This window comes from Musa acuminata, chromosome BXJ3-8 (genome assembly GCF_036884655.1).
Source record: "Musa acuminata AAA Group cultivar baxijiao chromosome BXJ3-8, Cavendish_Baxijiao_AAA, whole genome shotgun sequence".
In the NCBI taxonomy this organism is placed as follows: domain Eukaryota; kingdom Viridiplantae; phylum Streptophyta; class Magnoliopsida; order Zingiberales; family Musaceae; genus Musa; species Musa acuminata.
Window position 1 is genome coordinate 36,121,153 of NC_088356.1, and position 72,089 is coordinate 36,193,241.

At 34.7% G+C, this 72,089-nt stretch overlaps 3 protein-coding genes and 1 pseudogene across 4 annotated transcripts in view; all 4 read left to right on the top strand.

Moving 5' to 3' along the window:
- Positions 1-1,374, top strand: part of LOC135645039 (protein PLASTID MOVEMENT IMPAIRED 2-like) — a 2,064-nt gene extending 690 nt beyond the window's left edge. The window contains exon 2 of the mRNA XM_065163069.1: positions 1-1,374. This exon is cut by the window's left edge and continues 458 nt beyond it. Within this exon, the coding sequence (XP_065019141.1) occupies positions 1-1,129 (1,129 nt within the window). The 3' untranslated portion in view covers positions 1,130-1,374.
- A 33,942-nt stretch (positions 1,375-35,316) lies between these two features.
- LOC135645161 (receptor protein kinase-like protein ZAR1) lies at positions 35,317-37,719 on the top strand. Its single transcript, XM_065163275.1, has 2 exons — positions 35,317-36,896; positions 36,964-37,719. The coding sequence occupies exons 1-2, from the start codon at positions 35,453-35,455 to the stop codon at positions 37,542-37,544; spliced, it is 2,025 nt and encodes a 674-aa protein (XP_065019347.1). The 5' UTR covers positions 35,317-35,452; the 3' UTR covers positions 37,545-37,719.
- A 9,924-nt stretch (positions 37,720-47,643) lies between these two features.
- LOC135645593 (protein PAL OF QUIRKY-like) lies at positions 47,644-51,450 on the top strand. Of its 2 annotated transcripts, XM_065164132.1 has the most exons (3): positions 47,644-48,905; positions 49,052-49,620; positions 51,160-51,450. In XM_065164132.1, the coding sequence occupies exons 1-2, from the start codon at positions 47,719-47,721 to the stop codon at positions 49,569-49,571; spliced, it is 1,707 nt and encodes a 568-aa protein (XP_065020204.1). In that variant the 5' UTR covers positions 47,644-47,718; the 3' UTR covers positions 49,572-49,620; positions 51,160-51,450. The 2 variants fall into 2 exon arrangements, with proteins under 2 accessions (XP_065020204.1, XP_065020203.1); XM_065164131.1 differs by lacking the exon at positions 51,160-51,450 and having other exon boundaries at positions 49,052-49,789.
- Positions 51,451-53,039: 1,589 nt separating this feature from the next.
- Positions 53,040-56,318, top strand: LOC135645595 (lipid phosphate phosphatase 2-like; annotated as a pseudogene).
- Positions 56,319-72,089: the final 15,771 nt, after the last annotated feature.

Below are 72,089 nucleotides of genomic sequence, written 5' to 3' on the forward strand. Positions count from 1 at the left end.
TGGAATTGAAGCCGACAGAGAGCTCAAAGAAGTCGAAGCCCGACGTGAAGCAGAAGTCGATCGCTTTCGTAAAAGCATGGAAAAGACTAAGAGCACAATCAATGATCTCCATCAAGATGTCAACTATGCCGGGAAGCTGCAGAAGAAGCTGGCTGTGACTGCTTCAGATGTCAATGTCTTGCAGAATGAGATAGAGCTCATTAGAGCCATGGACAAGAACTGTCATCACAATTCCTCTGAGAACAGTTCTTCTTCACTACAATCTACTGATGCCGAACTAGAGACGGCAAAGAGAGAATTACTGAGCCTTAAACAAGGAGGCTTTCAGCTCATGGCTGAAATGGATGCTGTGAGGGACGTACTACAACAAGTAGCTTATGAGAAGGAGCATTCAAGCAACTTGAAGAAGAGAACGGACTCCAGTCTGGCGCATCTCAATCATAAGCTCAACAAAGCCATGTCCAAGTTGGAAATTGCCTCATTGGCCGAGAAGAGAACTCAAGCCGTAGTCTCCAACATCTCGGCGGCATTGCAACAAATGCAGACAGATATAGGTGCAGCCAAAACGGAAACACAGCGACTCACCGAGGAGATTGTAGCTGTAAGGATGGAGATTGTGAAGACCAAGGACCACAGTGTCTTGATGGAGGAGAGACTTGAGGCTGCAACGGATGAGCTCAAAGCAGCGAAAGCATCAGAAGCAGTGGCGCTCGAAAAGCTGAGAACAGTCACTGAAAGCGCCATGAGTGACCGAGCAATGATCTCAGCTTTGTATGGTTCCACTGTGACCATTTCGAAGCACGAGCAGGCGGCAGAAGCATCGGGAGATGATGGGAAAAAGCTTTGCAGAGCAAAGAAAGGAAATGTTTATAGGAAGGCAGTCCAGGATAGAGAACCAGAGAAGAAAATTGTGCAGGCCATCAGATCGAATCATGCAGCAGCAGTGGCAAGGAGATCTCTCACTGTCAGTGGTGTCCAAGGGGCAGCAAGGAGGGCGAAGGTTAGAGGGCCATCGGTTTCATCAGGAAGGCAGCAGCCCAGCGTCGTGTCTTCAACCTTATGCTTAGCGCCCAGGAGGAGGAAGACGATCTTGCTTAACCTAGTGAGATTTCTCAGAGGAAGCAAGTAGGTCATGAGAGCAAAGCCATGGCCGAGTGTGTTGTGGTAGAAGATACGGCTGGTGCCTTGCTGCAGAAAGCTGATAATTATCGTGATCTGTAAATTTGAACTACAGATAAATGAATGATGTATTATATCATATGACATGTTTTTGGCCTTTCTAGTGAAGCAGGACATTATTGCTCATACACAACTAGTTAGTTTGTGGCTTCTGTAATATTAGTATTCCAATGAAAGAAGGAGGTTTCTTTCCAATCGTATGAGTATTCGTGTCTAAGTTAGTCCTCGATCTCAAGCTCGTATGAGCCCCCTTGGGATGTGATTTTGGGTGGAACAGTGATTCAGACTCGAGAACTTGATGTTTCCTACAAAACTCAAGTTACTATTTATTTGCTTGAGGTACGAGTTAAGACCCTACATAATCGAAAAGGTCCAAGTCAGTCAGACCATATTTCTCTATTTTGCTTTCAAAAATTAGATTGTCTATGAAACTTTTTACTTTTCTAAGTATTATAGTACTAATTTGTAACTGGTTACTTAATTTTATATGATATTTCGAATGGAGTGGGCCTTACCGAGTATTCTTTGTTCTATTGCTTGTTGTTCTCTAAACAAAGAAAATTACTCCTTTGAAAAAAATACTATAAAAATATATTTTCTTTTTCTCCAAGAATCTTTTATAGTTGATTAGAATCCATATATGAATTTTGATTGATAGGAAAACGTTTAATTGTATATCGAGATCACTCGAAACCACTATTGTAGTTTACAATCGACATGCCTATTAAAATTGCCATCATTCATTAAGAAAACAAAATGGTTATTGGTGCAAAGCACCCATCATTTCATTCCAAAAGTTTTGAAATGTACAACAACGGGGATACATATTGAAACTTTTTTCATTCCATCCTCTTTCTCTTGTGCCATTGATCTCATTATGACTGGCTTTACATTATCAAGTAGACCTCTTAATACATTGGTTGCAAGATATGAATGTACAGAAACAAGAACCAATCCTCAAAAATATACAATGCATCACTACAAACATAATCATTTTGTTGTTACTTCAACAAAGATATATAGCTTCCAAAAGGTGGCTAGGATAAAAGTTGTATCAAGATTTCATGCTTCAGAGAATCAAGGTTGATAAGTATCTTACGAAATGGTAATTAGATTCAAGCTACATGGAGGATTAGAAATATGATAAAATTTAAATAAAAAATATATATCAGCAAATTAAAATTTATTAATATAAAATATATTATATATCTTAAGGTTTTGATGAGAGAAAATACTTTGGGTGTTCCTATGATTTTGTTTTTAGATATAGAAAGGATTGAGAAAGTAGTTTTTTTAATTTGTATAAAAGAGGATATATAAGATAATCATTACTTGAGTCTACGTTAAATAAATTAAGAGAAATATTCTTTATATTTAATTTTCTTGTATAGCATACAAGATATTTCATGACTTAAATTGGATCTTCTGACTTATACTATCGAACTAATTATATTTCTTATTTGACATACCTATGACATCTAACATAATCATTTTGTTGATTTTCTTATTTATATTTTTATATTAATCTTTGAATTTTCTTTTAGTTTCTACATATTCTGTCTCATAACATATTCATTTCATTTTATTGGACTAACTTGAAGTGTCATGGGAGCAGAGAATAAAGTTGGGTAGGCAGTCATATTTGCTCGTCGGTTAGGTCATGAGAGGACACAAAAGAAAAAGTATAGGATGCGGAGGGAGGTGAGTCAACGGTCCATTGTGCTGCTTTGACTTGTTATTCCACACATTTATTGTTATATTCTTCTGCTGTTCAATCTTCTTCTCAATGATGCCTGTGATTGCGCAGATATGACCAACCTTAACACCCTAATTTGGTCAATCATTTCTGAATCTTTCCAAAAAAAAGTTGACTTGCATATACCATATTGACATTTGTTATAGTCTTCTGCTGTTCAATCTTCTTCTAAATGATGCCTGTGATTGCGTAGATATGACCAACCTTAGCACCCTAAGTTAGTCAATCATTTCTGAATCTTTCCAAAAAAAAGTTGACTTGCATGCACCATATTGACATTATTGTTATACTCTTCTGCTGTTCAATCTTCTTCTCGACGATGCCTGTGATTGCGCAGATATGACCAACCTTAGCACCCTAATTTAGTCAATCATTTCTGAATCTTTCCAAAAAAAAGTTGACTTGCGTGCACCATATTGACATTTATTGTTATACTCTTCTGCTGTTCAATCTTCTTCTCAACGATGCCTGTGATTGCGCAGATATGACCAACCTTAACACCCTCATTTAGTCAATCATTTCTGAATCTTTCCCGAATAAAAAAAAAAAACAAACTTGCATACACCAAATTGACGATGCAAAAATTGCTGAAGACTTACTCAACCCAACACTGGCAATGATGATGAGAAGCAAAGCAAGTCTCACGGAATAAAAATTCCTTTATTTGTTTAGATAATTTATCTAACAAAATTTTACTAATCGATTTTTATGGGTTGATACTCTCTATTGAGAAACTATCGAAGAATATTTATTTTCATAAATTGATGACTTTTTCTAAAAATATTATTAATTTTAGTTTTTTTTTCCTACAGTCCCTGATTTGAAAATTGCTCAAACAATATCCCTTGGCGAGTTATTTTATTCATTTAGCCGTGGACATCTAAGCTATTAATTTTTGGCCCAAAACAATGGGTATTAGACCGCTGGTTCAATAAAGCTAGAGATGGTACACTGCTAGTATAACATTTTAACTTTATGATATAGTGTCCAATAAGCTACTTGTCATCGTCTGGGTGGTGACCTTGATGAAAAGCAAAAAGCTTCTCCTTTTTCGCTTTTTTTTCTTATTCATCTACTAATTCTCTTTTCCCTTCTTCCGTCGGTAACTACTGTTCTTCTTGTCCATCTCCTTATTCTTATTTTTTCCTTTCTTCTTAAATCAAAAAAGATAAAAAACATCATGTAAGTATATTAATATCTTTAAAAAATATTTATTTCATGCTATACTTTTATAGAAGCTAATGTGTTATAAATAATTATATTATAATATTATTAAATCTCAAATTTTGATGATAAAATCAATTGATGAGTTTGTGATCTAATTAATGTTAGAGAAAAGTAATACTGGACTATCTTCGATCATGAAAAGATAAAATGATTAAAGTAGGAGAATCAGATATTGGGTCGAAGCCAGAGATCAAGCATTGAGCCGGAGTTGAAAGAATCAAACATTACGCTAAGATCGAATGTTATGGGAGTCAACATGCCAAAGGATCGAACAATACGTTGAAGGAAAGTACGATGCGTCGAGAGTTCGAATGAACCAATGACATGCTGGACAACATAAAATTCTTATATTGTAATTGTTTATCTTGATCGTTATAGTTTAGGTCTAATTGAGTTTGTTTTGGATATAACTATATTAAGTCAATTAAATAGCCCATTAGGTTTGAATCGGGATTGATTTGGGCCCATTAAGAGGCTCATTCAATGATCCTTAGTTGGGTCAGGTAGTGGCACCACCAAACCAGGTGGTGGAACCGCCTATGAGTTGGAACGTATAAAGTGTATATTTTCCGAAAGACTTGACGGTGGTACCGCTAGTGTCAAGCGGTTGTACCACCCAGACTGACGATGATACTATCCAAACTGGCAGTAGTACCGCCAATACATGATCTCCCATGTTATCAAATGGTAGTACCACTAGTGATTAATGCTGTAGGTAGTGGTATCGCCCAACACTAGCGATAGTACTATCAGGACCCCGAAAACCCAAGGATGAGACTTTTTTGCTCTATTTTTGAAGTCATTTGGGGCCTATAAATACCCCACTCATTTTTGCTTAAGTTAGAAAGAAAAGTGAATGAAAAGGCTTGTGATTCTAAGTTATAAACACTTAAAAAGTGTTAAGTGTTCCTCTCCTCCTCTTTAAAGATTAGAGCTTATTCTAAGCGAGATGAGAGATTTGTAAAGATTCTCTTTTAAACCTATGAAAATGAGAAAGAGTTGTAAAGAGGGTAGTTGGTCTTCGCCCATTTAAAGAAGATCGTTAGTGAATGCCAATAGCCTCGATCGAAGAGGAATCAAGAATGGACGTAGGTCACGATGACCGAACCACTATAAATTCGATATGCATTTCCTTTTTGCTCTTCATTGCTATTACTTTCTAATTTAATTGCTTATTACACTTACTCTCAGTTAAGCACATTTTTTATATCGATTTTCATCGAACGAAAATTTTAAAATCATAATTTTACGAAAGCACTAATTCACCCCCTACTTATTATCATTACGGTCCTAACAATTGGTATCAAAGCCAAGTTTCTCTCGGTTGGTTTAACACCCAAGAGAGACTAAATGAACTTTGCCAGCAATCAAGATAGTCACTCTATCACTCATCTTTATATGTTCAATGAGACGGACTATACGTATTGGAAAACATGAATGAGAATTTTTTTTTAATTTCTATGAACTTTGATTTATGGAATATTATCGAATATGATTTTTAAAAATCCTCTAGACCAATAAATGAATAGAATGATCTAGAGAAAAAAATTATTTTCTTTAAATGCTAAAGCCATGAATACTTTTTTTATGTTTTATACAAAAATGAGTTTAATTGTATTTTTATATGCGAAACTGTCTTATTTGACACACACTCGAAGTTATACATAAAGGCACAAGTAGAGTTAAAAAGTCTAAAATTAATCTTTTGGTGTATAGTTATGAATTATTTTGAATGAAGCCAAGTGAAACCATTGGCGACATGTACACCCATTTTACGGATGATGTCAATGGTTTGAAAGCTCTTAGTAAATATTTTATGAATCTTGAACTTATTAATAAAATTTTATGATTTTTTCCAAAAAATTAGGATCCAAAAGTAACTACTATTCAAGAAGCAAATGACTTAAACTATTTTCCTCTTGAAGAATTCATGGGGTCATTAATGACCTATGAAATGACTTGTAAGGCACATGATAAACATAAGAACATCTTTCTAAAAAATGAAAAGGATATGACACTTAGAACTAAAGAAGACCACTCAAGTGAATGCTCAAGTGATGATGATGACTTAGCACTCATCATAAGAAAATTTAAAAAAATTATAAATAAATTAAATAAATATTATAAAATAAGATACTAAGAACAAAGACGAACTCAAAAAGAACATAATCATATGATATAAATGTAAGAAGTTGAGACACTTCAAAAGTGAATGTCCACAATTGAAGAAGAAGATGCTAGCACAAAAGAAGATGAAATCACTCAAGACGACTTTGGATGAATCAAATACATCAGAAGATGAGGAGCAAACCAATGAAGATAAAGTGATAAAATACGCTTTAATGACTCTCAATGACGAGGTATGTGACTCAACTGAAACCCATTTATCTTATGATAAGTTACTCAATATTTTTCATGATTTATATGATGGTTTTAAATTAGTTTATAAGAAATATAAATTACTAAAAAAGATTATGCTTCTCTTTTTAGTAAACTTGAAAAATTAAAAAATAAGCATGATAATTACATGTTAACCTCTTGTACTAAATATAAAGAGTTGGACTTAGTCAAAAAGGAAAATATGGTATTACAACAAACTTTAGAAAAAAATTAAAATTGGAAACAAATAATTAAACATGATCCTTGCTAACAAAGGTCATGTACATAAAAAAGAAGAAATTGACTTTATAAGGAAAATATGGTATTTTCCTCTTGTACTAAATGTTAACCTCTTATACTAAATGTAAAGAGTTAGACTTTGTCAAAAAGAAAAATATGGTATTACAATAAACTTTAGAAAAATTTAAAATTAGAAACAAATAATTAAACATGATCCTTGTTAATAAAGGTCATGTACATTAAAAAAAAAGGAATTGACTTGATGAATAGTAACACTCAACAAAAGCTGGTTATATTTGTTAAAAGACTCATATTACATGTTTTCCCCAAAATTAAATATAATTTTTACGGTAGAGGTGGTCATTAAGCTCATAAATGTTCATTTAAAAAATATAGCTCACACAAATTAGTTTGGGTTCCTAAAGAAACCATAAATAACTAAATGCCAATAGTCAAGATAGGTATATCTTTTCATGAGGGACCCAAAGTTAAATAGGTACAGGACACTCTAATTTCTTATAGATATGTCTACAATAAAAAAACTAGGAGCAAGAAATTATATCTTGATAGTGGATGCTCAAGGCACATAATTGAAGATCAACACATTTCTCTAAGCTTACTAGCCAAGACGAATGATATGTCATATTCAAAGTCAACAATAAAGAAAAAATTATTGACAAAAGAAATATAGGTAATAAATCAAACCTTTTAATTGAAGACATTTTATTAGTAGATGGTTTAAAATATAACTTACTAAGCATTAGTCAATTATGTGATAAAGAATATAATATTAAATTTGAATCTAATGCTTGCATTATATAGATACCACACAAAAATAGATCTATGATTACCTTAAGGACTAATAATGTGTATATTATTGATCTTGATGATTTTTACGATGAAACTTATTTTTTGATTTTAAACGATAATGTATGACTTTGGCATAGGAGATTATGTCATGTAAGTATGAAACTAATTTCATAAATTATAACTAAAGAACTTGTAAGAGATATGCATAGAATTAAATTTATCAAAGATAAAGTTTGTGATGCATGCCAACTAGGTAAACAAATAAAGAGGAGCTTTAAGTATAAAGATCAAGTATCTCTAAACTACTATAATTAATTCATATAGATTTATTTGGACCAATTGATATCACAAGTCTAGGAGATAGTAAATACACTTTTGTTATTGTTGATGATTATAGTAAATATACTTGGACATATTTCTTAGAAGATAAAAATGATTATTTTAAATATTTTTTAAAATTTTATAAACAAGTTTAAAATAAAAAGGGTTTTATGATTTCTTCTATTCGAAGTTATCATGGTGGTGAGTTTAAAAACCATGATTTTCAAGATTTTTATGATTTAAATGAGTATAACCATAATTTCTCTACTCTAAGAAACTAGTAATAAAATAGAGTTATTGGGAGAAAAAAATAAAAGTTTACAAGAAATGGTAAGAATCATGCTTAATGAACATAGCCTACTTGAATATTTTTAGGCCGAAACTATTAACATGACATGCTATGTCATGAATAGGGTTCTTGTAAGACCACTACTATTTTAAACTCCTTATGAATTGTGGACCCAACATTTCATATTTTAAAATTTTTTGTTATAAATATTTTATTTTAAATAAAAAGTATACCTTAGGAAAATTTGATGTAAAATCCAATGATGGTATTTTTCTTGAATATTTCACTATTTCTAAAGCTTTTTGAGTATTTAATAAAAGAACCTTGGTTATCAATGAATTTATCTATATTGTTTTCAATGAGTTTTTTAAATTTAAGAAAAATGATCTTAATGATGATTTTGATTTTGATACTTTGAATTTAAATGAAAATTCTTCTCTCCCAAGAAACTTGGATGCATCTACTTGTTAGGATCGAGAGCACTAAGAGGGGGGGGGGGGGGTGAATTAGTGCAGCGGAAAACTTTCTGCGATTAAAATCGAAAGCTGCGTTTGAACGATAAAGACAACTCTATATGAAAGTTGATACAAAGCAAGGTTGTAGTCAATCTATGCAGGCAGTTTGCAGCTATGAAGAAAACCAGAATATCGGCGCAAACTGAAATCCGACGTTCGTACGAAGAAACAGATTTATGTCTAAGTGCCGATTCGTAAATCACTTGGTTAGATAAAAAGCAATTTAAGCAGAAGTATAAAGATAGTGTGCTGCTATTGTACAACTCAAAAAGTAATATGCAAAAAGCAGATTTACGTCTAAACGCAGATTTACGTCTAAAAGCAGATTTACGTCTAAACGCAGATTTACGTCTAAACGCAGATTTACGTCTGAACTTTGAAACTCGTTTGTAAACTCGCAGAAGGCAGTATGCAGTTCAAATCAAGACGTAAACGTAAACTGAAATCTGATAATTGTACGACGAAAGCCAATTTACGTCTAAATGTAGTTTTACGTCTAAATGCAGATTTTCGTCTAAACCTTGAAACTCGTTCGTAAAATTGCAGAGAGCAGTAGCTATGTAGGAGGTTTGCAGTAATGATAAAGTGCTCAAAATAAAAGCAAACCAGAGATTTAGAGTGGTTCGGTCAGTCTTGACCTACTCCACTTTTGGCTTCCTCCACCGACGAGGTCACCGATGTCAACTAGAGGCCTTCCTTCAATAGGCGAAGGCCAACTGCCCTTTTACAGTTTCACTCCTTTTGACGGGCTCAGGAGATAACCCTTACAGAACCTTTCTCTCCTCTCTTTACAACTCAAGACTTGAAGAACAGAAAGAGGAGAACTTTTGGACTTTACACAAATTTGAGCTCTTAGAATCACAGAAAAGATCAAGAATTCGGTGTAGGTCTGTATCTTTTCAGTGCTGAATGGGTGGGGTATTTATAGGCCCCAACCCAGTTCAAATTTGGAGCTCAAAACGATCAAATCCCGGAATTCCGGGATCAGGCGGTTGCACCTCCTGACTGGAGAGGTTGCACCGCTTGGCAGAGCTCGAAGACTGAGCCTCTGGGCGGTGCTACCTCTGTTAGGGGCGGTTGCACCTCTCTGCCAGAGCTCGAAGACCGAGCTCAGGCGGTTGCACCGCCTGGCAGAGCTCGAAACTTGAGCTCTAGCGGTGCTACCTCCTGACAGAGGAGGTTGCACCGCCCAGTCTCGCTCGGAGACTGAGCCCTGGGCGATTGCACCTCTTGGCTGGGGCGGTTGCACCGCCTAGTCTCGCTGGGAGACATAGCCTGGGCGGTGCTACCTCCCTGCCTGGGCGGTTGCACCTCCCACAGCAACCTGGGTCCGAATGGGCTGAACCATTCGACCCAATTTGAGTTCTTCAGGGGCCCAATTGCCCCAGGATTAAGCTAATGGGATCACCTCCCATTTCTAACTTAATCAAAGTGCTAACTACGATTGTTTCCTAAGACATATTCTGCAGCTTGCTTCGGTGCGTCACTCGCTTCTTCCGGCGAGTTTCCGGCGAACTTCCGTCGATCATCCGATGAACCCTCGGTGATGCTCCTGCGGACTTCCGGCAAACTCCTAGACTGCGACGATCCACTTGGAAAGTTCCGACGAGCTCCTTTGGCAAGCTTCTGGACTTCTCGGATTTGTTCCCGCAGAACCTCCGACGACTGTCCGAACTTCCGTCGAGCTCTCAAACTCCCAACGTGATCATTGTCATGACTCCGGCGCAACTCCTGTTGCATGTCTTACTTTCATCGTAGTTAATCCTGCATACTTATCTCAACACATACATTAGACAACAAATGACAATTGACTTCATCATCAAAATTCGAGATTCAACACTACTTCCAAAGAATCTTTACCCAAGGAATGGATATATGTAGTTGCTCATTTTAAGGAGCTAACCATTGGAGATACATCAAAAGGTGTTCAAACTTATTCTTCATTTAAAATTTTTTATAGTAATGTTGCCTTTTTATCATAAATTGAACTTAAATGCATTGATGATGCTCTAAAAGATGATTCATGGGTTTTTGCAATACATGAATAATTAAATCAATTTGAGAAAAATAAGATGTGGATGCTTATTCCTAGACCTAGTGATCATATTATAATTGACACTAAATGAGTCTTTAGGAATAAGCAAGATAAACTTGGTATCGTGTTTCGAAATAAGGATAGATTAATAGCCAAAGGTTTCAATCAAGAAGAAGGTATCGACTATGAAGAAACCTTCGCTCCTATGGCAAGACGACTTGAAGCCATAAGGATACTCCTTGCCTATGCATATTGTAATAATTATAAGTTATTTCAAATGGATGTTAAAAGTATTTTTCTTAATTGCTTTATTTTCGAAGAAGTTTATATTGTACAACCACCCGGATTTGAGAATGTTCATTTTTTAAATCATATTTTTAAATTATCAAAGGCTCTATATGGATTGAAACAAGCCCCAAGGGCTTAGTATAAGAGACTTAGTTCATTTCTTATTAAGAATAACTTTTTAAAATGTAAGATCGATACCATATTATTTATTAAATATTTTAAAAATAATTTTTTTATTCTTTAAATTTATGTTCATGATATTATTTTTAATTCTACAAATAAGTCTTTGTATGAATCTTTTACTAAAAATATGAGCCAAGAATTTAAAATGAGTTTAATGGGTAAATTGATATTTTTCATAGGATTACAAAGTAAACAACCAAGTGATGAAATTTTTGTTACTCAAACTAAGTGTGCTTTGGTTCTATTAAAACTATTTAATATGGATAGTATTAAGGTTATTAACACACAAATGAGCACTTCTATAAAATTAGATATGAACCATGATGGAGAATGTTTTGATCAAAAAATTTATAGGGGTATGATAGGTAGCTTACTATAGCTCACAGTAACTAGACCAGATATTATATTTAGTGTTGGACTTTGTGCTAGATTTCAATCTAATCCCAAATAATCTTACTTTAAAGTAATTAAAAAGAACTTCTAATATAGGATTATTTATCCAAAATATAAAAATTTTGAATTGATTGCTTATACCAATGTTGATTTTACCGGATGTAAAATAGATAGAAAAAACACATTTGGAATATGTCAACTCCTAGGTCATACACTTGTTTCTTGGTCTTCCAAGAAATAAAATTCTATTCTTTATCTATAGCTGAGGCTGAATATTTCAGTAGTAGGTATATGTTCTGCACTAATTTATTTAGATAAAAAATACTTTAGAAGACTATGGACTTTACTTGAAAAATATTTATATAAAATGTGATAACACTAGTGCAATATATTTAATAAGAATCTCATTCAATATTCTAAAACTAAACACATTGATATTAGACATCATTTTATTAGAGATCATGTTAATAATCATGATATATCATTAGAAAAGAATTAGGTATGTTAAACCTTCCGAATACATGAATTCTTCTAACATATTTTTTGGATCATTATCTTGATTTATCAGTTTTCATGACTTGAGTTTTCTTTTTGACTCAAGATCATTTCCTATCATTCCTTCTTGCTATTTACAAAGAAGAGATTTATCATAAATGATTTATGATCTTTTGGTATTCATGACTCTTTCTTTTCTTTTTTTTTGTGATGATTGAAATGCTAATATAAATTTTTCCACCATTGAATCCTTCCCTTTTTCTTTCTTTTTTTTTTAATGATAAAGGGGAGAAAGATAATTACTAGCATGCCCATCTCAAGAGAAGCAAAAGTGCTAACTTGCATATCTCAAGAAAAGCAAAATTGCTAACTTGCACATCTCAAAAACTTGCTAGCTTGCATGTTCTAAAGTGAAGTAAAACTTGCTAACTTACTAGCTTTCATGTTTTTAAAAAATTACTAGTTGCACTTTTCTCCTTTTTGTTGATGACAAAGGGGGAGAAGTAATAACGAATGATTTAAAAATTTTAATGTTTTGGTATTATGCATGTTATACCCAAAGTGATGATATGAAATTTTATGTTTTGGAATTATACATGTTATAATGTACCTTGATAATTTGGAATGCAATACTTTAACTTATGATGATTATGATTAGAAGGTTATTATTTTTTTGAATTCAAGTTTATTTCAATATAACATATAGATAAGAGGAGTTTAGTTAAATTTTGTCATCAATTGGTTGTCATCATTAAAAATGGGAAGGTTGTTGAATCCCAGATTTTAATGATGAAATCAATTAATGAGTTTATGATCTAATCAATGTTTGAGAAAAGTGATGCAGGACTATCTTCAATCATGAAAAGGCAAAATGATTGAAGCAAGAGAATCAAACATTGGGTCAAAGTCAAAGATTGGGCATCAGGCTGGAAGAATCAAATATTGCACCAAGATCGAATGTTATAGAGTCAACATGTCGAAGGATCGGGCAATATGCTGATGGAAAGCTGTAGGGAAATCGAGGGGCGACATCACATGTGCAGCGGAAGAACAGAAAACAAAAATCCTAAATTTCCTAAAATATGTTCATCGTCGTGCAAAAATTGGTGCACAAAATTCGTGAAATTGAAAATCATGCGTGAGATAATTGTGTTACCTAGGAAGATCGTATATCCTTGAATCCCTATAGATATGTAGTGTTAGGATCAAGAGCGGCACTAAGAGGGGGGGTGAATTAGTGCAGCAGAAAACTTTCATGATTTTAGAAAAATATTCGTTTCATTTAAAACTTATTCTGACGAAAATGGTTTCGATTCAATCTGTTTTGGAGAGAAGTTGAACTTGAAAGCTTTCATAAAAGTGCAAGAGAAGACTAAGGAGGTTTGCAGTAAAGTAAATTGCACAAATGAAAAGCAAATCGAAATTTAGAGTGGTTCAGTCAAGATGACCTACATCCACTTTCGGATTCCTCCTCCGACGAGGTCATCGACATCCACTAAAGGCCTTCCTTCAATAGGTGAAGACCGAACACCTCTTTACAGTACCTTCTCCTTTTCTCGAGTTTAGGAGACAACCCTTTCAAGTCTCACTCCTCTTTCTTGGATGCTTACAAGGCTAAGAGATGGAGGAGAACTCTAACTTTTACAACACTTTTATGACTCAAGACTTCAAGATTAAGCCAATACTTTCATGCCCTTTCATGCAGAAAAGGGTGGGATTTTTATAGGCCCCAATGGCTTCAAAATTGGAGTCAAAAAATGTCACATCCTCGGAATCCGGGGTACTGGTGGTACCACCTTTGTTACTGGGCGGTACTACCACTGCTGATTTGACTCTGGACGGTACCATCGTCGAACAAGGGTGGTACCACTGCCTAAAAATCCAGGGGCACTACCTTCCAGGTAGTGCCACCGTCGGCCATGTTTTCAGGGGCTAAATCGGGTGCTCAATTCGGCCCAATTCAGCCCTGTTAAGGGCCCAGTTGGCCCCTAATTAAGTTAGTGGGACCATCTCCCAATCCTAACTTAATTTGTACTCTAACTACAATAATTAAGACATAATTTATAGTGCTTCTTATTCTAGTGTGTCAATTATTCTTCCGACGTACTTCTGGCAAACATCCAACGAACTCTCGGCAATGTTCCGGCGGACTCCCGGCAAGCTCTTAGACTTTATGATGATCTTCTTAGCAAGTTCTGACGAGCTTCTTTAGCAAGCTCTTGGACTTCTCGGTTGGTTCTAGCAAATCTTCCGATAAACGTCTGAACTTCCGTCGAACTCTCGAACTCCTAATGAGATCTCGATCTTGACTCCAGCACAACACCTGCTTTATGTCTTACTGCTATCGTAGTTAATCCTACACACTTTTCTTAACATATAGATTAGATCAAACAAATTATAATTGACTTCATCATCAAAATTCGAGATTCAACAATCTCCCCCTTTTTGATGATGACAATCAATTGCTGACGGAATTAACCTTAACTTCCCATATCTATATGCCATACTTGAGAAAAGACATTCTTGAATTCAAGGCCTTTGAATTAAAGAAATAAACTGATAAGATAAGTTTATTAAACTTATCAACATGCACATTATGATTCCTATCATGATCTAACATTCTCAAAATATGATATCAAGTATTTTTCAAAATGATGTCAAGGCATGATATCCATTTTCAAGTATGATATTTCAAATATGAAAGATGATATAGATAACAATTCAGTATTCTATGGCAAACATTTGTCATCAATAAATATTTCAAGTATATATGATGAAATACATTGTATACACTTGTCATCAATTTACCATATTTTGATATTATTTCTCTTCCTTTGTCATCAACAAAAAGGAGAACAATTCAACAATGCAAATGTGGTAAAAAAAATCAAGCAAGTTTCACACTCAAAAGTTCTCATCATTAAATGTTATCAACATTAAAACGATTGATTCCAACAACTTCTCCCCCTTTGTCATCACATTTTGCATGAAGAAGAGGAAAGAAGGTAAGGAGGGAATCCATTAAGAACTAAATTTGTGAAATGATTTGAATAAGTCAAAAATGATAAAGAAGTTTTCGTTAAAACATGCTTTCATTTTGACAAAGAGAAGGGATTCATGAAAAGGATCGAGATATCAATATGAAATCAAATCCCTACAAAAATTATCACACAAATGCTTTCATTATCACACACCAGAATTCATCTTTCAAGGATTAATATATCTATTGGAATTCCTTCAATTTTCATGGGAGAAGAGTATCATATGAAGGAAAAATTCACGAATAAAATTTCATAGTGAGAAGAGCATTACATCAAATCCATTTCTCATTAAAAATTTATAAGAGTGAAATCCGTGAGAGATGCATTTGTCAATGATTTCCATGAATCAAACATCAAGATATGTATAAACACTTCATGCATTTATAAAATGTTTTGTCATAGCCTATCATCACTACTTGTATGAGATAATATCATTAGTGCTTATAGCACTCAAAAGTTAAGAATCTGATGTATGATTAAAACTTCTCAATATTCAATAGAAATCATAATCATCAAAGTAAACATGATATTACATCATTGTATGATAACATGCTCACCATTTAAAGAGATCACAATATTATAGAAACTTTCAGCATCAAAGCACAAAATTTCAACATCAAAGTAAACAGCATTTATTGAAGCACACAACCTTATCATCATGTATAATTCATATCATAAAATTATCAGCACAGTATTTAAGTGAGTGATCCAAAGAATCAATAATGTTCGAAAATGAAATTCATGCATTCAGACAAATTAACATTCCTAATTCTCTTCTAATAAAATCAAATTATTCTTCACTTAAGGGCTTTATAAAAATATCGGCTAATTGATGTTTCGTATTAATAAACTCTAAGATTACATCATGATTATTAACATAATCTTGTATAAAGTGATGCCTAATATCAATATGTTTAGTTCTAGAGTGTGGAATTTGATTTTTTGTTAAACATATTGCACTTGTGTTATCACATTTTATGAGAATGTTTTTAAGATGAATCTTATAATCCTCTAAAGTGTTTTTCATCCACACAACTTGTGCACAACATACACTAGCTGCAATATACTTGGCTTCGGTTGTAGATAGTGCAACCGAATTTTGTTTCTTGGAAAACCAAGAAACAAGTGCGTGTCCTAAAAATTGACATGTTCCGGATGTGCTTTTTCTATCTAATCTACATCCAGCAAAATCTGCATCAGCATAAGTAATTAGCTCAAAGTTCTCGGATTTTGGATACCATAATCCTAAATTTGTGGTTCCTTTAAGATATCTAAGTATTCTCTTAACTGTTTTAAGATGAGATATCTTAGGATTAGATTGAAACCTAGCACAAAGTCCTACACTAAATATGATATCCGGTCTAGTTACAGTAAGGTATAGTAAACTTCCTATTATATCCTATAAGCTTTTTAATCAAAGCTTTCTCCACTTTCATCAATATCTAACTTAGTAGAGGTGCTCATAGGAGTATTAATAGCCTTTGAGCTATCCATATTAAACATTTTTAGTAAATCTAAAGCATATTTTGTTTGACTAAGAAAAATATCATTGCTACGTTGTTTAATTTGTAAGCCTAAAAAGAAGGTTAGTTTTCCCATTGGGCTCATTTCAAACTCTAGACTCATACTTTTGGCAAATGACTTGCATAAAGATTCATTAATGGAACCGAAAATAATATCATCAACATAAATTTGAATAATAAAAAAATTATTTTTAAAATTTTTGATAAACAATGTAGTAACGACCTTGCCTTTAGAGAAATTATTTTCGATAAGAAATAAGCTAAGTCTCTCGTACCAAGCCCTTGGGGCTTGTTTTAATCCATAGATAGCTTTAGTCAATTTAAACATATGATTAGGAAGATTATGATTCTCAAATCTAGAAGGTTATTCAACATAAACTTCTTCGAAAATAAAGTCATTAAGAAAGCACTTTTAGCATTCATTTGAAACAACTTAAAATTATTACTACTAGCATAGGCAAGGAGCATCCTTATGACTTCTAATCGTGCCACAGGAGTGAAGGTCTCTTCTTAATCGATCCCTTCTTTTTTGTTGAAACCTTTGGCCACTAATCTAGCCTTGTTTCTAACCACGATACCAAATTCATCTTGCTTGTTTCTAAAGACCCATTTAGTACCAATAATTAAATGATCATTTGGCCTAGGAACAAGCTTCCATACCTCATTTCTCTCAAATTGATTTAACTCATCTTGCATTGCAATGACCCATGAATCATCTTTCAAGGTCTCGTCAATGTATTTAGGTTCAATTTGGGAGAGAAAAGCGACGTTTGCACAAAAATTCTTAAGAGAGAAACGAATTTGAACCCCTTTAGATATGTCTTCTATGATTAGCTCCTTAGGATGAGTATCTACATACTTCCAATCCTTGGGTAAGGATGTTTCGAAAGTAAATGCATCCAAGTTGCTAGATGGAGAAAGGGTTTCATTTAAATTCAAAGCATCAAAATTAACATCATCATCAAAATTATTTTTCTTAACTTCAAAAACTTTATTAAAAGCAACATGAATAGATTCTTCTATAATCAAAGTTCTTTTATTAAAGATATGAAATATTTTAGAAATAGAAGAATAGTCAAGAAATTTTTTTTTATCGGATTTAGCATCAAATTTTCCTAAGGCATATTTTTCATTCAAAATAAAACACTTACACCCAAAAACTTTAAAATATGAAACATTGGGTTTTTTGTTGTTCCATAACTCATAAGGAGTTTTGATGAGTAAGGGTCTTACGAGAACTATATTCATGACATAGCATGTCGTGTTTACGGCTTCGGTCCAAAAATATTTGGGTAGGCTATGTTCATTCAACATGGTTCTTGCTATTTCTTGTAAGTTTATATTCTTTCTTTCTACTACTCCATTTTGTTGAGGATTTCTTGGAGTAGAGAAGTTATGGTTATATCCATTAGATTCACAAAATTCTTAGAAATCACGGTTTTGAAATTCACCACCGTGATCACTTCGAATTGACGAAATCATAAATCTCTTTTCATTTTAAACAAATTTATAAAACTTAAAGAAATACCTAAAGCATTTACTTTTGTGTGCCAAAAAATAAGTCCATGTGTATATACTATAATCATCCACGATGACAAATGCATATTTGCTACCTCCTAGGCTTGATGTAGCAATTAGTCCGAATAAGAACATATGGATCAATTGCAAAGGTCTAGAGGTGCTTATTTGGTTCTTAGATTTGAAACTACATTTTATTTGTTTTCCTAGTTGACATGCATCACACACATTATCTTTGACGAACTTGATATGAGGAATTCCTCTTACAAGTTCTTTGGATGAAATTTGAGTGATTAGTTTTATCCTAGCATGACCTAATCTCCTATGCCAAAGCCAAGCATCATCATTCAAAACCGAAAAACATATTTCATTGCAAAGATCATTAATGTCAATAATGTATAAGTTATTTTGTTTTAGTGCAATCATAGATGTGTTTTTGTGTGATTTTTCAATAATGCAAGCATTAGATTCAAATTTAATGATGTATCTTTTATAACACAATTGACTAATGCTCAAAAGGTTATGTTTTAAGGCATCAACTAACAACACATCTTCAATAGAAAAGGTGGATTTGTTACCTATGGTTCCTTTGCCAATGATTTTACCCTTGTTGTTGTCTCCGAAGGTGACATATCCTTCGTCTATGCTAGTGAGCTTAGAGAATTGAGATGGATCTCTAGTCATATGTCTTGAGCATCCACTATCAAGGTACCATTTCTTGCTGCTAGCTTGTGATAGTAAACGTTTCTACAAAAAAGGATGATTTTTAGGTACCCATTTGATCTTGGGTGCCTCAAAAATCGATCTACATAGCTTATCATGTTGCATCGAGTCATTTGAGGTTCTTTTATGAACCCAAATCAATTTGTGTGGACTATATTTCTTAAATGGACAATGATAAGCTACATGCCCAAATTTGCAACAAAAGTTACATTTTTTTTGGGATGAAACATGCAAAGTAGGGCCTTTAACAAAGGTGGTTGGATTTTGGTGAGAGCTACTCACAAATTTGATTCCACCTTTTCTATGAACGTGACCCTTGTTAGCAAAGATCATGTTCAAGGATTTGCTACCAACCTCAAACTTTTCTAAGGTTTTCTTAAGTAGCAAGTTTTCCTTTTGAAGTAATTCTAGTTCATCACATTTCGTACATGAAGTTAAACTATCATTGTGCTCAACTTTTAATCTATCATAATCACTAACAAGAGAATCATGCTCCTTTTTTAATAATTTATATTTTTTTACTAATTGACTTACATTCATCAAATAAATCATGAAAAGTATTTAAAAGTTCATCAAATGAAAAGTTTGCATCAAATGAACTTGTTACCTCATCTCCAATAGTCATTAGTGCATAGTGAGCAACTTGCTCGGTGTTGGTTGGCTCCTCTTCTTCGGAAGCACTTAAGTTGTCCCATGTAGCTTTGAGAGCCTTCTTCTTTGGTTACCTCCTCTTTACTTAGGGACATTCACTCTTGAAGTGTCCCGACTTCTTGCATTCATAACAAATCACTTGTTTTTTCTTATGTTCAAATTTATTTTTAGTATCATTTTTAAATTTATTCCTTTTAATGATTTTTTTTAATTTCCTTGTTAAGAATGCCAAGTCTTCATTAAGGTCCTCATCACTTAAGTTTTCTTTCAAGTAGTCTTCTTGTATTCTCAGTGTCATATCCTTCCTGTTCTTTGGAAGGGTGTCCTCAAGCTCTTCATGATCTTTACATATCATTTCATAGGTCATTAATGACCTAATTAGTTCTTCAAGAGGAAAATAATTTAGATCTTTGGCCTCTTGAATGGTCATTACTTTAGGGTCCCAACTTTTTTGAAGGGAACTTCAAATCTTATTAACAAGTTTAAAATTCGAAAAACTTTTACCAAGTCCTTTTAGACCATTGACAACATCCGTAAATCAGGTATACATGTCTCCAATGGTCTCACTCTGTTTCATTCGAAGCAACTTATAAGAATGCACTAAAAGATTAATTTTTGACTCCTTCACTCTACTAGTGCATTTATGAGTCACTTCGAGTGTGTGCCAAATGTCAAAAGTCGTTTCACAAATCGATTCTCGATTAAACTCGTTTTTATCTAATGCACAAAACAAGACATTCATAGCCTTTGCGTTTAAAGTGAAAGTCTTCTTCTCCAACTCATTCTAGTCGTTCATTAGAAGAGAAGACTTCTGAAAGTCATTATCTACAATATTCTATAATTCAAAATCTATTGAAATTAGAAAGATCCTCGTTCTAGTCTTCCAATATATGTAATCCGTCCTATTGAACATGGACGGACGTATAATTGAATGGATCTCTAGGTTACCAGCAAATGTTATCTCTCTTGAGTTTAAAACCAAATGAGAGTGAACCTTGCTCTAATACCAATTGTTATGATCAAGAGCGGCACTAAGAGGGGGGGTGAATTAGTGCAGCAGAAAACTTTCACGATTTCAGAAAAATATTTGTTTCGTTTAAAATCGATTCTGACAAAATAGTTTCGATTCAATCTGTTTGGAAGAGAAGTTGAACTTAAAAGATTTCGTAAAAGTGCAAGAGAAGATTAAGGAGGTTTGCAGTAAAGTAAATTGCGCAAATGAAAAGCAAACCGAAATTTAGAGTGGTTCGGTCAAGATGATCTACATCCACATTCGGATTCCTCCTCCGATGAGGTCACCGACATCCACTAAAGGCCTTCCTTCAATAGGTAAAGACCGAACACCTCTTTATAGTACTTTCTCCTTTTCTCGAGTTTAGGAGACAACCCTTTCAAGTCTCACTTCTCTTTCTTGGATGGTTACAAGGCTAAGAGATGAATGAGGATAACTCTAACTTTTACAACACTTTTATGACTCAAGACTTCAAGATTAAGCCAATAATTTCGTGCCCTTTCATGCAGAAAAGGATGGGGTTTTTATAGGCCCCAATGGCTTCAAAATTAGAGCCAAAAAGTGTCACATCCCTAGGAATTTGGGGTACTAGCAGTACCACCACTGTTACTGGGCGGTACCACCGTCGTTACTGGGCGGTACCACCGCTGAACAGGGGCGGTACCACCATTGGCAGAATTGCTGTTGGTAGTACCATCGCCTAGAAATCTAGGGGCACTACCTTCTAGGCGGTGCCACCGCCGACCATGTTTTCAGGGGCACTGCCTTCCAGGCGGTGCCATCGTCGGCCATGTTTTCAGGAGCTTCTTTGGCAAGCTCTTGGACTTCTCGATTTGTTCCGGTAGAGCTTCCGACGAACGTTCGGACTTCCGTCGAACTCTCGAACTCCCAATAAGATCTCGATCTTGACTCCGGCACAACACCTGCTTTATATCTTACTGCTATCGTAGTTAATCCTGTACACTTTTCTCAATATATAGATTAGATCAAACAAATTACAATTGACTTCATCATCAAAATCCAAGATTCAACATTCAGGAGTGGATGAAGGAGGTCAAGCGTCATCCTCTCTAGCGGTGATCCACATAGCAGGGTTGCAATGACGCTTCTCAAACCTCCAGGTCTGCTATATGAGGAGGAGAAGAGGAGAGGAGAATAAGAGGTGATAACTTAGAAGCCCTAGCCTATAGGCCTTTAGTTCCCTCATATTTATAAAGACTCATAGTTAACCCTAATGGATCCAGCCCTATTGGGTATTGATCTTCATCCAATTACCCAAGCCTCTTAGATTAGTAGGTCTCTACCTAATAATCTATTATTAGCTCATATTGGATATCATCCATGGGATCCAATAATTCAAGGGCTTATTGGATATCCAATAAGATAGGGGCACCAGCGGATATCTCATATTCGAACCTATACTCATCGCAATACCTACCATATATGTGTGACCCTCTAGGTCTAATATCGAGCTGATCGTAAGTCATACCTATCAGAACTCCTTCTGGTTTAGTGAATTATTATCACCATAATAATTCACTCGACTCATCGACTATGGGCGTACCATGACACTACACTGTAGTCCGCAAACGATACAAGAGAATCCAATCCTTTGGACCTATCTGTCCTTAGTTACCATGTATCTATAATCCCTCATCCATCTAATATTCTAAAGGATATATACCGGGTATGGTGCTGTTAGGCCCATGCGGTTTCTCCTCGAGTCTCGCTCTAATCGGATTCTCCCGAGAACTTTTTCTCTCTCAATCCGAACGACCTTGGCCAAGGATTTATTTAAGCAAGAACACACAGGATATTCCTCTTATGATACCGAGAGTGGATGATCCTCTATCAACACTCAATAGCCCTCGTAAGGTTGGTTGCCACTCCCAAGGACCGATTGCACTAGATCTGAAACTTCCAAACCTATAAGTCTGGTATCAAAGAGTAGAGTACTCATATAGGACATCCTTAGTGTCTCAAGTCTAAGGACCAGATACACTACCAGGACTATGAAATCGTTATCTAACAATAAGATATCGTCAACCAACCAGTATTCTGTGAGTGGATCAATTAGTGAACTCATTCTCTAATGAGCACATGCACTGTATTCTTAGTGTCCCCACACGAGCAGCTATGAGACCAGCTACCTCCATCATATGGATAGGTATACAATACACTAGTTTATCCGGCTATTTCAATCTCCTTCTTGAGTAACCTATGGCTAGGATTATTTAGGGTCTGTGTTTAAAAGTGAATCGGTCTCGTTATCATGATCTCATTATGATCTGATTCTTATTATATAGATCCATGGACATCACAATATATATGCATATATTGATAAAATATCAAATAATAATAAGCATAAAGAATATGTATCATGTTACATGTGTCATCACTTATAGGATTGGCTTATAGGGCACATGTGACTAGCAAAAGCATGATGTGCCGGGAGTTCGGATGAACCAATGACATATAAGATAATATAGAATTCTTGTCTTATAATTGTTTATATCTTAATTGTCGTAGTTTAAGTCTAATTGAGTTAGTTTTGAGTATAGCCATGCTAATTCAATTAAGGGGCCCATTGGGCCTGAATCGAGGTTGATTTGGGCCATTGGGAAGCCCAGTGACTCATAGTTGGGTCAAGCGGTGGCACCACCAGACCAAGTAGTGGAACCACCTATAAGTTGAAACGTATGAAGTGTATGATTTTTGAAAGACCGGTGGTGGCACTGCCAGTGTTAGGTAATGGTAAGGCCTAGACTGATGGTGGTATAACCCAAACTAGCGGTAGTATCGCTAGTACATGGTCTCCTATGTTATCAGGTGGTAGTACCACCTAAACTAGATGGTAGTACCACTAGTGGTTAATGCTATAGGTGGTGGTATCACCCAGCACTGGCGATAGTACCGCCAAGACCCCGGAAACTCGAGGATGAGACTTTTTGGCTCCATTGTTGAAGCCATTTAGGGCTTATAAATATCTCACTCATTCATACTTGAGTTAGTAAGAAAAGTGAACAAAAAGGCTTGTGATTCTAAGTTCAAATCTCTTGCAAAGTGTTGAGTGTTCTCCTCCTCCTCTTTAAAGATTAGAGCTCATTTTAAAAGAGGTGTACGACTTGTAAAGGTTCTCTCCTAAACCTATAAAAAGGGGAAAGAGTTGTAAAGAGAGTAATTGGTCTTTGTTTATTGAAAGAAGATCGTTATTAAACGCCGGTGGCCTCAACGGAAGAGGAATCGGGAGTGAACGTAGGTCGCGACGATCGAATTACTATAAATTCGATGTGCATTTCCTTTTTGCTCTTCATTGCTATTGCTTTCTGATTTAATTGCTTATTACACTTACTCTAAGTCAAGCATACTTTCAATATCAATTTTTATCGAATAAAAAATTTAAAATTATAATTTTATGAAAGTACTAATTTACCCCCATCTTTCTTAGTGTCATTACGATCCTAACAAATATTAGTTCATTGATCTTAAAAAATATTTTTTAACTCTAATAATCTCATTATAAGGAGGATCTTACTCCTGATGAATTATTTTTAATTATTGATGATATTGATAGACAAACATTAGGTGAGATATTAAGTGTTGATAAAATTCATTTGCCAAATAGCTTAAATTTTGAGACTCACAGTCTTGGATGACCCATTTTATTACATTGACGATGATGATAATAGTAATATCTTTGAAAATAAATTAGCTGAAGAAAGATTATAAGAATATGTTGATGATTACATAAACCCAAATATCTATGTTGCATTTAGATATAATTGGTCAATGAATTATTTTAAGTGAAGATATGGATGATAATATTAAAAAAGTATTTACCGAATATGTTTATAGCCAAGATGATAGTATATTATTAAACACACTAGTTCTTTTCGTTGATGATGATGGTTGTTTATAGAATGATCTACATATGATATTTGAATGACATTAAAGTTATATTATTATATTTTTTAATATATAATTTTGTAACCTAAATAAGATCTTTGGACAAGTGTTTCTAGATAGGGCTGAATTTTTAAAATCCTTTAAAAACTATATTATTCAAAGAAATTTTAAAATTAAACATGTTGCAACTAGAAATTATAAGATAAAAACAAAATATAAAGTTTTCAATTGCTAATAAAGGATAGTAGCTCATGGTAGAACTGTTAGTTTCTGAATTATTAAATTTTATAAATAGAATAATTATAATTTATTGAGATTGAATAAGGATCATAAATAATATAGTAGATCTTGTTAAATCTCGGATTTTGATGATGAAACCAATTAATAATGTTATGATCTAATCTGTGTTTTGAATGATGTAGGACTAGCTTCGATCAGGAGAGGCAAATTGATTAAGTAGGAAGAATAAGAAGTTGGGCATGAATTGAACATGTCAGAAGATTGGACATCAGACTGAAGAAATGGTCGATATGTCGGCAGAAGGCTTCGTGTCGTGAGTTCGAGCATCGGGCCAAAGGATCGGATATTGCTCCAAGGAGATCAGAATTTGCGGGTATCAACATGCTAATTAGATAATACATCGAAGGAGAGGATGATACATCGAAGGATCAGACGAAGCGTCAGAAGCACCAATGACATGTCAAACAACAGATGATTCGTGCTTTGTAATAATTTGTTTAGATCGAGTTAGTTTAGGTCGTAATTGAGTTGTTTTTCAGTGTAACTATTTCAACTCAATTAGGGGCCTATTGGGATTGTTTTAGGCAAGTGGAAGGCTCATTCAGTCACCCATGAGCTGGAAAAGTCAAGAACACACTTTTCCATACTGTCAGACAATGGTATCGCCAGATTGGGCGGTGGTACCACCCAGTGTCAGTATGTCAAGCGGTGGTATCACCAGGCTAGGTGGTGGTACTGCCTAGTGTCAGATTGACAGGCAGTGGTACTGCCCAAGGTAGGCGGTGGTACAACCCATACCCTTAAAACTCAGGGATTTGAATTTTAGCTCCAAATTTTGAAGTCATCTGGGGTCTATAAATACCCCACAAATTTCTGCTTGGAAAACACATGAAAAGAGAGCAAAAACTCTGAGATTCCAATGTTGTAAAACTCTTTTAAGTATAGAGTCCCTCCTCCAAGAGCTTAGTGATAATCCTAAGGGAGGTGTGTGAGGGAACACTTGTAAAAGAGGGGTGTAAAGGTTCTCTCATGAGCTTGTGCAAAGGAGAAAGAGTTGTAAGGATAGTTGATTTTTGCCCGTTAGAAAAAAGATCGGTAGTGGAAGTTGGTGACCTCGAGTGAAGAGAAATCGGGAGTGAACGTAGGTCATGATGACCAAACCACTATAAATCTGGTTTGCATTTACTTTATACTTTTCATTCATATTACAAACTGACTTACTTATTCACTACACTTCCGAACGCTTTTAAGTTAAACTCATCTTTCTGATATAGGATTTATTGAACGAGATTTTTGAATCGATGTAATTTTTCTGAATGCACTAATTCACCCCCCCCCCCTCTTAGTATCGATTTTGGTCCTAACACCTTATCCTTCTCTAATTTCTCCTATGATTTTTTTCTTGACTTTTATCTTCAAAGTTTTTTTTTCATAGTAGCTCCTCTTCTCTTTGTTCCTCTGGTGTCTCATAGATTAGTCAAACTATGTTCTTGCACTAACAACACAAACCTCCTATGTTCTTCTCTTATATTAGAGGTTTGAGTTTCTTGATATAGAATGAAAAATAAATTTATTATCTAGTTATCTCAAAGAAAGCTATAATTGGTATGACTTATAAAAGAAATATACCTCAATAGTATATGATCGCTCAGTAGGTCTTATCTCCTCAACTATTGATACTTAATTGCAATATCTTAACATCTAATACCTTTGTATGTGGTGTCTCGTAAGAATATAACTATGCCTCACATGGTAAAGGATTTAACTCTTTAATGATAAATAAGTAATAAAACATAATTAAAAATAATAATAAATCTGAATTTAATTCTAAAACAAGGTACTTACTTTATCATATGATAATGCTAATATCATTCTATTAATTATTTTTCAATGCAATATGGAAATAGACTATTGAATCCTAGATTTTGATAATGAAATAAATTGATGACTTTATTGGACTAATATGCTTTTGAAATAAGTGATATAGGAAATACTTCGATTATGGACTTGGACCATTGAAGGGTTAATTATCGAGCAGGAGAGTCAGACATTGCATTAAGAAATTATCATATAAAATATTAGATGTTGAGCTGAATGATTAGTCGATATGTTAAAGATCAAACTTCGTGCTATAAGTTCGGGCATCATAACAAAAGGATTGGATATTGCATCAAAAGATTGGATGTCAAGAGAAAGTTAACATACTAGTGGAATATGTGATATACTAAAGGAAAAGACGATATGTTGAAGGTTCAGACAAAGTATCGAAAGATTAGACGACATAATGGAGGAGCGCACAATATGCCAAAAGCTTCATAAATATGTTGATAATAGTACTACCTATGGCAATAGTAGTACTGTCTATTGCAATAATAGTATTGCCTAGGGTAGTAGTAGTACTATATATAATTCAAATTTTATGGTAGTAATATCGCTAAAGTCTAAAATTATGACATTAAAAGTTACAATGATGGTACCACCTAGTGCTAGCAGTAGTACCACCTATATCCCAAAATTTTTGGGATTTAAATTTCTAGCTCTATTCTTTAAGTCATTTGAAGCATATAAATACCTTATTCAAGCTTGGTTGATGAGCATCGATTCTTAGGTTTATGAAATATTATAGTTTTTTCTTTGAGCATTATTTGAATCTTTTCCCCTCTCTTGAGTTTAGTTGTGATACTAAGCTGTAGAAAGCAAGAGATTTATTGTAAAAGAGTAAGTATGGAGGTTCTCTCCTAAGCTTGTAAAAATGAAGAAGGTTATAAAAAGGATAGTTAATCTTTGTCCATTAGAAAGAAGATCGATAGTGAAAATTGGTAGTCTCGAGAGAAGAGAAATCGGGAGTAGACATAAGTCGAAAAGACTAAACCATTATAAATCGGTCTACATTTCTTCTTCTGAACGTGACTTTTATTTATGATTGCTTACGTATTATTCACTTCACTCATAATCCTTACTCACACTTAATATTTGGTTAATCGTATTTCTGATACAAAATTTATGATTAAGCTTGAAAGTCAGTTAAAATTTGCTACAACACTAATTCATCTCTCCTCTTAGTACTATTAAGATCCTAACATAGACTATTTCTATAATCTTGGATATTCTACTTCATATGATAGCTTAAAGCATAGGATATGTTCACAAAACTAATTGGATCAAATTTCAAATACATGTTAGAATTAAATTATATTATACAAAAAAAATAGGGTATCATAATTTAAAAATTATAAACTCATACGTAAGCTGCCTACAATATAAGTAGACAACCTTTTAAATAACCAATAGTTGAAGCCTCATTTCTCTAGAATTCTTCGCATTCTTTCTTAAAGGATTCCAATTCTTGAAATTCTTGAAATCTATTCACTCTTAAACTCTTGAAATCCTTTCATAAATAAATTAATAAACTACTATTGGCCAATTATACTTATTTAAAATTTTCAAATCAACAATAGTTGATACTAAGGGCCATTGTAATATGTAATTGCTTTGACAAAATAATATACAATCAAAAATATATAATACATACATCCAACAATAGTCTATCACTAATTCCTCATCATCATTTGGATATAAATTTATCACCAACCTTTTTAAATCTTTATAGGTTGATCATTTAAAGAAAAAATACTTGTGTGTAAGATATTTCGCAGATCTAAATACCTTTAGATCAATAACTTTTTTAGTATTAGGTAGATTAAGCAGAAGAGATATATCAGACTAAAAAAAAATAGTTCCAGTCCATTTACTAAAAACTTATTATTCTGATACCATCTTTCTATAATTACTTATATTAAGTCATGAGATAAAGGAATATTAGGGATATATAGGAAATGACTTGGTACTATTTTTAATATATAAGTGACACTGTCTTGGTGATATTTGAACCAATTTTGCTTGACTATATTTAGTAGGTGTCATAAATGATGAAAATAATCCATAAAACTTCATCATAAACGACGAAAATGATCCATAAAATTTCACCTCAAAACAATCCAACAAGAATGGCTTTTTGACCCTACTTCATACTCGGAATGACATAATCCACAAATACCAACAAATAAAACTGCAAAGATGAAATTTAAAAATTATCAATAAAAATTAAACATAAATTAAATAAGAATTTATATAAACAAAAAATATATATGATTAAAACAATACTCTTGCAGTTGGCTTTGAACTTTGCATGTGTATAATAAACATTTGATTACATGATTATTTCATGTTTGAAGCCAAAAGAGATTAGAATTAATATTTCAATAAAAAATTACTTGAAGAAACAAGGAGAAAATAAAAAAAAAATGACACACGGTTCAAATGCTCAAGAATTCATAAAAATATTAAAAAAAACTCTAAAATAGAAAACTAGATACATGTCCGTAAGTGTCATATTTAAAGCTTGTCTAAAAAATTCAAATCATTTTGAATAGTGTATCTATGTGATATAGTACTTTTGATTTTCTCTTAAAAATAGTACATCACCTATTAAAAATTAAGATCAAATTTTCTAATATTGGCCTATTTAGAAGCTCAAATGTGAAAGTACATTATATAGATGCATTATAATTTGTTAGAAATAAAAAAACAAAGAGAAAATTAAAAATAACACATTGTTTAGATGATTAAAAATTCATAAAATTATCAAAAAATTCTCTAAAATGAAAAACCAATAATATATGTTCATAAGTTTCCTATTTAAGGCTTTTCTAAAAATTTGAGATCATTATGAACAGATATGTGATGCTCTGTTTTTTTTTTTTTTCCATAAAAATGGTGCCTCACCTATTAGAATTTTTTTCTAGATCAAATTTTCTACATATATTATTGACCTATTTAGAAGCTTAAATATAAAAAAATATTATATGGATGCATTATAATTTGTTAGAAATAAAAAAAGGAAAAAAATAAAAAATTATACATTGTTCATATGCTCAAAAATTCTTAAAAATATAAAAAAACTCTATAATAAAAAATCAGTAACATATGTCTATAAGTATCCTATTCAAAAATTTTTAAAAAATTTGAGATTATTTTAAAAAGTACATATATCGGCGCATTATTTTTTATTTTTCTTAAAAATAGTGCATCACATATTAGAAAAAAAATTTCAAAATAAAAAATTTTAATATATTGTTGACCTACTTCAAAACTCAAATGTGAAAAAACACTGCATGAATGCATTATAATTTGCTAGAAATAAAAAATAAATAGAAAATAAAAAAATGATACATTGTTCATATGCTCAAAAATTCATAAAAATATCAAAAAAACTCAAAATAGAAAACCAATGACGTGTGTTCATAAGCGTCTTATTTAAAGCTTTCCTAAAAATTTTAGATTATTTTAAATAGTGCATCTTTGCAATACACTATTTTTTATTTTTCCTCAAAAACAATGCATCAACTATTAGGATTTTTTTTTCCTCAAAAACAATGCATCAACTATTTTTTATTTTTCCTCAAAAACAATGCATCAACCAAAATTTGTACATATATTGTTGGCCCATTTAGAAGCTCAAATATAAAATAATATTAAATGAATACATTATAGTTTGTTAGAAATACAGAAAATAGGGAATAAAAAATAAAAATGGCACATTTTTCAAATGCTCAAAAATCCAAAAAACAAAAAAAATATCTAAATTAGAAAACCAATGACATATGTCCATAGGTGTACTTTTAAAAGCTTTTTAAAAAATTTGAGACCATCTTGAACAATGCATTTACGTGATGCATTATTTTTTGGATAAAAGAAATATTATTGAACTATTAGGAACATCTTTTTTAGAAATTTTTTTTTACATATATTATTGACCTAATTAGAAGCTCAAATGTGAAAAAACATTGCATGGATGCATTATAATTTAATAGAAATATAAAAAAAACAAAGATAAAAATAAAAAAAATGGCATACTATCCAAATGCTCAAAATTTCATAAAAATATCAAAAAAATAAAATGAAAAACTGATGCCATATGTCCATAAGCTTCTTATTCAAATCTTTTCTAAAAATTTAAAATCATTTTGAAGAGTACATCTATGCGGTGCATTATTTTTTATTTTTTCTCAAAAATAATGCATCACTTATTAGAAAAAAATTTTTAGCTGAGGAAATTTTCTATATATATTTTTTACCTATCTAAAAGCTCAAATGTGAAAAAATATTATATGCATGCATTATAATTTGTTTAAAATTTAAAAAATAATAAAAATAGAAAAATGATACGCTATTCAGATGCTCAAAAATTTATAATAGAAAACCAGTGATATATGTCTATAAGTGTCATGTTCAAAGTTTGCCTAAAAATTTAAGTTTATTTTGAACTGTGCATCTATGCAATGCATTATTTTGTATTTTTTCTTAAATAAATACTTCACCTATTAGAAATTTTTTTTCTAGACCAATTTTTTTACATATATTGTTGACTAGTTTAGAAGCTTAAGTGTGAAAAATATTTTGTTGATGTGTTCTAGTTTGTTAGAATAAAAAAATAACAAGTGATATACTGTTCAATTACTAAAAAATTCATAAAAATACTAACAAAATTCTCTAAAATAGAAAACTAGTAACTTTTGTCTATAAGTGTGGTATTCAAAGCTTGCCTAAAAATTTGAGATCATTTTGAACATTGCATCTATAAAAAATAATGCAATGAAAAAATGATAAACGGTTTAAGTGCTAAAAAATTATAAAAATATAGAAAAAAATCTCTAAAATAGAAAGCCAATAACATATGTCTATAAGTGTCCTATTAAAAGTTTGCCTAAAAAATTCATATCATTTTGAATAGTATATCGATATGATATAGAATTTTTTATTTTTCTTAAAATAGTGGATAATCTATTAGAAAATTTTCTTCTAGATCAAAATTTCTACATATATTATTGACCTATTTAGAAGCTAAAATGTAAAAAATCAACTACGTGGATGAAATTATAACTTATTAAAATTTTAAAAAAAGAAAATAATACATTATTCAGATGATTAAAAAAATTTAAAATAAAAAAAATCTCTGCAAAAGAAAACCAGTTATATATGTTCATACATGTCATATTCAAAGCTTTCCTAAAAAATTGAAATCATGATAAATAGTGCATCCATGTAATGCACTATTTTCTTTTTTTTTTCAAAAATAGTACATCACTTAAAAAAAAATTCTGAACCAAATTTTCTATATATATATATATATATATATATATATATATATATATATATATATATATATATATATATATATATATATATATATATATATATATATATATATATATATATATATTATTGATCTATTTAGAAGATTCAATGTCAAAAAATATTTCATGGATGCATTATAATTTGCTAGAAATAAAAAAAATGACTTAGTGTTCATATGGTCAAAATATAAAAATATCAAATAAATTGTCTAAAACAAAAAATCAGTAATATATGTTTTTAAGTGTTATATTTAAAGCTTTCCTAAAAATGAGAATATCTTGAATAGTGCATCTATGGATGCACTATTTTTATTTTTTTTCTCAAAAATAGTACATCACATATTAAGAAAATTTTCTTCCTAGACCAATTTTTTTACATATATTTTTGATGTATTTAAAAGCTAAAATATGAAAAAACATTATACATATGTATTATAATTTATTAAAAATAAAAATAAAAAAAATTAAAAAAAATTGACACATTGTTCAAATGTTCAAAAATTATAAAAATACAAAATAATTTAAAATAGAAAACTAGTGGCATATGCCCATAAGTGTCCTATTCAAGGTTTTTCTAAAAATTTTAGATAATTTTGAATAGTGTATCGATGCAATGCATTATTTTTTATTTTTTCTCAAAAAAATAATGTATCACCTATTAGGAATTTTATTTCTCGACCAAATTTTTTACATATATTGTTGACTCATTTAGAAGCTCAAATATGAAAAAATGTTATATAGATACATTATAATTTGTTAGAAATACAGAAAAAAAAAATAACAAAATGTTTTGATGCTTAAAAAATCAAAATATCTCTAAAATACAAAACCAGTGACATATATCCATAAGTGTCTTATTTAAAGGTTTCTTAAAAATTTAAGATCATTTTGAATAATATATTTACACAATGCATAGTTTTTTGATATTTTCCTCAAAAATAGTGCATCATCTATTAGGAAATTTTTTTTACTAGATTAAAATTTTTCATATATTGCTGGCCTATTTAGAAGCTCAAATATGAAAAAATATTACATAGGTATATTATAATTTATTAGAAATACAAAAATGAGAAGAAAATAAAAAATGACACACTATCTGGATGCTCACAATTCAATGAAAATATCCAAAAAAAAATTCTAAAATAAAAGACTAGCGACATATGTTCATAAGTGTCCTATTCAAAGTTTGTCTAAAAATTTAGATCATTTTGAACAATGCATCTTTGCAATGTATTATTTTTTATTTTACCAAAAAAATAGTGCATCACTTATTAGAATTTTTTTTCTAGACCAAATATTTTATATATATTGTTGACCTCTTTAGAAGCTCAAATATGATAAAATATTACATGGATGCATTATAATTTTTAGAAATAAAAAAGAAGCAGAAAATAGAAAAGTGACATATTGTTCAGATACCCAAAAATTTATAAAAATATGGAAAAATTCTCTAAAATAAAAGTCCAGTAGCATATGTTCATGAGTGTCCTATTTAAAGCTTTCTTAAAAATTTTAGATCTTTTTAAACAGTGCATCTTTGTGATGAATTATTTTTTATTTTTTCTCAATAACAATGCATGACCTATGAGGAAAATTTTTTCTGTACCAAATTTTCTACATATATTTTTGACCTATTTAGAAGCTTAAATATGAAAGAACATTGCATTTATGCCTTATAAGATTTTAGAATTAGACACAATAAGAAAAAATTAGAAAAATGACACGGATGCTAAAAAATCCATAAAATACCAAAATATTTTCTAAAATGGAAAGTGCACCTATTTGGTGCACTATTTTTGAATATTTTCTCAAAAGTAGTGCACACATTTTAGGAAAAATTTTCTCTAGACCAAATTTTCTTTATATATTGTATACCTCTTTATAAGCTCAAATGTGAAAAATATTACGTGGATGAATTATAATTTATTAGAAATAAAATAAATAAGGCAAAATAACATATTATTTTGGATAAAGATTTTATTTTTAAAAATACTCAAAATATTGGTAGTAAAATAATAAGTTTTCATAACATCGTTTAGAATAGCAAACATTTATGCAACCCTAAAATCCTAGCTATACAATAAATCAAAATTTTAAATTTTCTACTAAATATTTTTATGAAAATAGAGACATATTTTAAAGAAAACATTAAAGCTCTATCACAAATAATGTTAGTTGTCAGTGTAGTTTTGGAACTCTAGAAGCATAAAATGATCAAACCCTAAAACCCTTTTTTGACAATAACATAATAAAAACTCAAAGAACTTGGTGTCGTGGATGATCGCGGAACTCAACCCTAAACATAATAATAACGTAATACTTGGAGGTTATAGATTATATTGTAATAATATTAATGGAATAGGGTGTAGCTGTAGATGAAAGATTATGTTGCGTTGATTAGTAAATGTGAAACAAGAATATATGATTAAAAAATCGATTCAAATTAGACTAATTTTTTGTTTGACTTAATTGTATGTGAACCAAGCGATTTTTTAAGGTTAATATTATCGTTTCAAAAAATAAGGGTGTTGTTTGGATACTTTTTAAAATAAGGATGTTTTATGAGAAAAAAATTAAAATTAAAATTTTTTTATAGAATTCGTCCTTCAATTTATTATGTTAGTTTATGTTAAACTTAAAATATGAATCGGATCAAATTGAAGAAGACTAGTTCAATTTGATATTCTCTTGTTTTTTTTTTTCTTTCACCCTTCTCCACTCGTCCACGCTTATCCTTCCCAATTTTTTTATTTTTTTATTTTTCCTTACTTACTCTATTTTTGTTTCTTATAAAACAGAGAAAAAGATAAAGACATGTAAGGAGAAAAACAAAAAAGAGGAGGATAAAAGCCCAAGATTGACCTAAACGGATTCAATGATATGAACAGATTCAGAAAATTCTAAAAAAATATTGATTGGATCATATCATTCCCTTTTACAACATAGTAGGAGGGTGGCCATACTTAGACTTGCTGAATATAGCAAAAAAAGGTGGTAAAAAGTAATGCGGTTAAGAGGCAACATTCTATTCTTATAGTGGATAAATTCTCAATAGAGATGTCATCTGACAAATTATTAGAGATTTTTTCTGCTTTAGTTGCCCTTAATATCTTTTTGAACCAGTTGGAGTTTACACACCTTCAAATTAAAGGGCCTTTGTGAATTCAAACTAAGGCAAATGTACAAAGCAACAGAAGAAAACAGAAACAGTATGTGTAGAGGTGGATGAGATCAAACCTTAAGGACGGCTTTGCCCGCATGTCAAACTCCTGTCACCCAAAATAAAAAAGATCATTATCCCATCCATCATCACATGCAATTTAGCCTGTCATAAATTTCCTTCTCCAAGTGACAAAACCCCCTCACCAAACTCCATTCCAAGTTGATCTCTCTCTCTCTCTCTCTCTCTCTCTCTCTCTCTCTAGGTGTCAGTGGTTTCTTCCCAAACTCCCTCACTGCTTCCTTGTCATGCATTTCTTTTCTGAGCTTGTTTAGAGTAGTCACAGGAAGAAGACGATTATTCTCTTTTTTCATGGAGTTTCAACTCAGGAAATCTCCTCTTTGGGTTCTTCTTCTTCTTCTTCTTCCTGTAGTCGCGTTGAACGAGGAGGGCCTTGCACTTCTTTCTTTCAAGTCAGCCGTGCAAGAAGATCCTGATGGTTCCATGGCCAACTGGAACTCCTCCGGTGCCGACCCGTGCTCTTGGAATGGGATCACTTGTGAAGAAGGAAGGGTTGTCTCCATTAGCCTCCCAAAGAAGAGGCTTTTGGGTTCTCTTCCTTCCTCGCTTGGCTCCTTCTCTTCTCTTCGGCACATCAACCTCAGGAGCAACAGGCTTCACGGGAGCCTGCCTTCCGGACTCTTCGCCGCCGGCCGGCTCCAAAGCCTGGTTCTTTACGGGAACTCCTTCTCCGGTCCTGTTCCTCCTCAGCTCGGCAACCTCTCTCTCCTCCAAATCTTGGACCTTTCGCAGAACCTGCTCCATGGCGCAATACCTGCTTCTATCCTCCGTTGCAAGAGGTTGAAGGTCCTTGATTTCAGCCACAATAACTTGACGAGCTCCATCCCGGCAGGTTTCGGGACCAATCTTGCCGCCTTGGAAAAGCTCAGCCTTTCTTACAACAGGCTCAACGGTTCGATCCCTAGCGACTTCGGCAACCTGTCTAGCCTTGGTGGCACGGTCGACCTCTCACACAATCTCTTTTCCGGTGCCATTCCTGCAACTCTCGGAGACTTACCGGACAAAGTCTACATCGATCTTGCGTTCAACAACTTGACCGGCTCGATCCCACAGAATGGAGCTTTACTGAACAGAGGACCAACTGCATTTATTGGAAATCCTGGGCTTTGCGGTCCGCCACTGAAGAACCCCTGTTCTCTGTCGAGCAGAGCAGCCAGCAGCCCATGGCTATTGCCATCCTTGCCGAGTGACCATTCACCTCTAGCTTCTGAACCCAACAATAGCAAAAAAACCAGAAATGGTCTGAGCAAAAAGTTGGTGGTAGCCATAGTCGTAGCTGACGTTGCTGCAATTGCTCTCATGGCTATGCTCTTCTTCTATTGTTACAGGAGAGCAGTGTCTTCCAAGAACAAAGATGGGAAGAAGTGTTTATGCTGCGGGAAAGATGGAAGCGAGACTCCGGCAGAGGATGCTGAGCAATTTGATCTCATACCAGTAGATAAGCAGGTGCGGTTCGACTTGGAAGATCTGCTGAAGGGCTCTGCCTTCGTGCTGGGGAAGAGTGGGATTGGGATTGTGTACAAGGTGATCTTGGAGGACGGATTGACACTGGCGGTAAGAAGATTAGGCGAAGGTGGGTCGCAGAGGTTCAAAGATTTCCGAGCAGAGGTGGAAGCCATCGGAAAAGTGAGGCATCACAACATCGTTCTCCTAAGAGCTTTCTACTGGTCTGCCGACGAGAAACTTCTTATATACGACTACATTCCCAATGGCAACCTCTCCAATGCAATCCATGGTAAGTGTCGAAGAACTCCTTGCTAGATTACAGTGCATCTGCTGATGGCCATTTCTGTCGTGCATAGGAAACATGAGCTTGTCGCCGCTGTCATGGGATGTGAGGCTTAAGATCATGAAGGGGGTCGCAAAGGGTTTGGCCTTCTTGCATGATTTCAGCCCCAAGAAGTACGTCCATGGAGATCTCAAGCCAAGCAACATACTCCTCGGAGTAGACATGGAGCCATACATATCGGACTTCGGACTTGGGCACCTCACCACCAACATGGAAACAGGAACACCATCGATCAGTCCTGTTTGGAGCAATGCATTGTTCTATCAAGCTCCAGAGGCAATCAAATCTCTCAGACCATCACAGAAATGGGATGTGTATTCCTATGGAGTCATCCTACTGGAACTGATCTGTGGAAGATCTCCGGTTGTTCTGATGGAGACTTCGGACATGGACTTAGTTCGATGGGTTCAGATCTCTATCGAAGAGAGGAAGACACTGTTGGATGTGGTAGACCCTAATTTGACCCGGGAAACAGAGAGAGAAGATGAGATTACCACTGCACTCAAGATAGCATTAGGCTGTGTCCAGTTAAACCCCGAAAGCAGACCATCGATGAGGCACGTCGTTGACTTATTGCAGAGATTAACAAGCTAGAAAATGTTGGAAAATTGACCAGCAAAAAAGCTCAGTTTCTTCTACCTCAAGCAGTAACTGTGGTTGCTCAAACATTACCAGGTTTTATCAGACAAGCAAATCTATATATGCAGCAGGTAAGAACAGTGCACTGTCCGTCTGAGTTAGATCGAGATGTTCTTTTACCTGCATGCTGTTAAATGTACCATGTCCTAGTCTCCTTTTTAATGGATTAAACTATGATTTGAAGTATTAATACTTGAAGTCAACCCATAAACAATCAACACAAGTTCTTTTTTATAGCATAACTAGTTTGTGCAACAGCTAACGCCTACCATTTGCACTAATGGGTTAGCCAACCATGATAAGCAAAAAGTGTCTTCATCGGTAAACACTTTGATCATGTGAATGGAGGAGAAAAGAGGTTGAAGAAAGTGAACCCATTGGCATTGATCTTAGGACAGAAAGACTTCATCTGTAGCATTTACGAATCATGTCCTCCCCCTATTTTACCAGCCTTCATTTACTGTGTCAGTCAAAATTTTGATCCAACCACAGCTTTGAGAAAGCTGCCAGTATGTCAACAGAGATGACGTCTACTTGGAGCCCAAATATTATCTAATGTATACTTAATATAAGCTTATTCCGACCTAATTTGAAACTATTATTGTGGATCCAAACATATGTTCTACCTAGATTTTGGGGTGTGACTTAGCTTTTAAATTGGATTCAATGTCTTGTTGTATTGATTTAGATTTGGAGTTAGGATATTTTAAAAGGTTTTTTAAGATTTTCTATAGTTCCAATATGCTCATGATCATATCAGACTCAACAATGTCTAGGTCCGATTAGACTCGCAATAATCCATCAACTCAAAATTTTGAGGTTGACGCATTAGCTAACTGGAACAGGAATAGAGGACCGATCAACTCTTGGGATATTGTTACATCCCCTATCTCTCTCTCTCTCTCTCTATCTCTTGTGTTTCCTCTGATCATATGTTTACTTTTAATACTTAATGAATAGTTTTCTTTAAAGAAAACTAACGCATAATCTTGGTTAAATTTCTAATGTATAACAATAATATTCCTAATGTGTCGGGGTAGGATATTTGATAGAAAGATATTGGAATCAATTAAAACTCATTTTCAGCCTCTAATCATCGGCTTAAAATAAAATAATTTATAAAAAAAATAGTATTAAGATATAGTGAGTGACTCACAAACTTAATAAGCTTAATTTTTTTGAATCGACTCAAACTCAACCAAATAAAAGAAAGGTCGATTGCTCCCATCCGAAACAGCTTGGCAATGTATTGTCTTGTACACTAAGTTTCTACTCCACCGCCGTACAGTGTCGGTATTACCGGACTGTTCACTTGGGGTATATGAACGGCAGTCCTTTTCTTCCCGGGAGAACGTCGCTGTTGATAACTAGTCCGTGAAGCTGAAAGCTTCGGCCATAGGAGAGCATTTATTTGTGATAGTACCACGGATGATTCATTCCAACATTGCCGTCCTTCAACTTGCATGCTACCACCGGAAGCAACCATGATTCCCTCAGCTTGAACCCTCGAAGGAGATTCAGAAAAATTTCACAAACTGATTTTTATCGAATGACATCCGAATAATAATGGGGGGTGGGGGGTGTGTTTTTTAAATGGATAACTATGCTTTTGACCTTTTAATTTTGTTATATAATTCTGCTGAGATTAGGTTTGAGTCTATCAAAGTAGTTGTTGGAAAACATTATTATAACATAATAATTTTTTTCTCTTTATATATCAAAATAAGTTCCTCATCAAAATACTAATTTATTATTAAAAAATAAATATTAATCAGAATAATATAAATAATGAAATAATAAATCAATCGAAATATCAATTTTTTTACCTGAAAAACTCAATACGAGAAAAATCACGAGACTATAGTGCACTTCAAATCTTCATTATCACCAATAGTGATAATAGAAATAAATCTTCTCTAGAATAACTAGAGGATCATAATAACATCAAGAACATAAATCTTGGTTCAACAATAATATATCATCATCATCATAAATGAATTTCATCAAAAGAAAAATTTTGGTATCACCAAGTGGATATATCAAAAAAGATAAATCATAGACCGACACCATTAGGATTGTAGAGCTTATTATAAGGATTCTCTTCATAAAATTTGGGTCAAAACCAATGATGTTTAACCACTTAATCATCTAGTAAAAACCTCACAACCTAACTTTTTCTCTCTCCTCTCTTTGTATTTTTTTTTTTTTTTGAATCATCACTGTCTCCATAATTCCATTGGCACATACCTCTCTTTCATTGGCACAGACCTCTCATGTCACGTACGTCTCTACTTTCATTTTCTTTTTAATAAATCAGATTTAGGCTCAATGCTCAAATCATCTAATCGAAGCCCACCTATGGGTTGGACCTAACAATTCTCTCCCTCCAGCTCATATGGTGAGCTATACTAAGCCCACTCTTCGTCTACATACTTCAAGCTTCTCCTTAGGTAAAGACTTTATCAATATATCTGATTTATTTTTATTAATATGTACATTTTCTAAGTGTAATTCTTTTATCTCAAGCAGATCATGAATCTAGTGATATCTTACGTCAATATGCTTGGATCTAGAATGATATGTTGAATTCTTGGAGAGGTGAATGACACTCTGATTGTCATAGTAAACAGTATATCCTTCCTATTTCAAGCCCAATTCCTATAGAAACTTTTTCATCTATCAAGATTCTTTGTAGGCTTTAGTAATTGCTATATATCCCACTTTTATGGTTGATAAAGCAATATAATTCTATAACTTAGACTGCCAAGAGATTGCTTCCCCTATAAACGTCATCAAGAACCTCAAAATGGACTTCTTGGAATCAATATCACCTCTTATGTCTACATTTATATACCCCTCTAGTATATGTTCACCACTTCCAAAACATAAATACAATCTAGAAGTATCTTTTAGATATCTTAATATTATAGAGAAATCGACTAACAACTCCAACTGCATGAGCTATATCTGACCTAGTATAAATTATAGTATATATCAAATTGCCTATCGTAGATGAGTAAGCGCACTCTGAACATTTCTTTTTTTTCTTTCTCACTTGTAGGATATTGTTTCAAACTAATTTTGAAATGACCTACAAGTGGAGAATAAATTGCTTTCGTTTTACTTATGTTGAATCTTTCAAGAACATTTTCAATGTAAGTCTCTTGAGATAACTAAATCTTCTTATTCTTCCTATCATGAAGATTCTTTATGTCAAGTATTTGTTTTGTCAATCTCAAGTCTTTCATAGCAAAAGACTTACTTAGCTCTTTTTTAAGTTTTTCATTTTTTTCAACATCATGGCCAATAATCAACATATCATCAACATATAGTAAGAGAATAATGAAATCATAGTCTAAAAACTTCTTTGTAAACACACAATGATCAAATGTGGTTCTATTGTACCCTTAGCTTATCATAAATGAATCAAACTTATTGTATTACTATTTGGGTACTTATTTGAGTCTATATAAGCTTGCACGCTAGATTTTATTTTTTTTTAATTTTAAAATATTCTGGTTGCTCCATGTAAATTTCTTCTTCTAAATCACCATGAAAAAATACAATTTTCACATCAAGTTGCTCAACTTTTAAGTTCAAGCGGGTAGCCAAACTAAGAACAACTCGAATATAAGATATTTTCACCATAGAAAAAAATATTTCTTCAAAGTCAATACATTTCTTCTGACTGAATCCTTTTACAACTAAACATACCTTGTATCTTTGTTGTGAGCTATTATTTTTAGTCTTCAGTTTATAAACTCATTTATTCTTGAGAGCTTTCTTTCCTTTATGTAACTTTACCAAGTCATAGGTATAGTTTTCAAGCAAGGATCTCATCTCTTCTTGCATGGCTTTAGCCACTCATTCTTGTACTCATGTAGAATAGTTTATTAGTAATTTTCTAGCTCTCTCTCATTAGTAAGCATAATATACTCATATGGAGGATATCTTGTAGATGGTTGTCATTTTCTTGTGAATCTTCTTAATTGAATCTCAACTGGTGGTGGAGGTGCTTGCTCAATTTGTTTAGTTGGTTCAACATCATCAAATATAGGAGCATCATCACTAATATTTTCACCACAATCTTCTTGTTCATCTCCCCTATGATCATCATGAACTACAAGTGGAAGAATTGGATTCAAATTCCAAGGAATATAAATAGAGACTTTTGGCTTATCAACATTGTCACCATCATCAAATAATTGATCTTCAAAAAATATAATATCTCTACTTCTAATAATCTTCTTGTTCATTGGATTCCATAATCTATATCCAAATCCTTCATGACCATACCTCAAGAAAATATATACTTTTGTGTTATTATCAAGCTTGGACCTCTCATATTTAAAAATATGAGCAAATGCTTTATACCCAAAGACTCTCAGGTGATCATAAAATACATTTTTCTCTTTCCATACTCTATCTGGAACATCATCTTTTAGAGGAACTAATGGAGAAAGGTTTATTAAATCAACTATAGTTCTCATAACCTCCTCCCAAAATGACTTAGGTAACTTAACATGAAAAAGCATACACCTAATCCTTTTTCAATGGTTCTGTTTATCCTTTTTATCACACCGTTTTGTTGAGAAATTTTAGGAATTATTTTCTCAAGCGTAATACCATGGAACTTGCAATAATTCTCAAAAGGACTCTTGTGCTCGCCACCATTATCTGTTCGAACACACCTTGGTTTTATGTCAGTTTCTCTTTTAATATTAATATGAAACTCTTTGAAAACATTGAGTACTTAGGTTTTTAGATTTTAAAGCAAAAGTTCAAACGTTTCTAGAATAGTCAATAATTAAAGTAATAAAATAAAAAGCACATCCAACTGTTCTAGTTTGCATAGTATAAATATCAGTGTAAACCAAATCAATAATATTTGATCTTCTAAATGACAAATAAGTATAAAAAGTAACTCTATGTATTTTTCCAACTAAACAATGATCACAGGATTTAAGAGATATACCTTGTAACTCCGGTAAGAGCTACTTTATAGCAAGAGTTTGAAGTCTCTTCTTACTGATATAACCAAGTCTCTTATGCCAAAGATCTATGCTTTCACCCTTTTGGATTGCATTAATCTCTCCTTTATGTAACTTAGTTTCCATGACATAGAAAGAGTTTAGCTTCTTTCCTCTCGTCACAACTAGAGAACCTTTAGTGAGTTTTCATTTGCTTTCACCAAAATAGTATATAAATCCCTCATCATCAAGTCTATCTATATATATCAAGTTAAAACAAATATCTAGAACATGTCTAACATATTTGAGTATCAATTTGCTCCTAGTACTTGTCTCCATATAAATATCTTCAATATCCACAATCTTAGATATACCACTGTTTCCTATTTTGACATTATCGAAATCATCAACAATGTAAGATATAAAGAAATCATCATAAGAAGTAACATGAAATGAAGTACCAGAGTCAATTACTTAGTTATTGTCTTGAGCTGCAAGACTAACACATCCGTTATCACAAATAATAATAATATTACTTTCAACAGTAATTGTATTGGTCTTTTTCTTATTTTTCTTCCTTTTATTCTGTTCTCGCTTCTAAAACCTTTACTTTTTCTTCATATGACCTGGCCTATTGTAGTGAAAATACTTGATATCTCTTCTAGACTTAGATCTTCCTCTATAATCATGTTGATTTCTACTATAACTTTTTACACATCTTTCTTGTTTTTCAATAACAAGTGCACTAGAAGAAGATTCTTCTTGTTCTTTCATTTTGACATATTCATTTAGCAAACTATCTTTAGCCATGTCTATGGTTGGAGTTCCCACTGGCGTAGAGTTACAAATTGTCACTACATACGTTTTTCAACTTTCAGATAAAGAGCTGAGAAGTGACAATTCTTGCATCTTATCATCTATATTCATTTATATAACAATCACCTTATTTGCAAGACTATGAAACAGGCTTATGTGCTCAATAATATTATCATCATCTTTATACTTTAAATTGACAAGCATTCTGAGGAGAGAAATTCTATTTCTTATTATCTTTTTCGCAAAGAGATTTTTTAACTTTTACCAAACAACATCAACTTTAGTTTCATTAGAAATATGCTCATACAAATTTATATACATCCATCTTCTAATATAAGTAATGACTTTTCAATGTTAAACCTCTCATTCCTAATTTATAGTAGAAGGTTTTTCTTTAACTTTGATGGACTTATACAAATCTTTACAATAAAATAAATATTCTATCATATGTCTCCAAGTAAAATAATTTGATAAGTTCAATTTAATCATATCGTCTGACTCTTCCATTTCAATCACACAAGAAAAACTAGCATCAAACAACATGATGCTTTGATACAAGAAAAACTATTGTAGTGAATCTTCTTTATGTATCAAAATGGGTTTCTCACCAAAATACAAACTTGTTACCAAAAAATAAATATTAACCAGAGCAACATAAATAATAGAATAATAAATTAATCATAAAATAAGATATTAAATTTTTTACGTGAAAAACTCAATGGGGAAAATTTACAGGATCGTAGTCCACTTCAAAACTCTATTATCACCAATAATGATAATATGTTTACAATAAGTCTTCTCTAGAATAATTAGAGGATCACAATAACATCAAGAACACGAATCTTGGTTCAACAATAACATATTATCATCACCATAAATGAATTTTATCCAAAGAAAAAATTTTATATCACCAAGTGGATAGATATATCATAAAATTACCTTAGAGAAGACAAATCACATATTGACACCATTATGATTATAGAGCCTATTGTAAGAATTCTTTTCATAAAATTTAGGTTAAAACTATCAAAATTTAACTACTTGATCATCTAACAAAAACCTCAAAACCTTTTTTCTTTTCTCTCTTTTTTCACGGTTCTGTTCGCACACCTCGTATGTCACACATGTCTCCACTTCTTTTTTTTCTAATAAATAAAATTTAGGCTAACCCATCGAAGCCCACCTATGGGCTAGACCTAATAAGAGTAGCTTAGATGGAATCGAATTTCGATATTTTTGTGTAGATTTTTTTCTTCTCATTTTTTTTTCCCATCTTTTTTTGTCTATATCGTTATTCTTCCATTATCCATATTTGCCATCTCTCATCTCTCATTCTTAAAAAAGAGAGATGAAAGAGGAACGATAAGAGATTGATTTGATTCCATTTAGAGAATTTTAAAGATAAAATTGATTAGAGCATAAGGATAAAACTAAATAATTTGATAAATAAAAGAGCTATCGTGATTTTTACAAGCTAGTATCTCTAGTCATAATCATGATTTATTTTAAATCAAAATTGAATCGTATCGAGATCAGATTCAAACCATAATCGGGCTTGGATAATTCGATTCCGCTTCCAATGACGTACAATTGGAATCTGAATTGACGATTTTGGTTTAGTTATAAAACGAATTTGAACCAATTATATTAAAAAATAAATAAATAGTCAATGATCAGATTGATCGTTGATCATTACTTTGGGCCCAACGCTAATCATTAGACCTAGGATGACAAATGATCAATTTATCCAGATTAAATAAATGATTATTTTCAAGAGTGTTTTAATTATTATATAATTAAAAAAATAAATATATAAGATAAATTTATTAAAAATTTTGTATTCATTTTTATGTTATTACATTATGAATACAAAATGCGTTTTTTCCTGGGAGGGTGGAGCTATTGCCACAAGCCGACAGTGTGTTTTTTCCTGCTGAGATAACAACAAGACGGCATACTTACCTGAGTAGTGGGAAACGAAACGATGGGCGACGGCAATGGTTTTTTTCCTTTCCGTGCACTGTATAAGAACTGTAGCTCTCTCTGTCCCGGCAGACGGACGGGTTGTGGTCACCATCAGGGACACATTGATTGAGGTTTTCGACCGTGGTTGCCCGTGACGCCACGGCGGTCATCGTACCCCTGCACCACTGTAATCCCACAAGCGGCACACAGAGAGGGAGACCCCGCGGTACAGCAGGCTATGATCCAAAGCTCTGCCACTGGTCAGCCGTACTATACAGCACTCCATGTACCGAATCCGATTCCACCTATTGTTTATGCGTTAGTACGACTCTATATATATATATATATAACGGTTTTGATTAGAAAATATTTAGTAGAGATTTAATGGTCAGGCGACGAGTGTGATGTGGTTGGTTTTAAAGGGATTCCACTGATTTAGGATTCCATCGTCATCTAAATTACTTACCAAATAATCTACGAAAGGTAGGTTTAGAATAGATTGGGTTGTTTCAAGGTTAACGCACACAAGGAAATGAGAGAAGGTGTCTCTATCATTCACTATTCAATGTCTACGTTCTTCGAGAAATATCGGAGGCCGGTGAGCAGTCACAGTCGGTGCGTTTTAATACATTGTGATGATCTCAGTACTTGCCGCTCTCTTCGACTCTCACACTCTCTCCTCCACATCGTTATAATTAGTGTTGATCGAAGGATTATGAGAGTGGACACAACAAGCAACCTCTTCCATATCTCAATTATAATGGTCATTACGTGCCTTCTCTTCAACTCCACCTCACGCTAAGTTTGTAACAGCATTAACAGATAACGATATTTGAATAATTAAGACAAATGTCATACCAAACTTCAAAAATCCATAGTCATTATAATACAAAGTTATTATACTCGTGATAATAGGGAGATATGACACGTAGATAACTGTTGATGTGTTATTATGATTTGATCGATAAGTTATTCGATCTTACATGATTAATAATATATATCGATATGAATATCAACTCGACCCCATAGGTTTAACTGACCACTGCTAACAAAGTTGACTATACCAAACTGTTACGTTAGCTTGACAATCCATTAATGACTTAATAATATGAGTAATTATTTTAATGATTATCTATTATAAGATAAAAAGATTTTCGATTGCATTCCCAACGACTATTTTGGTTGACTTTACGTTTTAATTTTATAATTGATAAATTTTTTAAATTTATATTAATTTTAGTATGGAAGAGATTTTATCGAATACGCTCTCGATTCTTATAGAGTCTCGACTCAGTTCTCAATACCTTAACCTAAAAAAATCATGAACTTGAACTTTATTGGTTTTGAACTCTAATCACATGTTAAACAATCAAAATTTATTTATAATAATTATTTAATAATAATTTTTTTAAAAGCAAGAGAAATTTATACCTAACTTTTCTTGGACAAGCTTCTACTTTTAGCAACTTAATTTTACATGAAGTTGCGTGGACTCGAGGTCTATTATATATAAGACATATTAATGTGGTTGATTTTTAATCTCTAGAATATATTTTTTTTAAATTAGATTTGGATCTAGATATTCTTATTCATATAAATTTTCATAATATTAATATTAATATGATAAATATTTGGGACTCCACATGTGCCATCTAAAGCCTAATTAGATCAAAAAAAAAAAAACTGTCATGTCGACATAAATTATAAAATGCTACAAATATTTTTAGAATCATTCTTCGACTTTAGCCATGGCAGAGATTTCATTGGCCATTGTTCACGAGACGATTCTTTTCTTCCGGATTTCCAAACTCGAGCTTGCATAATTAGGTTTGGAGTCGAGGTTACCAAATTTGGCTAATATTAAGTCTCGAGCGTGACAAGACTTTAAAACCGGATTAGGTGGAATCGATCCCAAGCTGACCACAAAATTTCATAGTAACAAATATACATTGAGAAACAAATGCGTGAGTGAGATGTAATGAGACTAAATCAAAGAGTGGAAGCGATCAGAAGGGAAAACGTTGAATACGACCAAAGGGGGTGGCGATAGGTGTCGACAAAACTCGATGTAACAAATGTTTACTATTTATTTATTAGCCTCTCTGGCAATAACCTCCGTTTGGTAAGTATTTATTCGTGGCATATCGCACTTACATTTTCTTTATCACATCAACATCGCTGTCTCAGCAATTTTCTCTTTTTTTCCGATTAAATATTCTCGCCATTAATACTAAAATAGAGTTTAAGAAAAGAAAAAATAATAATAAAAAAACGTCCCTTTTTTCTTGTCGTCTGGCCCCAACTTCTTTCCCTTCCCTTGCCACAGATCCCCAATTCGATCCTTGCGGACCCCCTCCCACATCTCGCTCGCTCCGACCATGGAATCGGCGGCGACCGCCGTCTCCGTCGGGGCCTCCGGCCCCGGGTACCCGGACTCCGCCGACTCCTCCCCCCGCTCCCGCGGCGGCGACTCCTGGGACGAACCGTTCCCTCCGTCCGCCGCCGCGGCCTCGTCGCGCCTCCGCCTCATGTGTAGCTACGGCGGCCGCATCGTTCCCCGCCCCACCGACAAGTCCCTCTGCTACCTCGGCGGCGAGACCCGCATGGTCGTCGTCGATCGCCACTCCTCTCTTGCTGACATCTCCGCCAAGCTCTCACGAAAGCTCCTCGGTGGCCGCCCCTTCTCCCTCAAGTACCAGCTCCCCAACGAGGACCTCGATTCTCTTATCTCCGTCACCACCGACGAGGACCTCGAGAACATGATCGACGAGCTGGATCGCATCTCCGCCGCGGCCTCCGGAGGCGGCGGCTCCACCCGCTCCTCCCGCCTGCGGTTGTTCCTGTTCCCGTCGAAGTCGGAATCGGCGCCTTCGTCCACCATCGGGTCGCTGTTGGACGAGTCAAAATCGGAGACTTGGTTCGTGGACGCCCTCAATAGCGCGATTGGCGGCATGAGTTTGGACGGCCTCCCTCGTGGCCACTCTGCCGACTCCGCCACGGTCGACAGCCTCCTCGGTCTCGAGGACAACTCTTCCGTCCACTCTCGCAAAGGCGGCGGCGGCGGCGGCGCTGCTTCCCACCCGGAGCCTGAGCAGCTCGTCCTCCCCCGCCCCGACTCCGCCGGCAAGCTCGCACGCCATGGCCAAGATGTTCACTCCGTCCCCGATTCGCCGATGCTCGATACGACGTCCTCCTTCGGATCCACTTCCTCTGCTCCATCCCTCTCTAATCTCCCACCTATTCCCGTTCCAACCGATGACCGCTACGCCGATCATCGGATCTCCGGCCTCGACGACCACTTGGCCCACATGAACCTCTCTTCCGACTCCGCCACCAGCCAGAGGCCGGACGATGGTTTCAAAGAGCCAATCTACGCTCATCACCTCCAGGTCCCTCCCCCCATCCCTATTCCGACCGCTTCCGATTCCATTCCCACCATCTCCGCTTCGGACAACTCGAACAGGGTCTTCTCGGACGACGAGAAGTCTGATCATGGCGTCCGTAAGCCGCCACAACCCCCAAAACCCACACAAGTCGACGCCCCCTCCTCCGATCCTGCATCGAGGTATCATCATTCTGGTTCTTTGACCCTCCTCTGCGAAATAGTTGTGATTTTTTACTAAAATTCCAATTAAATTTCACCTTAATTTCTTCATCTAAAGCTACATATTTGAATTTAAACTCTGATCCAAATGTCTCTTTTGATCGTAGCTACCGTGCTCCATTGCCGCCGGTGGATGCTCCAGGTTTTGTGTTGTCTTCAGTGCACCCGGAGCAACTCCAGCAGCAACAAACCCATTCCCAATTTCATCAACAACAACCACAGTTTATTTCGACGAATCCCCATTACATCCACCATACGGGGGCCGGTACAGGCGTTCCCATGGCTTCCTACTACTCTATCATGCCCCAATCGATGCAGCAATTGCCACAAGCACACCCCTTTGATCCCCATATTCCAATGTACTATGTGCCTGTACGCCAAACCACACCATACCCTTATGCCGGAACCGGGTATCATGTGATGCAGCATCCTCATCTTTCTCAGTCCCCTGCAACGATGGCTAATTATGGTTATGAAGTCACGGCTGCTCCTAGCCATCCTCAGATGTACTACTCGCAAGCCTCTTCACAACCAGCATTGTCCCGGCAGTATCAGATGGCAAGCTCAACAGCTGTGATTCCTGAAGCAGGAGCTCCTGGAGATTCAAATGCATCCAAAACATCATGATCGCCAGTTGATACCCTGGTTAAAAGGAAAAAGGAAATTTTGGTTGGAGGTAAAGTAATCTGCAGTGAGCTCATAATTTCGTACAGTCTTATTACCTACAAATTATGTTTGGTTGGTTTTCTCATTTGATGTGTTGTTTAGTGTTTGGTTCGCGTGAATTGGTGTTGTATGTCAGTTTGTTGTTATACGAATAAAGGAAATTGGTGTTTGCATGTGTTTATCCTCCTGTCAATGGTTTTAGGAATCATGCTCTGAGTCCCAGGGGACTATGTTATCTTGCTATTAGATCAGAAATCTGTCATGTTAAAGATATTGTTACATTATTAATTTACAGCAGTATTTTAATGTATCTACTGTTTTTATACAAGAAGTTTCACATGGTTATAGAGGAAAGGCTTGTTTCTCTCTTTTTTTTGTCTCTTTCGTTTCTAGGCAGATGCATACAAACCAAAAGCACTCTTTTTCTTCGAGTGTGTGAACACTGATAATGATGTGATTTCAGGACAGCTATTTGGATGCAGTGAGATACTAAAATTAAAGTTTTTTTTTTTTTGCTTCATATACATTGTTTGTTTTCACAAGTGATGGTCTCTGGATCTTGGCAATTTGCATATATGAATCTTCCTTATTTTACGAAACACACTAGTTGCTTAACTAATCCAACTCGAGTTTGACATATAGTAACACCCTATTGATCTTCCTATTATTGTGTTTTGGTCAATGAAGAAAGTGCTATTAGTTGACTGCAGTGTTTCCCGTCTGCAACATGTATAATCTTTTCCTGCCGTCTTTCTTTTTAACAAGTGATCTGTATCTTTGGTCTAAAAATAGGAATCGACTTGTGGTTCGTATCATTCTTCTCTATTGTTTTAGGAGGTTGGACCAACCTAAAGAAGATAAAACTTGTGGTATAAATACTTAAATGGTTTCTTTTCTCTTGTATTCTTAGACTGATGAACCTAGTTTTAACACTAGTGGCTGGTTTATCCTGCTCTCTTCCGATTTCTGCTGAGAAATGCCACTCTATGGATCATCAAATCTAATTCTTTGTGAGAGACAGTAGTGACCTGATTGATAGAGCTTTCCCTCTTGGAAAGATGTGTTTTTTTTTTCCTTCTGTAGAAGTCTAGTTGTCAGGTATGAACCTTCTTCTGGCATCTAGGAAAGGGTTATAGTCCACTTCTTCCTTTTCTGACCATGAATCTGCGGACCAGATGATATTGAAGAGTTGGTGTCTACATGCTATTCTCTTCTCCATTGCATCTTTAGAGAGAGAACCTGGGAGCTCCATTAACTGTAGCCTAAATTGAATAAGCATTTCTCTTTTATGATTGAATCATGTGCCCTAAATGATATAGTTTATGGTTCCTTGGACTTTTATTAATTGCTTAGTCACTACCCTTCCACCCCAATCTAATTTTACTTGATCGAGACATTGTCAACTATTATTGTGATCTGGACAAAGGCCATGCATTCGGAGCTAGCAGTTCATGGTAGGTTGTTTTGTATCCTTTTCAACCAGTAACCTAGAAGAGAGATGAGATGTGGTATTTTCATGCCCAACTTTGAACTGACCAATTCCATGCAGGATTGTCACCTCATGCAAGGGCTTTCTGATGGGAATGTCATGGCTTTGATCCAGCGCTCACAAACTGTGTTTTGACCGTTGGTAGTATTGATGTTGAAGCAGTGGGTTGGAATACGTAGAAGGCAAACAACCGTATAGGCCCTGCTATAACTTCGATGGATACAATCAGCCTAGTTTTTAGCATTATCCAGTAATGTTTTCTACTTTTTTGTTGCATTTGTGATTACTGATAAGGTTACAGTTAGCTATATAATCTTTGAAATCACCAGGATATTTGTTCCCCCTTTTCAATTGACTTGCATAGTTAAAACTGTGTTTTCTTCATGCAATTTTCATTGCATGTACCGAGTTTGCATAGTTTTTTCCCCAGAAAACAAGAAATTATAGTAGTAAAAGAATGGACTACAAGCAAACCTGGACCTCTCCACAAAAGGCAAATTATATTACTCAACAGAGAAAGCATAGGGTTTAGGTTAGGAAGGCCGATTCATGTATCTGATCCGCCATTATCATTCTCAGTGTTTTTACAAGCATTTTGTGCCTCTTTAATAAATTTGTTATAGTTACTCTCAAACATATGTTTCTAGAGAAGCTATCGGTTGTCAAATTATGCTAAACTCAATAGATTTTTGGAGAAGAAGGTAAGCAACCCTATGAATTAGCATTTAACTTAATTTTTGATGGCAAAGTTCGTCACGGCTTTTGCAAGTGATATGTAATTCGTATTTTCTAGTAAAAACAAAGAAATTGTGCCCGCAATTATTAGAATAAAATATCTGAGGGAGATAGAGGAGCGCTTTGGCACCAAAAAACAAGAAAATCGGAAGAAAATATTTGGAGATATGTTTTCTTTCTCCTTTTTAAATCACAAAATAAAAATAATAAATCTTGCTTGATATTTTTTTCTTGAAAATATTTGCCATCACATGACAAGATTATAACTTTTTTTTGGCCCAAGAAAATTAACTATTTCAATCATGTTTTTTTTTTGTTTATATTTACATTTCTATGATAACCGGATCCGATAAATCATTCTCTATGTTTAAGATATAAAAATATATCAAATAATGTTTTGAACACTTAACATTTGATAAGTGATGCATCCATCATAGGATCAAAATGTTTTTAATCTTTAATTTTTATTTTAATTATTATTATTTACTTAAATATATCTAAAATATTTATCTGATAATGACGTACTTGACTTACTTGCTAAAAGATTCAGTGTTCAAAATTAGAATTATATTTACATGAATTCATGGCTTCAAATTATACACAGAAATTTAGTATAAAAATACGCCAAATGCAAAATTAAAAATCTAATTCAAGTACCCCTGAAATTTATCGCCATGTAGTCTGAACAGAGAGAGAAAGTATATCTCCGTTGTTGCAAGAAGTGATGAGCTTTAAATGGATTTGGGCCCAAATCGATCACAGATAATTGGGCCCAAACCTACTAGCGGAATCCAATTGCCCATTTCAAAACAGTTCACGCATTACAACGCCTTCGTTCCGTTCTATTTAACTCGAATGCTTCCCCATCTCCCTCCTCCCCCCCTGTCTCTCTCAGCGGTTGCTTCCCTGGGTTTCAAGAATCGTAGAGTCCGGAGAGTCTATTTCCTCCTCCTTTAGATCCTCTAATCTCCGTTCCTTCCTTTCCCTTTACTCGATTTCATTCGAGCACAAGATCAGGTAATGTTTTCCTTTTCTCAAGATTCGCTCGTTTGATTTCTTGAGCGGGAAGCCATCCCGCATCGTTGTGGCACAAATAAGAAGGTTTCTGCGACCTCTATAGCATGGGACGGGAGGAATCGAGAAGGGAATGAGTGGCATTTCGTGATGCGTTGTTTTGTTTGGCTTGCAGGAAGAAACGCAGGAATATGCTCTCTTGTTGATTGCTGAACCATCGCCAAAGGGTAAAGTCCTTGCTGCCTAGATTTCTATGCTGGGCGTAGGCAACAGTTCCTTTTCTTCCATAGGAACGGTTGATGTCCTTTAGAGATGATGTTCTCATGTGTGCCTTCGTAATCACTAGCAACTTTTGTTGGTGTGCAGTTGTCATCATCGCAGATTGTTCTAGGGTTGAGAAAGGCCCAAATTAGATCTTGAAATGCTCGTTCTTCCTTGGGGTTTTGGCACACGAAATCTTACCATATGTCACTCAGCATGTATTATACCCTCAGCTGTATTGGTCTCTGCAATTGGCTCATCAGCAAATGGGATGTCGTGAAAAAAGTTAGTGTAGCCTATTGGGGAACCATCAAGAAAATAGTGCTAAATAAACATGTGATTCCCATTTTTTAGCATTTGATTACCCATTTCTCCTATAATAAATAAGCATAGGCCTGTACCTACAAAGTAAGACAGATATGCTGACCCACGTTTTATAATTGCACAAAACTTGTACTATTTACTGTCATCTTTTAAAGTCAGTTTATGCATGTCCAAATCACAGTTCCACGAGTATTCCCATTCGGAGCACATATGTACTTTTTAATACTAAAGAATATTGAAAATACTTGGGGACTTCAAGCTGATTTGCTTTTCTATTGTTATATCTTTACAGGACAATATGAGAGACGTTCAGCTTGGTTCACACACAGTGCAATCTCATGGAATTAAAGTGGCCAGAACACATAAGTTTGATTGGCTTATACTCATTTTTCTGGTGGTGCTTGTGATGGTTTTGAAAATTGTTCATCCGTTTTACCGTTTTGTTGGAAAGGACATGATGAATGACCTAAGATACCCATTCAAGACCAGCACCATTCCATCATGGGCTCTTCCTGTAATGTATTTGAAGTTTTTCATTTTGTCAATTGAGCCTATTGTAATGTGCTGCAGATACTTTTGACACGTTGGTTTATACTTGTAGATAATTGCGATAGTGTTGCCTGCTTCGATATTTATTGCCTTCTATTTCCGTAGGAGAGAGGTTTATGATCTGCATCATTCCATCCTAGGTATATTTTTACCTCATCTCTGTATTAAATAGAATTTCTCTTCATACTGATGCTAATTAGTCAGAAAAAAGGGTTTGTTGAAGAACTTAATGCTTTTTGACTTCTTGCAAAGGTATCTTTACTGCTGTGCTGATAACTCTGAATATAATGTTGGTCGTGTTTGGCTATAATTTCTTTTAATCCTTTTTGGCACACACACAAAGAAGGATGACCTGAAAACTTTAACTCAATGTGTTTCAATTACTTGCAAAGGTCTTCTTTTTGCTGTGCTGACAACTGCGATTATAACCAATGCAATAAAGGTCACTGTTGGTCGACCTCGGCCAGATTTCTTTTGGCGTTGTTTTCCAGATGGAAAGGAGGTTCTGTTACTGGTTCTTGTATCTGTCTGGATTTGTCATTTTAGTTCTTAGATCTTCTATATATTTTAGTAGCATGTTATGACAATTATCTAATTATTGTTTTCAATTGGTTCAGTTGTTTGATATAGTGACAGGAAATGTTATTTGTCACGGGGAGGAAAACTTAATAAATGATGGACACAAGAGTTTTCCTAGTGGTCACACTTCATGTAAGTTGTTTCTTATTCTTGCTTCCTTTGCTGCTTTTAGTCAGGTACATGATTTTCTTTTGTGAAGAAGAAATACCAGATATGTTTTGACAATTATTTTTTATAATTTTTAATGCAGACCAAAATTAAGTGCCTTCTATACACACACACACACACACACACACACTTGTGGACATATAGCTTACATAATTTGGAACCCAGGTGCATGGACAGTCCAACCCAAGTGCTTGGACACACTTGTGGGCATATAGTTAACCTTTCCTTATGCAGGGTCCTTTGCAGGTCTTGGTTACCTAGCACTTTATTTGTCTGGGAAGATCAAAGCATTTGATCGTAATGGACATGTGGCAAAACTTTGTATTGTGTTTCTTCCACTACTTGTCGCTTCACTTGTTGGAATCTCTCGTGTCGATGATTACCGGCACCACTGGGATGATGTCTTTGCTGGTGGTATTCTGGGTAAGTTAATGTAGTTCATTCAGCATGTTATTATATTGACCTTTAAGCAAGCAGGTCTAAAATTTTTCTTTGTTCTTAATGACTCATGTACTTTTCAATTTCAGGTGTCACAGTTGCCACATTTTGTTATCTGCAGTTTTTTCCTGCACCTTATCATATGGATGGTAATATTCGTTTGCAATTACGTTGGATGTGAATGTAACTGCAAATATCTGGTAGTGGCCGAGTTATAGGACAGTTTTCTACTAAAGCGATTTGATACTTTAGTAATGCTAGCAGATAAGTTAGAAATCCATAAGGGCCTTCCCCAGCTGAGCTGATTCTTTTAATTGCCAAACTGGTGCAGTAATTTTTATTCTCATTAGTGGGCACACTTTTGTTTTATTCTTGTGTGCTTTACTTGATAAATGTTGTGAGAATTTAACTAATTGAGATACTTTGCTTTATTCAAGTAAATAATTTTCTAGTACCTTATACAGTCCAAAACTTCTCTCTGCGTGCCTTTCATAGGATGATCATATGCCTCTAATCTCAGAAGTTGTATGCTTGTGATGTCTTATAATAAAAAGCATGTAAAATATGTCTCTGTTGAGATATTCAAGTTGGTTAGTGCATTATTGCACAGGTAATAGGTCTCAGGTTTGAGTCCACTTGTGAACGTCATGTATGCCTATAATGAAAGTTTCTTCTAATTTTTTCTGTTGTAGATATTTTCTAACATTCTCTGCCATCATATAAGTTAATGATGGCTTGCCTGAAGTCTGATGGTCAAAATAAAATATTCCATTATATACAGGTCTCTTGTTTTTTAAATTGGAGTTGCCAAAATTTGACTATTGTTTTTCTACTTCTTTCTTGCAAGGTTGGGGGCCGTATGCATACTTTCAGATGTTGGGGGAGCAAGGTAGTAGCAATCCGACCAGTGCAGCAAACCAGCAAACCGAAGGCAGCAACATGATCAGGTTATCCCGGATATATACTAATAGATCACCAGCGAATGACTTGGAATATGGGAGGGTGTAAAGCAGATTTTTTACAGTGGAAGGTTGCAACTTGTAGAGGTTGAAAAGAGAGGGGTCAACCATGTTTGTTGCATGCTAGTGCATGGAGTAAGATGGAACTGCCGATACGACTGTTTGTCTACGTGATATCTAAAGGCGACCCTTATAAACTAATTATATCTGCTGCTTTAAGAGCTGTACTGTACATCTGTTACCTTGTTATTGGTATGGTCTTTTTGTTCGAGGGTTCATCAATCCTGCAACGTTTGTGTTAAATGAGGGTTATGATATCTGTGGCATTGTGAGCAACTTGTAAAAGGATCAGTTCAGTAAGGCATGGATTTAACTTGCAAAGCATTTATCAAGGCCTTGCTTGATGTAACCTGTGCTGACAATGACATTTTGGATTGACAACAGGAAGAAATGTGCAACCTGTGAACTGAATTACATAGCTTTGATTATTCCCTCGCCACATTTAACTTCTCCATGCCCTAATTTGTGTTAGTTTGTGCTGAATTTTCTTGTTTAAATGAAAGGTTTTTTTTGTTGTCGTAAAGGATAAGTACTGAAGATAGATTTTGATTCCAGGACCTTCTGATCTGACAAGGTCTTAGCATCTTCGTAAGACGTCCGTGACGATTGGAATCTAAAGAGGAAAATTCAATTTCTACTCCGCTGAGGAAGAGATTTCTCCCTCAGCTTTTACTATATATTTATCAAAGCACAAAGAAATTTGATTTTCTTTTTTTTATAACATTCAGATTTAATTAATCGTTGTTGTTTAGATGTCTTCAACGTCCCAACGTTCTTGTGCGTAGCAGACGAGCTACTTTTGGCTGTGTTTTGGGGGCAGGTTTTCTCGATTAAGATGGATAATCTGAGTTATTGGGATTCGTGGTAGTCCAAACTAGAAAACTTACCATAGAATATCGTGTTGTAATTGAAAGCATTTATGAGTTAGGAGACCAGCTGTAAATTGATGATGAGTTGCATCATGTCTTAGGCTCATATCATAAGCTTCCCTTGCTGATCATTCGGGGGCAATAGTTACAGAGCTGAAATGATATCTTTAGCGGAGTCGAGACATCGATCCCCACTGAGGTGGATCCCCAATGTCTTTATAGGGGAAATGAAGTGCGCGGTCTTTGAAGTCCAGATGCTCCACTGTTACCGCTCAAGATGGCGAGATCGAGAAAAAAAAAGAAAAGTGAAGAATATTAACAATCTAAGCGGGAGAGAAATCAATTGCTACCTGAGTAGGCCTCAAGAAAATAGTGATGTAGTCGGAGGCGATATTGAATGAGCAGATTTATAGTTTCAGAGTAAAAGAACTGATACTAAGATATTGGGAGGAGACAATCATGGACTCCGAAGTCTTCATCAAGTTTGGAGAGATTGGGGGGTCCTCTCGTATTAGTATAGGTATTATGTCACTTTCTTTAGTCTATTTCAAAATAAAATATTTTAGGATAGAAATTAAGGAAGATTATTCACTAAATCTCCAAGGCTAGAATAGTCCAATAGCTACCCAAGGGTCCTCTTTAACAATGATCGCGACTTGCCCTCTGATGCTTAGTCCACTATTAGGTTTGTCTATCTAAATTAGTTTTTATATTTTTATTTTGTTATATTATCGAGCTTGTCCACCCAACCAATCTCCTATTTCGATAGATCGAGGTCTCATTTTGGATGTAGAAGCCAGATCGAATTGTTATAGTTTTGTTAAAGTAATGAAACTTTCTTTCCTTGGCTTGCAACACCTATATCTTGAAAAAAAAAATTTTTTTTTACAACTAAGCCAAAGTCATGGAAGATTAAGACTTATACTTAAGATATAGTCATCTTGACCCAACCTTAAGGATGCTTGAGGGTTAGAATTTCTCTAAGTTTATAATGTGTTATGTCTTTAGGTAGCACCACTCCCTCTATTATTTTGAGGTGAAAGGTTCTATCTTGAATGGTTTCGACAACTCAATAAAGCCCTTCCCAATTTAGTGTTAGCTTAACTTGAGATTTAGTTGGATCGTTAACTTTAACTTTTCGAAGCACTAAGTCCCTTAGTCTGATTTCTCAAGAACAAATGCCTTAGTTGTAAAGCTTGACTACCGCTTTCTTATATCTCAATGCCATTAAATGTGCTTCTGCTTTGACCTCGCTGATTAGGTTGAGTTCAGCATAAAGTCCTTTTTCAGAAGCATTCTCATTAAAATTCTTAACCTAAGGTATTGGAAAAACTATCTCAAGTGATAGGACAATCTCGGTGCTAAAAGCTATGCTAAATGATTGTTGAATCTCGGATTTTGATGATGAAATCAATTGATGAATTAATGACCTAATCCATGTGTTGAGATAAGTGATGTAGGACTAACTACAATCATGAGATAGGAAAAACGATTAAAGAAGAATCTAATGTTGGGCTGGAGTCAATGATCGGGCTGTTGAATCTCAGATTTTGATGATGAAACCAATTGATAGCGTTTATGATCTAACGTGCATTTAAATGATGCAGGACTAACTTCGATCAGGGAAGGTAAATTGATTAAAGTAGTAAAATCAAAAGTTGGGCCAGAATGGAATATGTATGAAGATTGAACGTCGGATCAAAGGAAGGTTGACGTGTTGGCAGAAGGCTTCATGTCATGAATTCGGGCATCGGGCCAGAAGGATCGGACATTGCACCCAGTGTTAGTGCTGTAGGTGATAGTACTGCATAGCACAAGCGGTGGTACCACCAGGACTAGAAAAAACTGGGATGAGACCTTTTTTGGATCCATTTTTGAAGTCATTTGGGGTCTATTGTTGAATCTCAGATTTTGATAATGAAATCAATTGATGAGTTTATGATCTAATCTGTATTTTGAGTAACGCAGGACTAGCTTCGATCAAGAAGAGGCAAATTAATTAAAGCAAGAGGAATCGGACATTGGGTAGGAGTGAACATGTTAGAAGATTGGACGTAGGGCCGGAGGATCGGTCGACGTGTCGGCAGAAGGCTCGTGCCATGAATTCGAGCATCGGGCTGAAGGATCAGTTATTATGCTAAGGAGATTAGAAGTTGCTGGAGTCAACATACCGATTGGGTAATACGCCGAAGGAGAGGATGATGCGCCGAAAGATCGGACAAGCGCCGGATGAACCAATGACATGCCGGACAAAGGATTCATGCTTTGTAATTATTTGTCTAAGATCGAAGTAGTTTAGGGGGATAATTGAGTTAGCTTTTGGTGTAATCATGCTAACTCAATTAGGTGCCAATTGAGCCTTAATTGGGACTAATTTGGGCTCATTAGGAGGCACATTCAGTGACCAAAAAGTTGGGTCATTCGGTGGCACTGCCAGAACAGGCAGTAGAACCGCTTGTGAGTTGGAAAACTTGAAAAACCCAGTCTCCGAGGCTGTTAGGTGGTGGTACCACCCAGAGTCAGGCTGCAAGTGGTGGTACCACCCATTGCAAGCGGTGGTACCTCCCGTACCTGGAAGACTCAGAAGTTTAAATTTTTGGCTCTATTTTTGAAACCATTTGAGGCTTATAAATACCCCAATTGGGCAGCAAAAAAGGAGCAAAAATTCTTGAGGAAAAATTGAGTAAACTTTGCCAAAACTTTGAGTTCTCTCCTCCTAGTGCTTAGAGTTAGTCCTAAGGGAAGTGTGTGAGGGAATACTTGTAAAAGAGTGACTTGTAAGGGTTATCTCCTATACTCGTGAAAAGGAGAAAGTGCTGTAAAGAGGTAGTTGGTCTTCGCCTATTGAAGGAAGACCTTTAATAGACGCTGGTGACCTCAACGAAGGAGAAATCGGAAGTGGATGTAGGTCACTACGACCGAACCACTATAAATTTCAGTGTGTTCTTTCCTTATTGCTTATTCTCTTTACTACATTCTACTTTAATTTATTGCAAACTATCTAATCCCCCCTTCTCTATTCACTTGCAAACTTATACGAGTCAAACAAATGATTTTCATCGAAATCAATTTTTATCGTACGAAGATTTTCAAACCGAAACCGACATAATTTTTCCACTGCACAAATTCACCCCCCCTCTTAGTGCCGACTCGTTCCTAACAGTTGGTATTAGAGCCATATTTTTTTCTCATTTGGTTTAACACCCAAGAGAAATGACTCTTTTTGGCTTTCAAAAGAGCTTTTTTATTGTTCGTCCTCCTATATTTAATGGGACGGACTACACTTATTGGAAAACTTGGATGAGAGTTTTCTTGCTTTCCTTGAACCTTGATTTATGGAATATTGTTGAAAATGGATTTGAAAGGTCTTCTATTCCAATGAACGATTGGAATGAGTTGGAGAAGAAGACTTTCTCGTTAAATGCTAAGGTTACGAATACCTTGTTTTGCGCTTTAGATAAAACTGAATTCAATCGAGTTTCTATTTGTGAAATGACTTTTGACATTTGGCATACACTCGAAATCACACACGAAAGCACAAGTAGGGTAAAAGATTCTAAAGTTAATATTTTGATGCATGATTTTGAGTCATTTCGTATGAAGCCAAGCAAAACTATTATTGATATATATACCTGTTTTACGGATGTCATCAATAGTTGAAAAGCTCTTGGCAAATGTTTTTCGAATTTTGAACTTGTTAACAAGATATTAAGATCCCTTCCAAAAATTTGGGATCCTAAAATCACGGCAATACAATAATCAAAGGACTCGAGCCATTTTCCCATTGAAGAATTGATTGGGTCGTTGATGACCTACGAAATGAGTTGTATGACTCATAAAGAGCTTGAGAACAACCTTCCAAAAAACATGAAGGATTTGACACTTAGAACTCAAGATGACCATTCAAGCGAAAGCTCAAGTGATGATGACTTTGAACTTCTCACAATAAAGCTTAAAAAGTTCATAAAAAAAGAATCAAAGAATAAAAATAAACTTAAAAAGAAGAAGTTGCCAAAGAAGAAGAAAGTATTTAAGGCGGCTTGGGACGAATCGAGCTTATCTGATGATGAGAAGCAAACCAACAAAGACAAGGTGGCAAACTATGCCTTAATAGTTTTCGACGATAAGGTAACCAAAATCCCTTTACTTTATTTTAAAATTACTTGATGCCTTTTCATTAGTTATTTTTTAAATTATTTAATAAATAAAAATTAAAAAAATAAAAAATATCATACTTCTCTTTCTAAGTAGCTTTGAAAAAATTAAAATTTGAGCATGACAATTATATGTTAGTTCCTAGCACTAAGCATGAAAAGTTAGATTCACTTAAAAAGAAAAATGCATTACTACAACAAACAAAATGATTTTGAAAATACTCCACGTTTGATGAAATCAATTTTGATGATTTAATGATGTATAATGATGTAATGAAAATATTAAAAGTTTTGGTGCAATGCTTGATAATTTTACTCTATGCATGAGATTTTGAAGTTATACATGAAGATTTTTGTGATTTATTGATCTTGATTATTTTTGTGATAAATCTTCCACTTTCGTTTTAAATGATGATATATGTTTTGATTTGGCAAAAAAAAAAAGGATAATGACATGCTTATATGAAATCAAATCTCTTAAATTAAAACAACTAAAAGGGAATGCATTTTGAAAATAAATATTTGTATCATATTTGATGATTTTACATTTTGAAACTATGCATGATGAGTTGAAGTAATAATGGTTTGAATGCACGAATCGATAATCTTTTTGTCACATGAATCATGATTCCTTCAATTGATACTCTAAATTTTTTTTATGATTCATGATAAATTGAGACATTATGCATGAATCAAGTTCTCATGTGAATTTATTTACGTTGCCTTCATTGAATTTTTTTTAAAGTGATTTTGATGATTTGAATTTGAATGATAATTTTTCAACCGAATCATGAACTTTCTTTTGATTTTTCTACTTGAGCTATCTTTTATGAGAATCAAAATATTTTCTAACTTTGATTATTTCTTCTTACTATTTACTAAAGAAGAGACTTATGCAAACAAATTATGACTTTGATAATGTTAGGATCAAGAGCACTAAGAGGGGGGGGGGGGGGAGGGGTGAATTAGTGCAGCGGATAAAAACGTCAACTTCATCAAATCTCTCGTACGATAAAAATCATTTTCGACGTAAAACCGATTTCAGAAACTTAGCTTGAAAGCATACGTAAATGTATTGAAGGCAGTAAGCTATTGAAGGGGTTTGCAGTAAGGTAATAGCAGGAAACAAAATACAAACAAGAGAAGACGAGAGTTTATAGTGGTTCGGTCAATCATGACCTACATTCACTCCTTCGATTCCTCTTCCGTCGAGGCCACCGGCATCCACTAACGATCTTCCTTTACTAGGTGAAGATCAACCTCCTTCTTACACCCCTCTTCTCCTTTTACCGGGTTTAGGAGACAACCCTTACAAGCACTCACTCTCCTCTCTAAAACAAAATCTTAACACTTAAGCTAGAGGAGGGATTTCTCAACTGATTTCTACAGCGTTTCTTTCCTTTTTTGCTCTCTGTGCTTGTGTGAATTAACCAGGGATGAGAGGGGTATTTATAGGCCCCAAACCAGTTTGAATTTGGAGCTCAAAACTGTCATATCCCGGAATTCCGAGGTCCTAGCGGGACCACCTTCTGATTGGGGCGGTACAATCGCCTGGCAGCTCGGAGAGTGAGCCTCTGGGCGGTGCCACCGCCTGGCAGAGCTCAGAGACCGAGCTCAGGCGGTTCCACCACTTGTCAGGGGCGGTTGCACCGCCCAGTCTCGCTCGGTGACTGAGCCCAAGCGGTGCCACCGCCTGCCTGGGGTGGTTTCACCGCCCAGTCTCGCAGAGCCCAAGTGGTTGCACTACCCAGCTTTCCTGGGAGACCATCTCCTGGGCGGTGCCACCGCCTGATAGGAATTCTGGTCCGAATGAGTTGATCCATTCGGCCCAATTTAGGTCTGTTAAGGGCCTAATTGCCCCCAGATTAAGTTAATGGGATCACCTCCCATTCCTAACTTAATCTACATGCTAACTATGATATTTCTTACGACATTTACTGCAACTTGCTTTGGTGCGTCAATCGCTTCTTCCGGCGAACTTTCGTCGATCATCCGATGAACCCTCGGTGATGCTCTTGCGGACTTTCGGCAAACTCCTAGACTTGCAACGATCCACTTGGTGAGTTCCGACAAGCTTCTTTTGGCAAGCTCCTGGACTTCTCGGATTTGTTCCTGCAGAACCTCCGACGACCGTCCGGACTTCTGTCGAACTCTCGAACTCCCAACGTGATCATAGTCTTGACTCCGGTGCAACTCCTACTGCATGTCTTACATCCATCGTAGTTAATCCTGCATATGTAAAACAAAACTTTGATCGAGATAATTAATCCTAAGCAATTAACCAAGTTGTCCAGCATGTCATTGGTCCCTTGACGCTTCGTCTGATTTTTCGGCGCATCGTCCTCTCCTACGGCCTATTGCCCAATCGGCCAGTTGACTCCGCAACTCCGATATCCTTGGTGCAATACCCGCTCTTCTTGGCCCGATGCCCGAGTCCACGACCTGAAGCCTTTTGTCGATACGTCGACCGATCCACCGGCCCGACGTCCAATCTTCTGACATGTTCCTCCAGCACAATATGATTTTTCCTGCTTTAATTGTCTCATCCTGATCGAAGCATCCTGCGTCACTCAAAACGCAGATTAAAACATAAACACATATCAAGTGGTTTCATTATCAAAATACGAGATTCAACAATCTCCCCCTTTTTTATGATGACAGCCACTTGATGACGGAGTTAACCTTAACTCCCGGAGTTTAAACAAACTCCCCCTATCAATATGCCATATTGATAGAACCTTGAATTCAAACTGAATTCAAGTCATTGCAATATTCATCATGAATACTTGCAACACGTCATCATGAACTTATGCATAAACTTATGCATAACATCATACTTCTCCCCCTTTGTCATCAACAAAAAGGAGAAGTCCAACTATTCTTGTGTTTGGAATATAGGTTCAACTTATTGCATAAAAAACATAATATCAAGTTTTATCATCATGCAATTTTGAAGCTAGAAAATTTAGCAAGTGTTACATCATGCTTAGAACATTCAAGCTATCAAGTTTTAGATATGCAAGTTTTACAACATACAAGATAGCACTTTTGCTTCTTTTGAGATAGTAACTTCTACATCATGCAAGCTAGCAAATTAGAGATGTTCAAGAAGGCAACTCTTGCTTCTTAAAATATGTAAGTTTGTCAAGTTTTGCTAGATGTGCAAGTTAGCATTTTTGCCTCTTGAGATAGGCAAAATAGCACATTTGCTTCTTTTGTTTGAGCTAGCAATTTTGCTTCCTTTGGAAAGTGCATGTTCCTAAATTTTGCAAGATGAGCTAGCGATATTTCTCCCCCTTTGTCAATGTCAAAAAGAAGGGAAGACCCTTTGCGTCAATTTCTAAATTATGACAAAGGTAAGTATCAATCTTATTTGTGCATCATTATATTTTCAAATTAAAACATGCACATTTTCAAAACCATACATTTCATTTTTCATGCATGATATAAATAAATCAATCATCATTATGAGCATATCATACATGATATTCAAGCATTAAAATTTTTAAGCATTTATCAATCATGATATCAAACATTCATCATTTAAAGCATTCATGATACACATCATATGCAATACACCATGTACATCATTATCATAAGTATTGCATACATCATTTCAAATTCATAAATATTTCATCATTGCATGCATCATACCTAATCATCAAATATAAAATCATTATTAATGCATGATTCCAAATTATCATTTATTTCACATCATGATGGTACCAATTTTTGTCAAATTACGTCCTACCATGCATGATCGAAACTTCTTATCAAAACAAATTAATGAATATTTCATGTATTCATATCATCACATAAGGAATATCAAGAAGAATTATTAGGTGATGAGATGTATTTCATTCATTCAAAGAATTTTACATAACAAAATTTAAGTCATAAGCCTTAAAAGATGTCATGAGAGAACATATAAACAATCTTGATTTATAAAATGAATACTCAAGTTATAATTTCGAGAAATCAAGAGAAACCGTGATTCATTTTAACAAATCTCCTTTTAAATAAATAACATAAAGAATTCTTAGGAGATCATGAAACAGATATAGTTCATTCAATCTTGTAAGAGAACAAGATATTAATTCATGCATATAAAATCTTGATTTAAGCATAAGAAATCTCAATTTATAAATTTCAAAAAATCAAGTTAAAGCTCATTTAAATCATCAAATCAAGATCAATAGATTTTCAAAAACACAAAGAAGACAAAACATGCTCATGATCATGGAAATTTTTGTATCCAAAACACAATTTCCAACATGTTATTGAGGCATGTAATAGTGTAAAATTCTCATTATAGCAATTATATCCTATATCAAAATTTCTCCTCATTTTATCATTGTAAACAAAAAAGAAGAGGAGAAGAATAAAATAGTGTAAAATATTTTAATCATTTCAAGACATACAAGCCATAAATACAATCACATCATGTCATGAAAGATAAAATATCAAGGATCGTGTAAATATCAAAAGACATGATTCATTTAAATAATTTCTTTAATAAAATGCAAGAAGTCATGGTGAACGATCTTGATTTACATAAAGTTTCAAAACATAATTATCAAGATCATGGTTAGTTTTATAGATCTCCTCTTTAGGAAATTGTAAAAGGAAACGTAGGAGATATAAGATTTTGATTCATAAAGAAGATCTCAAGTAATTCCAATAAACCAAGATCATAATTAGGATAAAAATTCATTCAAATTCAAATCATCAAATCAAAATCATTTTCAAGAAATTCATAAAAAGATTATCAAATAAATTCATCACAGTCAATAAGATAGAGAAAAAGAATTTTTAAGAAACATGCTTTTCTCTTTTTAGCCATTTCAATTTATATGATTTATTTCATAGAAGCATGCCTTTTTCATTTATGAAAACATGCATCAACGTTCAGGATCGAAAAATGAATTTCAACATAAAAACCATCAAGATCAATAAACCACAAAAATCATCATGTATAACTTTAAAATCTCATGCACAAAATCATCAAATCATGGTATCAAAATTTCAATATTTTCATTACAACTTTATGCATTACTTCAAATCAAACATGATTTCATTAAAAATCAAGAAATAACAATGGAAATCAAAATGATAAACATTATTACTTCTTAACCATGATTTCATATTTTTAATCAAAATCATTTTGTTTGTTTATCATAAAATATGCAATATTATCATTTTCGAAATTACTAGCATGATCATAATTTTTGTGTTTTTATTTTTAAACATATAATTTTTAAGAAAATTAATTCTAAAATAAAAAAGAAAATAAATCATGAAAGCATCAAGTAATTTCAAAATAAATTAGGGGGATTTCGATTACCTCATCATTGAAAGCGGTTAAGGCGTAGTTTGCCACATCGCCTTTCTTGATTTTCTCATCGTCTTTGGAGGAGTTCGATTCAAACCACTTTGTGTTCTTCTTCTTTGGCTTCTTCCTCCATTCAAGTTCATTATTTATTTTAGATTTTTATTTAATAAACTTATTAAGATTTAGTGTTCGAAGTTCAAGTTCATCATTGTCCTCATCACTTGAGTCATCGCTCAAGTGGTATTCATTTGTTTGGAGTTCCAAATCCTTTATATTCTTTGGAAGGTTGTTTTGTTCATCATGTGCATTGTGCACCATTTCATATATCATCAACGAACCAATTAGTTCTTCAAGTGGAAAAATATTTAAATCTTTTGTTTCTTGTATTACGATTATTTTAGGATCCCACCTTTTTGGAAGGGATCTTAAGATCTTGCTTATGAGATCAAAATTCGAAAAAGGTTTACCAAGAGCTCTTAGATTATTGACGACATCCGTGAAACGGGTGTACATGTCGCCTATAGTCTCGCTTGGTTGCATTTGAAAAGACTCAAAATCATACAATAAAATGTTAACTTTCGAGTCTTTGACTCTACTAGTTCCCTCGTATGTGATTTCAAGTATTCGCCAAATATCAAAAGTCGTTTTGCACGTAGAAATCCGATTGAACTTATTTTTGTCCAAAGCGCAAAATAAGGCATTCATAGCCTTTGCGTTTAAAGAAAAATACTTCTTCTCCAAATCTGACCATTCGTTCAACGGTTTAGAGGGAAGTTGAAAACCATTTTCAATAATATTCCATAAATCTAAATTCATAAAAATCAAGAAAACTCTCATTCGAGTTTTCCAATAAGTGTAGTCCAATCCGTTAAACAACGGTGGATTTACAACCGATAAGCCCTCTTGAAAGCCATGAAGAGCCATTTCTCTCGAGTGTAAATCCGAAATAAGAAATACCAGGCTCTGATACCAATTGTTAGGATCAAGAGCACTAAGAGAGGGGGGGGGGGGTGTGAATTAGTGCAACGGATAAAAACGTCAACTTCGTCAAATCTCTCATACGATAAAAACCGTTTCCGATGTAAAACCGATTTCGGAAACTTAGCTTGAAAGCATACGTAAATGTATTGAAGGCAGTAAGCTATTGAAGGGGTTTGCAGTAAGGTAATAGTAGGAAACAAAATGCAAACCAGAGAAGACAGGAGTTTATAGTGGTTCGGTCAATCGTGACCTACATCCACTCCTTCGATTCCTCTTCTGTCGAGGCCACTGGCATCCACTAACGATCTTCCTTTACTAGGAGAAGATCAACCTCCTTCTTATACCCCTCTTCTCCTTTTACCGGGTTTAGGAGACAACCCTTACAAGCACTCACTCTCCTCTCTAAAATAGAATCTTAACACTTAAGCTATAGGAGGGATTTCTCAACTGATTTCTACAGTATTTCTTTCCTTTTTTGCTCTATATGCTTGTGTGAATTAACCAGGGATGAGAGGGGTATTTATAGGCCCCAAACCAGTTTGAATTTGGAGCTCAAAACTATGATCTCCTGAAATTCTGGGGTCCTAGTGGTACCACCTCCTAACTGGGGCGGTACAACCGCTTGGAAGCTCGGAGACTGAGCCTCTAGGTGGTGCCACCGCCTGACAGGGGCGGTTGCACCACCTGGCAGAGCTCGGAGACCGAGCTCAGGTGGTTCCACCGCCTGTTAGGGGTGGTTGCACCGCCTAGTCTCGCTCGGAGACTGAGCCCAAGCGGTGCCACCGCTTGCCTGGGGCGTTTGCACCGCCGACCCTGGCGGTGCCATCGCCTGACAGGAATTCTAGTCCGAATGGATTGATCCATTCGGTCCAATTTGGGTTTGTCATGGGCCCAATTGCCCCCAGATTAAGTTAATGGGATCACCTCCCATTCCTAACTTAATCTACATGCTAACTACGATATTTCTTAAGACATTTACTGCAACTTGCTCTGGTGCGTCAATCGTTTCTTCCGGTGAGCTTCCGGCGAACTTCCGTCGATCATCCGATGAACCCTCGGTGATGCTCCTGCGAACTTCAGGCAAACTCCCGGACTTGCAACGATCCACTTGGCGAGTTCTGATGAGCTTCTTTTGGCAAGCTCTTGGACTTCTCGGATTTGATCCCGTAGAACCTCCGATGATTGTCCGGACTTCCGTCGAACTCTCGAACTCCCAACGTGATCATAGTCTTGACTCCGGTGCAACTCCTACTGCATGTCTTACATCCATTGTAGTTAATCCTACACATGTAAAATAAAACTTCGATCGAGATAATTAATCCTAAGCAATTAACCAAGTTGTCTAACATGTCATTGGTCCCTCGATGCTTCGTCCGATTCTTCGGCGCATCGTCCTCTCCTGCGGCCTATTACCCAATCGGTCAGTTGACTCTGCAACTCTGATATCCTTGGTGCAATACCCGCTCTTCTTGGCCCGATGCCCGAGTCCACGACCCGAAGCCTTCTGTTGATACGTCGACCGATCCATCGGCTCGACGTCCAATCTTTTGACATGTTCCCTTGGCACAACATGATTTTTTCTGCTTTAATTGTCTCATCCTGATCGAAGCATCCTGCGTCACTCAAAATACAGATTAAAACATAAACACATATCAAGTGGTTTCATCATCAAAATACGAGATTCAACAGATAATTGTATGTAATGGTTTGAAATTATGCATGTTATATATTGAAGAGTTGAAACTATGTTTTGGTATCATGCATACCTAGGTAATATTGATTTAAAAATTTATTGATTTCGTATCATGCCCATGTGAGAATGATGATGACTTGGCATTTCTTACGAGAAAATTTTATGGGTTAAGATTTATTTTTTTATCCAAATCATAATCTTGATTTCTCGATATTTGATACATGAGATTTTTCTATGAATCAAAATTTTATTTTTGAACTCCCATGTTTCTTTTAATTATTTTCTAAAAGAGAGATTTGTCAAAAAAAATCATGTTATTTAGTATTCATGACTTAATCCTTTATGATCTTTGATATTATATCTTTCATGATTTCTTTGTATTTATGGCTTGTATGCCTTGGAATGATTGAAATATTTTACACTATTATATCTTTCCCTTTACTTGTGACAATGACATATAGGGAGAAAAACTTGCTAGCTTGCGCATTGTAAAGAAAAACAAAATTGTTGCTAGTGTGTACATCTCAAAAGAGAACCAAAATTTGCTAGCTTACACAATTTAAGAAAAAACAAAATTGCTAGCTTGTATGTTCGAAAATGATATAAAAATTGCTAATTTTTTTAGCTTGAACATTTGAAAGGAAGCAAAAATTGCTAGCTTGCATATCTCAAAAGAGAAGCAAAAAGTGCTATCTTGCCCATCTCAAGAAGCAAAAAATTGCTAAACTTGCATATCTCTAAAACTTGCTAGTTTGCATGTTCTAACTTACTATCTTTCTAGCTTGCATATCTAAAAATTTGCCGGTTACACTTCTCTTTTTTGTTCATAACAAAGGGGGAGAAGGTATGATGATAATCATGCATATTATGCCTAAAATGATAATTTAAAATTATATATGATGATCATATATGTAATGATGATTTTGAAAATATACATTATATTTTGGAATAATGCATACAATACTCATGATTTTATTATGATGATGTATATGATGTATTGAATATGATGTGATTAAAATAATTTCAACTTAGACTAAAAGGTCATCATTTATTTGAATGATGCCTTATTTCAATATGGCATATTGATAGGGGGAGTTTAGTTTAAACTCCGTTATTAATTGGTTGTCATCATAAAAAAGGGGGAGATTGTTGAATCTCATATTTTGATGATGAAATCAATTGATGAGTTTGTAATCTAATCTGCATTTTGAGTAACACAGGACTAGCTTTGATAAAAAAGAGGTAAATTAATTAAAGTAAGATGAATCAGATATTGGGCTAGAGTGAACATGTCAGAAAATTGGACGTTGGGCCGGAGGATCGATCGACATGTCGGTAGAAGGCTCGTGCCTTGAATTCGAGCATCGGGCCGAAGGATCGGACATTGCGCTAAGGAGATTGAAAGTTGCGGGAGTCAACATGTCGGTTAGGTAATACGCTAAAGGAGAGGATGATGTGCCGAAGGATCAGATGAGTGCCGGATAAACCAATGACATGCCGGATAAAGGATTCATTCTTTGTAATCATTTATCTAAGATCAAAGTAGTTTAGGGGGCTAATTGAGTTAGTTTTTCATGTAATCATGCTAACTTAATTATGGGCTAATTGGGCCTTAATTGGGACTTATTTGGGCTCATTGGGAGGCCTATTCAGTGACCCAAAAGTTGGGTCAAGAAGTGGCACCGCTAGAACAGGCGATAGAACTGCTTGTGAGTTGAAAAACTAAAAAAACCCGATTGCTCAGGCTGTCAGGTGGTGGCACCGCCAGGCGGGGTGGTAGTGTCACCCAATGACAATGTGTCAAGCGGTGGTACCGCCCAGTGTCAGGCTGTAGGCGGTGGTACCGCCTAGTGCAAGCGGTGGTACCGCTCATACTCGGAAGACCCAAAAGTTTAAATTTTTTGCTCCAGTTTTGAAACCATTTGGGCCTATAAATACTCTACTTGGGCAGCAAGAAAGGAGTAAGAATTCTTGAGGAAAAAATTGAGTAAACTTTATCAAAACTTTGAGTTCCCTCCTCCTAGTGTTTAGAGTTAGTCCTAAGGGAGATGTGTGAGGGAATACTTATAAAAGAGTGACTTGTAAGGGTTATCTCCTAAACCTATGAAAAGGAGAAAATACTGTAAAGAGGTGGTTGGTCTTCGCCTATTGAAGGAAAACCTTTAGTGGACACCGGTGACCTCAATGGAGGAGGAATCGGAAGTGGATGTAGGTCACTACGACCGAACCACTATAAATTCCTGTGTATTCTTTCCTTACTACTTATTCTCTTTACTACATTATACTTTACTTCATTTCAAACTATCCAATCCCCTCTTCTCTATTCACTTGCAAACTTATATGAGTCAAACAAATGGTTTTCGTTGAAATCAGTTTTTATCGTACGAAGATTTTTAAACCGACGTAATTTTTCTGCTGCACTAATTCACCCCCCCCCCCCCCTCTTAATACCGACTTGTTCCTAACATATATAAATATCCTAGATATTCCTGCATGGAAATGTAATAATTGAGCAGAAAGGGGAAAGAATTCTAAGTTGAAAAAGTGTTGTAATCTCTCTAAGTTTAGTGAGTCTCTTACTCGTAGAGTTAGAAGGCTTTTAAGGGAGTAGTGAGCTCTAAATTAAGAGAGGTGTAAAGGTTCTCTCCTGAGCTTGTGAAAAGGAGAAATAGTTGTAAGGGTAGTTGATCTTCGCCCATTGAAAGAAGATCAGTAGTGGAAGCCGATGGCCTCGAGTGAAGAGGAATCGAGAGTGGATGTAGGTCACGATGATTGAACCACTATTAACTCGGTGTGTAATTTTTATTCTGCTTTCAATTATCATTGCTATTACTTTCTGAGTTAATTTCTTAGTTTACTTACTCTAAGTCAAGC

Coding starts and splice junctions, on each gene's coding strand:
- LOC135645161 (XM_065163275.1), top strand. CDS start 35,453: ATGGAGTTTCAACTCAGGAAATCTCCTCTTTGGGTTCTTCTTCTTCTT. Junction 36,897..36,963: donor CCTCTCCAATGCAATCCATG/GTAAGTGTCGAA, acceptor TGTCGTGCATAG/GAAACATGAGCTTGTCGCCG.
- LOC135645593 (XM_065164132.1), top strand. CDS start 47,719: ATGGAATCGGCGGCGACCGCCGTCTCCGTCGGGGCCTCCGGCCCCGGG. Junction 48,906..49,051: donor TCCTCCGATCCTGCATCGAG/GTATCATCATTC, acceptor TTTTGATCGTAG/CTACCGTGCTCCATTGCCGC.